Source organism: Condylostylus longicornis, unplaced genomic scaffold (assembly GCF_029603195.1).
Source record: "Condylostylus longicornis isolate FDR11 unplaced genomic scaffold, ASM2960319v2 ptg000172l, whole genome shotgun sequence".
Taxonomy (NCBI): domain Eukaryota; kingdom Metazoa; phylum Arthropoda; class Insecta; order Diptera; family Dolichopodidae; genus Condylostylus; species Condylostylus longicornis.
In genome coordinates, this window is record NW_026578140.1 from 1 (window position 1) to 72,089 (window position 72,089).

The 72,089-nt window shown below is 30.9% G+C and overlaps 4 protein-coding genes across 5 annotated transcripts; 2 read left to right on the forward strand and 2 right to left on the reverse strand.

The window, feature by feature from the left end:
* Window positions 1-14: 14 nt before the first annotated feature.
* LOC129616285 (uncharacterized) lies at window positions 15-596 on the reverse strand (the record flags this gene model as incomplete). The annotated part of the gene is made up of 2 exons (XM_055531864.1): window positions 200-596; window positions 15-148 (listed from the first exon to the last, which is right to left on the reverse strand). Coding segments are annotated over exons 1-2 (531 nt in total), but the record flags the coding sequence as incomplete, so codon positions are not given.
* A 29,809-nt stretch (window positions 597-30,405) lies between these two features.
* On the forward strand, window positions 30,406-31,603 carry LOC129616282 (uncharacterized). Its single transcript, XM_055531862.1, has 3 exons — window positions 30,406-30,526; window positions 30,584-30,857; window positions 30,927-31,603. Exons 1-3 carry the CDS (start codon window positions 30,486-30,488, stop codon window positions 31,254-31,256), a joined length of 645 nt encoding a protein of 214 aa, XP_055387837.1. The 5' UTR covers window positions 30,406-30,485; the 3' UTR covers window positions 31,257-31,603.
* Window positions 31,598-37,713, reverse strand: LOC129616281 (dihydrofolate reductase-like). Of its 2 annotated transcripts, XM_055531860.1 has the most exons (5): window positions 37,573-37,713; window positions 32,783-32,996; window positions 32,315-32,713; window positions 32,148-32,259; window positions 31,598-32,089 (listed from the first exon to the last, which is right to left on the reverse strand). In XM_055531860.1, exons 2-5 carry the CDS (start codon window positions 32,801-32,803, stop codon window positions 31,683-31,685), a joined length of 939 nt encoding a protein of 312 aa, XP_055387835.1. In that variant the 5' UTR covers window positions 32,804-32,996; window positions 37,573-37,713; the 3' UTR covers window positions 31,598-31,682. The 2 variants fall into 2 exon arrangements, with proteins under 2 accessions (XP_055387835.1, XP_055387836.1); XM_055531861.1 differs by lacking the exons at window positions 31,598-32,089; window positions 32,148-32,259; window positions 32,315-32,713; window positions 32,783-32,996 and adding exons at window positions 34,106-34,699; window positions 34,756-35,063.
* Window positions 37,714-54,073: 16,360 nt separating this feature from the next.
* On the forward strand, window positions 54,074-56,841 carry LOC129616283 (TAF5-like RNA polymerase II p300/CBP-associated factor-associated factor 65 kDa subunit 5L). Its single transcript, XM_055531863.1, has 6 exons — window positions 54,074-54,433; window positions 54,548-54,714; window positions 54,762-55,709; window positions 55,766-56,066; window positions 56,125-56,471; window positions 56,523-56,841. Exons 1-6 carry the CDS (start codon window positions 54,323-54,325, stop codon window positions 56,632-56,634), a joined length of 1,986 nt encoding a protein of 661 aa, XP_055387838.1. The 5' UTR covers window positions 54,074-54,322; the 3' UTR covers window positions 56,635-56,841.
* Window positions 56,842-72,089: the final 15,248 nt, after the last annotated feature.

The window sequence follows — 72,089 nt, forward strand, 5'->3', positions numbered from 1 at the left end:
GCTATATATTCTGCCTCCATTGTTGACAATGCAGTTGATTTTTGTTTCTGAGATTTCCATGAAATTGGGCCACCGCACATTGTTACCACGTAACCAGAACAGGACTTTCTTGTATGAATATCATTTGCCCAGTCTGAGTCGCTAAATGCTTTTAATTATTCATCCATTTAAAAGTATCTTATCTTGTAATCTTTTGTACCAATTAAATATTTTAAGATCCTTTTTGCAGCTTTCCAATGAACTTTTCGAGGACTATTGTTGTATCTCGCAAGATAATTGACACTGAAAGATATGTCTGGACGTGTACTGTTGGATAAATAAGATAAAGCACCAATTAATTCTTGATAAGGCCTTTTTTCCATATAATTGTTTTCTTCTGTAGTTATAGGTTCTTCAATTTGTAATAGTTTTATATTATTTTCTAAAGGAGTACACACACTGTTTGCCTCTAAACAATTGAATTTTTGCAATATTGTATTAATGTAGTTTTTCTGACTAATTTCAATGTTTCCTTTTGATGATTCTCTTTTTTTATCAAAACCAACTATATTTTCCACTTCACCTAAATCTTTCGTTTCAAATCTATTTTTCAACATATCTTTTGTCTCCTTTAACAACTTTTCTTAATTACACGCTAGTAGGATGTCGTCAACATAAACCAATATAATTACGATTTCTAAATTCGAACCTTTAATATACAAACATTGATCAGTTTGAACTTGTTTCATACCAATTTCTATTAAAAAATTATTCAATTTTTTGTTCCATTGTTTGCTGGCTTGTTTAAGACCATATAGTGGACGTTTTAATAAACAAACTTTGTCATTATTTTGTATGCCTGGTTGTAATGGGTGTTCCATATAAATTACATCTTCAAGGTCGCCTTGTACAAATGCTTTGATAAAATCCATGTGATGTAGGTAAAGCTCATTTTTAACACATAACGCGAAAAGCAAACGCAAGGTTTCATGTCTCACTGGAGAGTAAACGTCATCATAATATATACCTTGTTGTTGTTCGCAACCTCTAACAACCAATCGAGCTTTAATTTTAGTTGATCCAGAACAATTTTTTGTCGTGAATAGCCATCTATTTCACAATATTTTTTCTGCTTTTGGCCGACCTACAAATTCCCAGGTCTCATTTTTCTTTAAACTTTGTAATTCAGATTTGATTGCGTCCAACCATTTTTCCTTTTCATTACTGTTCATAACATCATTATACGAACTAATATTCGCTGCTACTACCAAATTTGCCTTTTGCTTAAAAATCTTTTTAGGCCTTCCTTTTCTGCCCGTTCTCAATATACGAGGTCTGCCTTTAGCATTTTCTACTTTTTCAGTTTTCTTAGGTGAATTTTCATTTTCAATATCTGAACTTTCTTCATTTTCATGGCTACTTAATGAACTTTTGCACTCTAGAAATCTCTCTATCCGTGCCATTTTCATCTACATTTTCTCCATCAAGAAAAATATCCTCTTTAATATCAATGTTACTAACATCAACATTTTCTTTTGAACACAAATTACCATCAACGCTAACTGACTCTATCATACCATCTAAAAAGAAATAATTATTTAAATTTGTTTTCAAAAAACCTTACATCCCTTCTTTTAACAATGCTTCGCTTTCCATCCCAAAGTCTTTATGCTTTAGAATTTGAACAATAACCAACAAAAATGTATTCTTCTCCTTTGGGTTGTAACTTTGAACGTTTTGGTCCTTCATATAGCGCTACACATTTGCTGCCAAATGTCCTCAGATGATTAATTTTGGGTTTATTACCAAAAAAACAATTCATACGGCGTTTTATTATGTTTAATTGAACTACATGGACTTCTATTTCTAATATATACTGATGTATTTAGCGCTTCGGCCCATAAACTTTTTGGAACTCTTGAATCAGTTAATAGACACCTTGTCATATCCATCAGGGTCCGGTTTGTTCTCTCGGCAACTCCATTTTGCTGCGGAGTATATTCCACAGATAATTCTCTTTTTATTCCATGTTGCTTTAGATACATTTCAAATTCTTTAGATAAATATTCTCGTGCGTTGTCACTTCTCAAGCATTTAATTTTCTTTCCGGTCTGACATTCAACAAAATTTTTGTAGTTCTTGAAAGCTTCGAAAACTTCACTGCGATTTTTCAAAAACGTAATTTCAATGTATCTGGAAAAATTATCGATAAACGTCACAAAGTATTGAGCACCGACCATTAATTTCTCACTAAAAGGTCCACAAATGTCAGTATGTATTACCTCCAGAATATCTGATGATTTTCTTGTTGAACTACTATAAGGTAATTGATGAATTTTCGACTTTTCACAAACCATACATTGAAGTTTCCTGATGTCAAACTTTCCAGTTAACCCATCGACCATATTATATTGTTTTAATTTTATGACGTCATTAAAATTCAAGTGACCATAACGTTGGTGCCACATAATAATATCATTATTACCGACCGTATTGTGTAAACAATAGGTAGGTTATGTGATGGCAACAAATTTTGCATATCGAGTTTTCGGTGGGAACGTATTTCTCCATAGTAGGGAAGTGTAAATAAACTATTTTTAGCAACCTGTCGGTCTGTCGGTCTGTCGGTCTGTCGGTCTGTGTGTGCACGCGTGTATCTCAAGTTCGGCTGAACCGATTTTGATGAAATTTTATATGTAAGTTTGTTTCCGCCATGGCACGGATCGATCAACTTTTGGTATATATCAGGCCTCGGGAACTGCACTTTTTAGCGGGCCTATTTTACATTTTTGAGGATATTGAAGAACATATTCAACCGATGTACTTGAAATTTTATATATAAGCTCAGCTCGACCGTCCGCAAAAATTCGCATGTTTTGGAAGAAATCAGGCATGGGCAACTAGCCGTTTACTACGGGCCAAACATACACTTTTGTGTATATAAAGAGAAATAATCAACCGATTTCATTGAAATTTAATATATGAATTCCTCATATTAAAGCAATGAATATATAACTTTTTTGGAAAGATCAGGGCTCATTTTTTACCATATCCACAGAACAAATTGATGGAATTTCTTGAAATCTGATATTTGAGTTCTGATTGTTACCGAAACTAACTGGCGAGCATTTCAGGGAATTCGGGTAGCACAAAGCGAAACTCTACTAAGAGCCAAATTTACATTTTTCTAAGTATGTTAACTATAAGCTTACTAATGTCCTAAAAATTGGAAAGAAGTATTTAACAGACATTTTTATAATATTTTGTAACACTTTCATTTAACTAGACAACACAATGCGGTCGGTTATGTGCTGACCACATCAGATTTTTTTTTATATCGTTTACTGATAATAAAGAAAAATCGGTTTTGTGTTGCTTTAGTTTATATAAGTCGTTATATTTTTCCGCTAACATTACACACAAGCCATTTTCTGATTTTACTGTAGCTTCATTTTGGTTGAAAAATACTTTAAAATTATTACTTGAAATTTTTGAAATTGATATTAAATTGTATTTTAATTCTGGTACATATAAAACATCTTTCAACATTATTTTTAATATTTCTTTATTTCCATTAACTACATCTAAATAAATGTTGCCACAACCATAAGATTTAATTTGTAAATTACCTGCAGTTTGAATTTTACTTATTTTGTTTGAGGTCCACTTTAAGAATAAATTTTTGTTATTGCACATATGTGCAGTAGCTCCACTGTCTAGATACCAATTATTTTCATTAATATTTCCCGAACTTTCATAAGAAACTGTCATCACTGCATTAACTGCTTTTCCTTGATTTAAACTCTTATTGCCTTTACAATAATTTTCTTTAGCTTTGTAATCTCGATTTCTTTTAAAACAATCAACGGATTTGTGACCAATCTTTCCGCAACTAAAACATTTTCCATCAAACCGAAAACTCCGTGGATTTCTTCTATATTCTCCTTTTTCTTTCGGTTTATTGTCGTTATAATGTTGGTAGCTTTGCCTAATATTTTTTGAAATTAATGCATTAGTTTCATTCTTACTCTCATTTATATTACTGCGGCGTGTTTCTTCCTCTAACAACTTTACTTTGAGTTCATCTGGTTCTGGCAAATTGTCACGAGTCTCTATTGCAACACAAAAATTCTCAAATTAACTAGAAAGTGAATTCATCATCATGATAGATACTAATTCTTTTGGTATCTTAACTCCCATATCCTCCATTTCGTCTATAAGATTCTGAAATTCCCGTAAATGCTCACTCATACTTTGATCAACATCCTTTTTTAATAAAAATAACTTTTTGTACAGCATAACCTTTTTTGCAGGCCCTTTTGATGCATAAATTTTTTCTAAAGTTTTCCACGCTGCTTCTGATGACGTCACTTTCTTTATATTAGTTAGTTGATTTTCTCCCACACATAAAAATATTAAAGCCAAGGCTTTTGCATCCTTCATATTCCAAATTTTTCTTTCAGCCTCAGTTGTTGGACACTTTCTTCATCTGTTACATAGCCCCAATAATTATTAAAAATTAACACGCTTCTAATTTTCAACTTCCATGATTCATAATTGGATTCATTCAATTTTTCAATATTATTCGGCAAATTCATTTTTGTTTTAATTCAAAAATATTTAAAATTTATTAAAATTTAATTTTTACTCAAAATAATTATTACTACTGTAATTTTCAATAAATATCTTATATTCTTAATTTTTATTTAACACGTGGATTTAACATGAACTGGGCCCATAACCTGTTAAGTTCAGTTCAGTTAAATTATGCTATAAGAATATATGACTTTATTCAATAAATGTTCAATAGAGACTAAATTTACATAATTATTAATATGTTAATATAATGAAAAAGTGTACGATAAAAATCCAAAGTATGCAATAGAAATATATGTGTGGGAATAGTATCGATATATAACTAAATTAAAAATGCATGTTTTAAACAACAATGCTTTAAGAAAATATTCGAACAATATTATTAAATTCATGTAGAAAGCTTAAAAAAAATACTCAGGAAGCTTTAAAAAAAAATATACATATATACATATTTATGTACTTAAAATTTTTGCGAATTTTTCCAAACTATTATAACAATATTTTTTTGGAAATCTTCTTTAAACTTTTATAATAATATTTATCTGTTATATATTAAAAAAAGTAAAGCAAAAAATTTAAACAAAATAAAAAAAAAATATTTTTTTAAAGTAATCCAAAAAAAGAAAAATATTACAACCATCCAGGCAAGCATTGATCCAATAACCTTCTGGCTATCAGACTACCACGCTACCCACTAGGCTACGCAGTACCTTGAATTTTCCTTTATAATTCTATATTTTATTCATATTTCGTATAACTCATCAAAAACCATCATATTTTACATTATATATATATAGCTACTTCTCAGGTACCAAAAAGTACGGGTACTTCTAGAAGGGCTAGAGACATGGGACAAAAGGCATTAGATAGGGTTTTGCCTCCAGTGTCCCAGAAAAATCTGACATTGGAACTTTTAAGCCCCGAAATACCTCTATTTTAAGATTTCCTGAAAAATTTTTGTATAACAAAGCACCTTCTTCTTTTATACTTTATATTACTAGAAACGCATACCAACAAATGAAATAATACTTTTTATTATTAGAAACACAAACCGAGAACGAGAAATAAATAATATTCGAAAATATAACGATCTCATATATATTTTAAGTTCGAAAATTCGAAATAAACTTAAATAAATGTCAGATTTTATAAAAGACATCAGATGTTTTGTGGCAACTGAATATTAATGCTTCATTTGTTATTGTTTTGAATATTATGTTTCGCCAGCAAGCTTTAAAAAAATATACATACACAATTTATGTACATATGTATGTATCTACCTAAAATTTTATTTTTATTGTTTGAGTGAAAAACTGTAAAATGCTAAATTTTAATACATTCATAAGTACATACATATAGGTGAATAAATTTATTATTTTGTTTTTGACTAAACCTTTTCTTTATTTGAAAAATTAATTTTTGTATGTTTACTCCCATGATTTAATAATTATGCGTTAAAAATTTATTTCTATATATTCTACAGTTTTGAATATTATTAAATTCATATAGAAAGCTTAAAAAAAATTATTCAGGAAGCTTTAAAAAAAAATATACATACATACATATTTATGTACTTAAAATTTTTGCGAATTTTTCCAAACTATTATAAGAACTAGGGGCCCCTGTGGTTTGCTTATAAGCAGCATTATCTGTTGTAAAAACAGGATTGTGGCAATCAATTTTAAAATAAGTTTAGAAAGATTTGTACATATCATGGCATACATATGCAGGTATATACTTGTATATGCATAAATATCATATTGGTTTGAATACTAATAAATAAAAGTAATGGAAATATTTTTAATTTAATAAATTTTGACAAATAATTAATTTAATATGTGTCACTGTTAATTACATAAATATGATTAAAATTCAATTTAAGAATTAGTCAACAATTAAGAACGAAAAATTTCCTTATAAACAACTTTATCTGTTAAAATATTTCCATCATCGATTTTTCCCTGACGAACCGTATCTTTGACTTGAATTTTTAAAGAATTGGAGTCTATGGCTCTTGAACATGCTGTGTACAATTGCCCATGCGAAAAGCACGGCTGGGGGAGATAGAGGCCAACCTTTTCAAAAGTTTGCCCTTGGGACTTATTTATAGTCATGGCATATGCAAGACGGATGGAGAACTGATGCCGAACAAAATTAAAAGGAAAGGAAATAGTACCTTTCACGTTAAACTTTAAAACCAAAGTGAATGTGAATTAATAAAAAATCAATGCCTCTTTTCTTTATACAGACCTGGCTTGGCTACTTACTCAATTGAAATTTCGCAAGCACACGAAGAATAATTGCCTTAGTACGTAACGTAACGTTATTCGTGTTCTTATATCTCTCACAATTTTTAGTTTTATTTTTTTTAATTCCATTCCATGTTAAATACAACAACAAAAAATTATTTTACTCTTACTTAACTCATTTAAAATATTTCGCTTCCTTTTGCTTTTTATTTTTGTTTATGGTAGTAAAGCAAATAAACAAAAAAAATATTACTACCCTTTTTTTATTCTCTTTCGCTTTTCGCTTTTCATTTTTTGTTTTTGTTTTACAGTATGTATAATCAATTGAGTAATGCTTCTACCCAGTATTCTCTTTTGCTATTTTCATTTTTTTGTTTTTGTTATTTATTAGATTATATGTATACCTGTTCATAAACCGGAAAAATCTTGAAAAATATAATATAGATTTTTTTGGAAAATTTCTTTAAACTTTTATAATAACATTTATATGTTATATATTAAAAAAAAATAAAACACAAAATTTAAGCAAAATAAAAAAAAATTTTTTAAAACAATCCAAAAAAATAAAAATACGACACATCCAGGCAAGTATTGATCCAATAACCTTCTTGCTATGAGACTACCACGCTAACCACTAGGCTACGCAGTACTTTGAATTTCCCTTAATAATTCTATATTTTATTCATATTTCGTATAACTCATTAAAAACCATCATATTTTACATTATATATATTGTTATGTTAGCAACACAACACGCGTATCAATCTAACGGAAACTTACATATTTCACCCTTTCAATAATTTCGTAATTTCATTTTTAATTAAATTTCATTACCTTTTAATTTAACGTTATTCTTTTTATCAAAATCAAAATTTGCATTCATTATTTCCTTTTGTTTTTTTTATATGAAAGTTTCATGTTTCAAGCGAAAAGCCAAATGAACTTATTTTTTGCTTGAAACATTAGAACGTATGCACAAAGGTTAATGAATTTGAAACACCAATAAAAAATTATGAATTAAGTTTAAATTTTCAGATTTCGTAATAATAAGTAGGTCAATGGCAAACGTAATAATTGTTGTTGTAAAACGTTTGTTCTTTTATAAAATAATAAAAAATAAAAAAGTAAAAGTAATGATAAGAAATCAGTTCGTGTTAAAACTTAAGAAAGTTAACTTGTAGAATTTGTTAAGTAATTTAAAAAATGTTTATGTGAAATAAATTAACTAATTATAAATCAATGAATTAATAAATTGAACTTATTTTTAACTTATAAAATTTATGTGAAATAAATTAATTAATTACAAATCAATAAAGTAATAAATTAAACTTATTTGTAGAATTTGAATGAAACATTATAAATTAATAAAAAGAAGCTTGTGAAACTTTTGTGAACTTATTATAAATGAAGAAAACTTTAAATAAAATAAAATTCAAATAAAACTCTTGTGTATTTATTTTAAACAAGAAAAATTAAAATAAAATTGGCGCAGTCGGTAGGATGCGTCAAGTGTAATAATAAAATTTTAATTAAATAATTGTAAAACTACACAAGTATAATAAAAAAATTTATGTTAAATAAATTTGTCAAAAAAAAAACTCTAAAAGTGTAAAAATTAAAAAATTAATTTAATTAAAATTGTCTAAAAACGTTACACTTAAATTTTCAAATTTTTTGTGACGCATTAAAATCAGAAAAAATTCAAAGTTAACTGTTAAAAACGAACTCACAAAACAACAATTAAATTTAATAATTATTAAGAAATAAAACTAATAAAAATTATAAGAAATTAAAATTTGATTAACCTAATACTCTAATTAGCAAAATTTAGCAAAAACAAAAAATTACAATAAAAAAATTTTATGATAAAAACCAATTTTAACAAAAACCTGTAGAGAAAAAAAAAAAAAACAAAATAAAAAAATAAAACAATCAACAAAGAAAAAAATTAAATTTGAATGTTCAAACGCGAAAGTGCTATCAGAAGAGCTAGAACAACAGCAAAGAAATTTTACCAGAAGAGTGAAGAGGATTCAGACATGGAAGCATCAGCCGGGACATCTCAAACAAATCAAGATCAACAACTTAGGTTACAGATAGATCCACTAAAATACATCGAACGTCTGCCAGTATTTGATGGGAAAGGTAACGACTTAAATAATTTCTTAGAATTAGTTGAATTAATAATTCCCTCTATAATTAAATATGATATAAGTAGTCAGAATTTACTTTTTAGTAGAATTAAAAGTAAACTAATTAGTAAAGCTAGAACGATAATAGAAATAAACAATAATGCAAAGACTTGGTCTGAAATACGCGAAGTTTTAATAAAAAATTTTGGAGAAAAGAAAAATTCGCTCCAAATTTATAACGAACTAAGGGACGTAACGTTTACTTCTAATAGTGTAGAGTTATATAATAACATAAAAAGTATTTTAAGAAGATTAAATAATAAAGTAAAGGAAGAACCTAATTCAAACTTTAATACCGATACAAATATTAAGACCGCGTTAGAAATTTTTAAAAACAAACTACCCGAACCCATGCGTTCGATAATTTTTAGTAGAAACCCTTCAACTCTCGAAGAGGCAATAGATATTTTATTTAGTTTAAAAGGATTATTATTATAATCCTTTTAAACTAAAATTAGAAATAACAATAATAGAAATCACCAAAAAAATCCTAGTACTAACAGAAATAATTATAGTCATTATTCAAACCATTCACAATACAATAGTAACGGTAACAATTTTAATAGGAATAATTATAATACTAACAGAAACTTTAATATTAGAAATCAAAGCTCCAATTTTTATGGATACAATAGGAACAATAATTTTAACCATAATAATGAATTTAGTAATAGTTTTAATAATAATAACAATAGCAGGAGTCCATTTTCCAATAATCACAACTTAAGACCAAATTCAAGAAACCAAATTTCGAATGTAGAACCTATGGATGTAGATCCTTCAATCAATTCTAGAATTAACCCTGCAACTGATAGAAATCGTATTCAAAATTTTCGTGTGCAAGCCTCGGACAACAATCTTTACCCTATATAAAAGTGCAATCTAAAACCAGGCCTTTACGATTCATTATTGATACGGGTGCGTCAATGAGTATTATAAATAAAGGAATATGCAACCCAATATACGCAAGTAAAATCAAACCCACAACTATTACAACCTTAACTAATTCAACAATTTGTGATACAATAGTAAATATTGATTCTTTTGTTGAGTTCGATTCCAATCATAAAATGTGTTCTCTCGAATTAAACTTCCATGATAAGTTCGATGGAATCATAGGTAATAATATTTTACGCGTTTTGGGAGCTGAGGTTAGTTACCAGAGTAACACCTTAAAATTAAACACTGGTAATGTTATCCCGCTTTTCTTCAATGAAAATGAAGAAAAAGACTATTACATTCCATTCCCAACTGAAGAACTAAGGTTGTTTCACCAAGAAATATTCCTAGCAGAAAACCAAATCAGATGCGGACATTTGGACGCATGTACAAAAAGAGAGCTTTTGAATCTGATAAAAAAATTTGATAGTGCCTTCTATCACGAGGGTGACGATCTTACATTCACTCATGCTATTAAACATAGAATAAACACTTTAAACGAATTGCCCATTTACACAAAATCTTATCGGTATCCTGAGGTACATCGTCAGGAGGTTAATGATCAAATTCAAGACATGTTAAAACAAGGTATTATCAGGCATAGTGACTCCCCTTATTCCGCGCCATTATGGGTCGTTCCAAAGAAACAAGACGCATCGGGCAAACAAAAATGGAGGGTTGTGATTGATTATCGCAAATTAAACAATATTACAATTGACGATAAATATCCCATTCCAAACATTGAAGATATTTTGGACAAGTTGGGTAGGTCAATGTACTTCACTACTCTAGATTTGGCGAAAGGTTTCCACCAAATAGAAGTAGCTGAAGAGGATATCAAAAAAACCGCTTTTAGCACGAATAATGGCCATTTCGAATTTGTCAGGATGCCGTTTGGTCTCAAAAACGCTCCTGCCACTTTCCAAAGACTGATGAATTCTGTTTTAAAAGATTTCATTGGAAAAAGCTGTTATGTTTATTTGGATGACATTATTGTGTTTAGTACTAGTAAAGAGGAACACTTTGATACTTTATATAAGATATTGCAAAGACTAAATAGTGCTAATCTGAAGATTCAATTAGACAAAAGCGAATTTATGAAACAGGAAACCGAGTTTTTGGGCCATATTGTAACGACTAACGGTATTAAGCCTAACCCTAACAAATTAGATGCCATCAATAAATTCCCGATCCCAAGAACACAAAAGGAAATAAAATCATTTTTAGGTCTTGTAGGATACTATCGTAAATTTATTAAGGATTTCGCGAAAATTGCGAAACCAATAACTAGTTGTTTAAAGAAAGGAAAACAAGTTGACATTACTAATACAGAATACAAAAATGCTTTTAATAATCTGAAACTATTAATTTCTACTGATCCTATATTAGCATATCCTGATTATACAAAGAAGTTTATTTTGACCACCGATGCTAGTAATTTTGCACTTGGGGCTGTGCTTTCTCAGGACAACCACCCGGTTTGTTACGCCTCAAGGACGCTCAACGAACATGAGTGCAAATATTCCACTATAGAAAAAGAACTGCTTGCTATAGTGTGGGCAACAAAGTATTTTCGCCCTTATCTGTTCGGTCGAAAATTCACAATTAGAACTGATCATAGGCCTTTACAGTGGCTTCATAATTTAAAGGAGCCAAACTCCAAACTGCAAAGGTGGAAAATTAAATTGGAGGAATTCAATTTTGACATAGAGTATCTTTCGGGAAAAGAGAACAAGGTTGCAGATGCCCTATCACGAATTCATATCAACACAAATGATATAGAAAATGACGATACATGGTCAAATAATGCAACAGTTCACTCTGCTAACGAAGACAATAGTGAATACATTCCAATATCTGAAGCTCCAATTAACCTTTATAAGACTCAATTAATTTTTAAAATGGGGCCAACTCCTAAAATTAAAACGGAAAAATTTTACGGAAGAACAAGAAAAACAATTTTTTATTCAAACCCTAACGAAGAATACTTTATTAACATTTTCAAGGAACATATTCCGTCCAAGGGAACTGTGGGTGTTATGTTTGATGATATAAACATTTACACCATATTTCAAAACACATACTTAAAACATTTCTCTAGAAATAAACTTTTAAAAATAAAAAAATGTTCTCTCTTGTTGGAGGACATTGTACATCGCACAGAGATTCAAGAATTTATTTTAGATCAACACCAAAAAACTAATCACCGTGGCATTAACGATGTCTATTTAAACTTAAAGCAAAGGTATTATTTCCCTAAAATGAGAGAGGAAATACAAAGAATAATTAATGATTGCCACATATGTAATAGTGCAAAATACGAAAGGAAGCCCCTCAAACTACCATTTAAAATAACTGAAACACCCTGTAGGCCCTTACAAATAGTTCATATGGACATATGGTTTCAAAGCAAAGGGAAGCATTATCTAACCTTTATAGATAAATTCACGAAACATGCAAACGTTATCTCACTCAAGTCAAGGAACTGGAACGACTTAAAAAACGGTTTAATGCAATATATCGCTTCATTCGGAAAACCCGAAAAAATTGTTACGGATAGAGAAAAAGGATTTAACAGCTTAAATTTTAAAAATTATTTAGAGAGCGAGGGAATCGATGTTCATTTTACTACACCCAACAATCACAGTAGTAACGCTGACATCGAGAGATTTCACAACACGTTAAACGAACACCTTAGAATTTTAGGAGTTATCGAAAAAGAACAGGGATTACCCTCAGGTGAGGACCCATTAGTAAAAAGTATGCGTGTGTACAATGATACGATTCATAGTTCGACCGGTAGAAGACCAATTGAATTCCTTAACGGAAAAATTCCCCCAGAGGAATACCCGGCTATTCATGATCGTCTCAAGAGATCTAAAGAAAAAAACATAAATTACTTAAACAAAGGGAGAAACCTCGGAAGGCCATCTGGGTACCTAAAATTAAATAGGGTAACTAAAATGCAGCCCTATTATAAGAAAGTCGAAGCGGTACCTTCTGGTGAAGATCACTATAAAATCAATAGGGAAACCCTTCCTCGTTACAACAACCAATTTAAAAAGAAGTATAAATTCCAAAGTTATTAAGATTTCCTTTCTTTCTTTTTTTTCAGCAATCATTCTTTTATTACTACTGTTATGCCCAACTCCAGTTTTATTAAAGTCATCTATTGAAATTACGGAATTGGTATCCGGTAATGGATACATCTTGTTTCAAGAACAAGAACTAAAAATTATCTACAACTACAGCAAAATTCTGCATATAATAGATTTGTCAAAGTATGAGGAAAGTATAACTAAAATAGAACTGAACATAAACGAATTACATAGCAAAACTAATATCCCAACTACACTTTTACACAATTTCAACCGTTTAAAAGATGCATTTAATAGTATTATTCCCCACCACGTTACGAAACGAGGTTTGGTAAATTTGGTTGGAAGTGGTCTTCGATTTCTTACTGGAGTCATGGATAATGATGAACGTGAAGAAATAGAAGAACATTTTAGAGTCATAGACAGTAACAATAAAAATGCTATAGAAAACTTAAACGCTCAAATATCAATCAACAAAGAAATTTCAGATCAAGTCGAAACAATAACTAAACATGTTAATTTAGTACAGAAAAACATTAGTGAAACCATCAATAATCTTAGTAATCGCATAGCAGAAATTGAAACAAAATTTGAACTTTTTATAATAAAAAATGAAATTAGTGAAAATATAAAGATTTTATTGGACCAAATTGAAAACATTAAAGAAATCATATTGTCAAGTAGGTTAGAAATTTTACCAAAAGATGTTCTTACAAACAAAGAAATCAATGACCATAATGTAAGTGTAGAAACTTTACCATACATAAAAAATTCTGTATTTTTTAATGATACAATAATTGTTTTTGTAATTTCAATACCTAACTTTCTCAAAGAAAATTGCTTTAGGAATATAATTGTTAAGGTACCAAATAAAGATACTAGTTTAGAACTAGATACTAATTTTAATAAAGTAATAAGTTGTAACACAAAAATTTTTAAAAATGTAGAAAATAATAATATTCAGGAAAAAAATCTCATCCCAATTGAGGACGAATGTGTTTCGAATTTATTAACCACAAATTTAATGACTTGCCATTATAAACAAAATTTAGCAGTAGAGATAAAACCAATATCCAGAAATATTATTATAACAAAAAATCTAAAAGAAACTACTCTTTATAATAATTGTGGCCAGCAAAGTGATATAATAATACGAGCAAATAACTTAATAAAATTTACCAATTGCAAAATTTCTCTTGGAACTTTCCAACTAGAAAATTCCGAAGAAGAATATCATCATAGAATTTCACCATACGTAAATCGCAATATAACTGTAGCAAAAATTTCAAATCAGTTTCATGTAGATGATTTGTATTACACACAAATAAATAATACAAAGCACATCGAGGAATTGAAATTCAATCATCACAAAAGCTGGTACACGAACTTAATATTAGATTTAATCATAATTACAGTGTTATTCATTATTTGCCTTTTCGTTTTTGTAAAGTTTAAATTAATTTCACCAAAAATCGTAATACAACCGGGCGAGATTCGCCAGGAGTCGAATCTTAATGGCGGAGGTGTTATGTTAGCAACACAACACGCGTATCAATCTAACGGAAACTTACATATTTCACCCTTTCAATAATTTCGTAATTTCATTTTTAATTAAATTTCATTACCTTTTAATTTAACGTTATTCTTTTTATCAAAATCAAAATTTGCATTCATTATTTCCTTTTGTTTTTTTTATATGAAAGTTTCATGTTTCAAGCGAAAAGCCAAATGAACTTATTTTTTGCTTGAAACATTAGAACGTATGCACAAAGGTTAATGAATTTGAAACACCAATAAAAAATTATGAATTAAGTTTAAATTTTCAGATTTCGTAATAATAAGTAGGTCAATGGCAAACGTAATAATTGTTGTTGTAAAACGTTTGTTCTTTTATAAAATAATAAAAAATAAAAAAGTAAAAGTAATGATAAGAAATCAGTTCGTGTTAAAACTTAAGAAAGTTAACTTGTAGAATTTGTTAAGTAATTTAAAAAATGTTTATGTGAAATAAATTAACTAATTATAAATCAATGAATTAATAAATTGAACTTATTTTTAACTTATAAAATTTATGTGAAATAAATTAATTAATTACAAATCAATAAAGTAATAAATTAAACTTATTTGTAGAATTTGAATGAAACATTATAAATTAATAAAAAGAAGCTTGTGAAACTTTTGTGAACTTATTATAAATGAAGAAAACTTTAAATAAAATAAAATTCAAATAAAACTCTTGTGTATTTATTTTAAACAAGAAAAATTAAAATAAAATTATATATATAGCTACTTCTCAGGTGGTAAAAAGTACGGGTACTTCTAGAAGGGCTAGAGACATGGGACAAAAGGCATTAGATAGAGTTTTGCCTCTAGGGTCCCAGAAAAAGCAAGAATTCCACCCGCCCTCCCCCTTCACCCCCTCCAGAGATGCTTTGTAACCGTTTTTTACAAAATGGTACTACTTCCTGTAGGGGTAATATATTATTTAATTTTGCTGGCATAAATATTGTATGTAAATTCATATTTGGAAGTGTGAGTTATAACAAAAAGTGATCACTTTCTTAAGAACATTGTAGTGTTTTAATGAGATCTACATTGTTTCATTATAACTATGTACGTACGCATTTAGTTATGCATTCTTTTCGCGATCTGTTGCACTATGTATTAGAAAACAAAACATAAGTTTACATTAAACTTGTTGACAATATATTTTTAGGGTAAAATTTTATAACAAAATGTTATTCTATTGCATTAAACTTTTTACAAGTAGGGTATTTACAAAAAAATATTTGGAACGGAAACTCGATGATATTGATTTGTAAGGGTGAAGCTTTTTTAATTTCATTTAAAAAAAAATAAAATTATTAATAAAAAAAAGTTCATCTGGCAAATCGCATTTTTCAGGGTTCGAACCTGGGACTTTTTGCATAGAAATCGTATGCTCTACGTATTACCCTAGGGTAATTACCGTAGGGTATTGGTAATACGTATACCTACGTATTACCAATACTACGTTAGTATTGGTGTTAACTAATTCAACGCGTTTTATTCGCATGTATTATAAACTCCAAATACATACGTGCATGTAATTTATCGCTTAAAGTGCTTATTGTGAAAGGTATTTTACGATTTTATGCGACATAACTCAAAGCAAGGTTCTAAAATAAATTAATAAAAGATATTAGATCTCAAAGGAACAAATTATTTGTTTAATTATGTACTTTTTCGTAATTAGTTTTAAGAGCTTTCCTTATTTTAAGTTTTATCTTATAAAATATTAGAAGAAAAACATATTTATATGTGTATTACGGGTGTGTTTTTGAAGAAGAAAAAAGTAAACTCAAAATACATCACACACAGAAAGGAACACAATTTCAAAACTACAGGCATAATACTTGCAAGGCTTGCAATGTAAGCACACACGACTAGTTTTATATATATGCTAGTTCCAAGGTGTCAAAAAATACGGGTACTTCTCGAAGGGCTAGAGACATGGGACAAAAGGCATCAGATAGGGTTTTGCTTCCAGAGTTCCAGGAAAATCTGACATTGGAACTTTCAATCCATGACATGGTCGAAATAAACTTCCATATAAAATTTCATCAAAATCGGCTCAGCCGAACTTGAGATACACGCGTGCACACACAGACCGACAAATCGACAGGTTGCTAAAAATAGTTTATTTACACTTTCCTACTATGGAGAAGTGCATTCCCACCGAAAACTGGATATGCAAAATTTGTTGCCATAACATAACCTACTTCTTGTATACACAATACAGTCGGCAAAGAAACAAAAAATTTAAACAAAACATAAAAAAAAAAATTTAAAATAATCCAAAAAAAGAAAAATACGACAATATCCAAGCAAGCATCGACCCAATAACCTTCTGGTTATCAGACTATCACGCTACGAACCGGGCTATAATTCTATATTTTATTCACATTTCGTATAACTCTTCAAAACCCGTTCTATTTTACATTATATATACTCGTATATAGCTACTTCTCAGGGGGTCAAAAAGTATGGGTACCTTATTCCCTAAATGCATCCTCCCGCTTCAGCACCTCACAGGATACTTTGTGACCGCTTTTTATAAAATGGTGCTACATCTTGTAGGGGTAATTTTTATTTACTTTTGTATAGTATAAGTATTCCATATAAATTGTGTTTTGGAAGTGTGAGTTATAACAAGAAGTGAACACTTCCTCAAAAAATTGTTAAAGTTAATACAATTTTCTTCTTTTTAAAATAAGTATGTAGGTACGCGTTTAGTTATGCATTCTTTTCGTGATCTTGCAAAATTTATTGCATTAAATTTTTACAAATAGAGTAATTTCAAAAAAATATTTGGAACGGAAACTTTCTGATATTGATTTATAAGGGTGAAGCTCTTTTAATTTCATTTTAAAAAAAAAGTAAAATTATCAATAAAAAAAAGTTTACCTGGAAAATCGCATTTTTGAGGATTCAAATCTGGAACTTTTTGCATAAAAATTGTATGCTACACGTATAGTATCCGTGACTTCAATAATGCGCTTAAGACGTAAAATTGTACAAAGTATCAAATTCCAAAAAGTTTACTAAAAGCTCTTGACGTAATGGAGACGTAAAATAAAAGTAAATCGGGTATCGAAAAAATCGAGCACGCTTTTATTATACCTTGTCATATAAATGTTACCAGAAATAACCGATAAAATAAACTAGCATATATTTGCAGCAATAAAGTGCTAGCTATCAAGTTTTTTTCAAAATAAAGCATTAGAATGCTATTTTTCCAGTGGTGTGGTAACGTTTGTTAGTTATACAAAATTTAGTGTCATTTGTCATATTTCAAATTCATAAACAAAAGTTTTTTGAAAACATTCACGTATATGTTATTTTTAAAATTTGAAAAAAAATGGAAAAGAGCAGCATTCATTAAATGTAATATTTATTTAACCTTTAATTTTTACAGTAATAAGGAATGGACCGTGGATAGGAAAAAATTATTGATTGCTACTATTAAAATAAATTGAATTATTTACAACAATATTTGGGAACACATTCATTTTTTTAAAATTAACATTTACACAGAACTTTAAATTAAAATTTTCAAACAAATGTCAAAGTTGTATTGATATGGTAAAAATTGTATTCCAAAATGTATCAAAAGCTTTAGTAGTTTTTTTTACAATGTAAAGGTATTGAAAGCTCTGAGACGGTACTAATACCGTATTAATACCGTACTTAAATCTTTTTTAAAGCATTATTGAAGTCACGGTATATAATAATATATAATATAGATTAGTTTTAACTCATTATGCATTCACGCATTTTACTCGCATGCATTATAAAATCCAAATACATATAGGCATAGATTTTAATAGCTAATTATTTTATGCGTAAACAGTCGCTCAAAATGTTTATTTTCAAAGGTATTTTACAATTTTATGCAACATAACTCAAAGCGAGGTTCTAAAATAAATTACTCAAAAGATATTAGACCTCAAAGGAAATAATTATTTGTTTAATTATGTACTTTTTCGTAATTATTTTTAAGAGCTTTTCTTACTTGAAGTTTTATCTAATGTCTTTATATCTAACAAGTCCCAATACTCAATTTTTTTTACGAAATATTACGAATTTTTGGCTTTGTTGTTGGTTTTTTCTTTAAATGCCACTGATCGTGTCATATTTTTTATTATTTTTTTCTTTTTTTTTACATAAAAAAGAGATTAATATTTTAAAAAATCTCAGGATATTATACACATTTTTTAAAAAGCTTCCCATTTAAATTCTATTGCAAGAAAAAGAAAGAAAGGTAGGAGGAAAGAAAAAATGAAAAAAAAAATTGAAATTCATATTGCAGTATGGTTTCAAATGTTAATGAGGAAGGATGTACAATTTTTCAAATATTTTTGTATTTTTCAATAGGGTAAGTTGGGTAGTTGCGGCTAACAAAAGTGATATTGAAAATAATATGATGTGGTACATTTCAACAATTTGCGTTATTTTCTTATTTCAGTTATTTAAAATACACTAATAGAGATACTTAAGTTTAAATCAATAAAGAAAGCAAAACTCCTAATAAGTAAGTCTTTATAAAAAAGAATTAACTAAACCACTGTAAATTTTACGGAAAAAATATTTTAGATATGCCCGCAAGGAAATGCGTTGTGGAAGGATGTTCTACCACCTATGCTTCAAAAGATAAAAGCCTTTTTAAATTTCCACGTAACAAAAAAAAGGCTGAAATGTGGTTGAAAGCATTGCCAAATTTAAAGTCATATAATCCATCAACAGTTATATGCAGTGACCATTTTTCAAAAGACATGATAAAATGTGATAAAAAACGAAAAAGACTGACAAAAAAGGCTGTACCTTGTGAAAATTTAAAATTAAGAGAACTAGTGATTAAGGAACATTTAATTGAAAATTTTAAAGAACTTACAGTTAAAATTAACCAAAAATTAGATTTAAAGGTTTTTGATTTAAAGATTTATGAAGATAGTGTAGTTTTTTATAGAGTTTGCAAAAATAATTTTTCTTGCATAGCAATTCCAACTTGCATTACAATTAGCCAAAATTTAACCATTTCAATATACGAAAATAATATTCGTTTAAGTGATGATAATGTAAGGAAAATTATTAATACTGTAAAGGTTTCACGATGGCATGAACTACAAACTGTTATAGACAGTTATTCGAATTCAGCAATAAAACCAAATCCCAGTAGTAATTTCCTTAATAATTTTTTAAAAAAGTATGTATTCAATTTCTACTATTGTCAATTCGTTCATAATCTGTTTGCATTCGTCAACAGTTTATAATATAATCAGGGACAACAATATACCTATTTTACCCCACTTAGAATATTTACGAAAAATTTCATCATCGTTCAATGTAAATGTTGAAAGAGATCCATCCAATTTAAGTTATTTAGAAACAGTTCTAAAAAAATTAAGTAACCGGGAGAAACATATTAATATTCAAATTGATGAAATTTATATAAAAACTCAAGTGAATTACAAGGCTAATAATATTACTGGGATTGCCATGAACAATCCGAACGTAGCAGCAAAGACTGTTGTTGCATTTTTAATTAACTCAATTTTTGGTAGTATGAATTAAATAGTTCAGTTAATACCGGTAAAAAATGTTACCGGTCAAGAGCTTCATAAATTCACTTTCAACACAATTCAATTTTTGCAAACTTTAGGTTTTAGAGTAATTTCAATAACTACTGACAATCACAAAATTAACCAAAATATGTTCAAAATTTTTTCATCAAATAGTTTTAAATTTTTAAATCCCCAATACACAGAAAAATATATTTATCTATTTTATGACAGTGTACATATTTTTAAAAATATTAGAAATAATTGGATAAATCAATTAGATGATAGTAAAACTTTGTACTACCCAAATTTTGAGAGTGGAATAATGCAAACAGCACGCTTTTCTGATTTGCGCAACCTTTATTACAAAGAGTCGGCGCTTCTAATAAAAAAAGGTTACACTCTTGATCATAAATCACTATATCCTTCAAGTTTTGAAAGGCAAAGTGTTAAACTTGTTTTAAATGTTTTCAATTACTCAACAATTGCAGCATTATACTCCGAAAATCATAAAGAAACTGCAGCATTCGTAGAAATTGTATTGAAATGGTGGAAAATAATGAGCAATACATCAGTTTTTGGTCATATTAAGAAACTGGACAAAAATTTATGCCCAATTTATAGTGCAGAAGATGAAAATGTTTTGTTTTTGAAAACATTTTTAACCTGGTTGACAAATTGGAATAATTACAAGTTAAAGAATGGTTTTCTCACTGTTCCTACATTTAAAGCTCTTTGTCAAACAACGTCTGCGATGATTGATTTGATTATATATAGTTTTGCTGAATTGGAAATAAATTTTTTTTTTGCCGGGTAAAATACAAACAAATACTTTGGAGAGAAGATTCGGCCTCTATAGAAGGCTAGGTGGTTGCGAATATTTAGTTTCATATCAGAGCATTATAGAATCTGAAAAAAAACTTAGAATTAGAAAACTAATGCAATCAACTGTTGAATATATTTCAAATGTCGAACCAAAGCCTAATGAAACATTATTAACCTTTGACATTACTAATTATATCGAAATTTTTGATTCAAATTACTTAGAAAATTATCAAAATATATTTAATGAAGAAGCAAATGCTTACGTTTCTGGCTATGCCAGCTATATCGCATCCAAAAACCTAAAGTGTGAAGAGTGTAAAAATTTAGTTATGAAGTCTAAGGGGGAGGATCAAAGTGGAGGTGATTTTTTCAATTATCTTCAAAGAGGCGGCTTGGTTTTACCGACTCAAACGGTAAATTACATTTTATTCCACATGGATGCAATTATGCATAATATTACTATAAATCATAAATGGAAATTTCTTACTGATACAAATCAGAAAGCAACTCTTTGCTCTTTAACATAACGAAGTCTCATTTCTGATAATTTTGATATCAATTTCGAAGAACTTTGTAGTTGTGGTTTACCTGTAATTAATATATTAAGTAAAGTATTTGTTGTGTTTTCAAATATTTTGTTGAAAACTTTTTGTAGAAACATGAATAATCAGTCAGAGAAACCTAATATAAATCAAAGAAAACTAGAGACCGTTAAAATTTAAATATGTTTATAACTCTTGTAAACTAAATAAAATTAAAAATTTTCATTATTTCTTATTTTCTATTAGTTTTTAAGTTATTAAAAATGAATATGTGTGTACCTACTTAAAAAGTAATTTTTTTACATATTATTTTAAAACTAGTTCAAATAAATTATTTTAAGTTCTTGTTAAATATAACGTATTTTTGTTTTTCTTTCATATTTTACAAACAGGTAAACAAGAGCAATCTTTTTATAAAATGTCGCTGCATGTGTATGTATGACCTATCTTAATTCTAAACGGAAAGAATATTACATAAAGAACAAAAATTTTAAAATACCTGTTATTTTACAGTCGGAATTTTCGAGTCATTTGGTAAAATACCATTTATTTCAAAAATAGAAAAATATTCAAATCCGGTCATAAAAATATATGATTGTTTTTTCCAAATATTTTAAATATTTTTTTTTCTTAGGTAATTGATATAAATGATAGTAAGTTTTTAATATTTTTTCAAATAAAAATAGAGGTAAAATTTTGAAGTTTATATAAAATTTGTATTTAACAAATAATATTTGATTGTATTTTAGATATTATTTTCTAATTCCCTCTTCAAATTTTTTCTTTACTATGTATTTATATCAATATTTAAGAATTATCTTTCATTAATTATATTTTCAACTTGACACCACAGGTACTTCCCATACCTTGCGTTAACTTACCCTATGAGAAAAAAAAAGCTGTTCACTTAAAAATAATGAAATGCTTTCAGTAACAAATAAAACGTTGAAGACGAAGGTTGTGTTTGTTTTTTTTCCGCTTTTTTTTAAATTTTAAAATAATTATCAATGAAAATATTAATATATTTTTTTGATTTTTCAAATATATGTTCTAAATTTTACCTGCTTTATAATAAGTGTTAATTTATTTTAATATTTCTTCTCAAAAAATAGCCACTTCGATTTAAAAAAGGCCATATAAAATAAGGTGTGCTTTCAAGTTTCTCTCTGAGCATTGGGACTTGTTAGATATAAAGACATTATTTTATCTTATAAAATATTAGGCAAAACAATTAGTGAATTTTTAACAACAAAGCTTAGTGAATTTTCTTTTCAAATTAATGCAGTTTTTGATTGAAAATTCATGAAAATCATGAAAATTTAGAAAAAAATGTATATTTTGTATAAAAACTTATAAAAAAAATATAACACGCGGAAAAACAAAAAATTTTTTTGGAAAAAGGAAAAGGTGCACAGTTTTATAAGCCATAAGAATTTATTCCCTTTTGAAAAAACAAATGAATATTTTCGGTCATATGCATATGAATATTATTATATTCTATAACTATAATTTTATTAATTAAAATATATTTCTTTAGGTTTTTGGATGATATTATGGTCTATTTCTTCAGTTTTCATGCTTTTGTTAGGTCTTTTATTTATGTAATGTGCTTTAATCTTGGAAGCTGCTTGTGAGTGTGCATCATCTTTTTTACTTCGATATGAAAGTATTAATAGTTTTTGTTATCCCTTCATGAGTACTCGGACTATTTAAGCCGATTCCTTTTCATTATCCTTTTTTGTAATTCCTTTGCTACTAAAGAGCATTTAAAATAGCAAAATGCAAAGGATACAACACATATATCTGGCCCCGAAATAATTTCTGAGAACTGTCAGAAAATAAAATAGAAATTGCTATGTGGAAACGCTCATGACGTTGTAAGTAGAATGCACGAATTGGAGGTTTTTCTTAGAGCTAAAAATATCGATACATGCCTGTTGTCAAAAACACCCTTTGTTAAATATTGGGATGTGCCAGGTTATAAATGCTGTACTGTAGGACAACTCAATCTGATAATATATTCAAAAGAATGTAGTGCTATTTTAGTTAAGGAAACCATAAAACATAATGAAGAATCCAAATTAAAGACAGACAGGGTTCAACTTATTGCGGCAATTAAAATTGAATCTATCAAGCAGAACGTCAATGGTGATACAGTATATTGTCCACCAATGTGTAACATAAAGAAGGATATTTTTAAGGATCTGCTATGCGCTGCATAGCAAATGGATTCTAACTGAGAGGTTACTATTGTGCCAAACATTGGATGAGAGCTTTAGATTGACCCCAACTAGAGGTAGAAAATTAAGGAAAGTTATTGAGGAGTTGAGATGTTCCTATCATTCTACTGGCCCACTGATGCCAACAAAGTCCCGGATCGATTTGATCTTTTTATATCGTAAAGGATTTTGACAAATTTTTTTATATCGTAAAGGATTTTGACAAATAGCTAGCAAACGGAGCAGGCCCACTTTAGTCAACAAAACTACAGACTAGGTAGGCTTCCAACATGATTTTATTGGAAATATAAATTACAATAAAAGATTAGACTAGATTCTATACTAACTTTTTATACTAGACTTTCTCAAATACTCAAAAGAAAAGTAGAAAATTTTAAATCAGTATCATGCAGAAATTATGTAGAGCGCTTATCGACAACTAATGAATTATTATCAGTTATGGAAAAGAACAAAGAGTATTAAGAAATTGATAAAATGAATCACCCCACTAAAAAAAAACGGATGAATAATGGGCAAAAAGCAATAGTGATAAAACTGAACTAAAAACTGAACTGAAAGGAATTTTTCAGCCGAAAGAAATGAATTCTAGTATTTGCTTAGTAGAGGATTTCGTTATGGATGAAAGCAATACGGCCCAATTTACATCAAAAGCAAATTGCCAAACAATAAAATTGCTTAAATTGAGTGAGGCCCCAGGTTTTCATCTCATTACTGCTGAGACATTAAGAGAATTTTCAAGAAAGGCATTGACATTTTTGAAAAAAGTGATAAATATAACAGTGAACCTGAGGAATGTTCCTGACGCTTGAAAGGCAACGAAAGTTATAATGATATAAAAACCGAGCAAAGCCTTAAGTGGAACAAACTCATGTAGATCGATTTCACCTGAACTTGAGATCCAAAGCCATACCTAGGTATTTCGCTGTATTAAAACTGATACTCTAGCACCACTCAAATTCAATTGTCGTGGGTTTACTAAGAGTGCCAGTATATCTACTATTTTTGTTTGTTTAATTTACATATACAAATTTACTTTAATTTAGCTTTATTTTCCATTTACATATTTTCCATTTATTCCATGTACTATTACGCATTGACGTTTTGCATGCAAAATGTTATAGAGTTTTTAAAAGTTTTTATAAACTTTTTTATATAATTACAGTTTTCGTAAAATTGATGAAACGAAAAGAAGCTAGATTGCAGATGAAAATGTAAGTAGAAAGCGGAGTAAAGTGTAAGGAAATATCAATATAACTATTTGTTATATTGAAAATTTACGGTTATCGTACTATTACCATACTATAACCGTACCATATGTCCATAACATTTTTATTCAAAATATGCAAAGAAATTAGGTCTGTCTGGGATAAAACTTGAAAAAACTTTAAAAAGAGAAACAATGACGAAATTTCCCTCAAAAAGAAAAAAAAATCTGAATTAAAAAATAAATAAACCAGACAGAAAACTTGTGATAATTTATTTATGAATAGGTGATAAATGTCAAATTTCAAAGTATTTATCAAACATAAACAAAATATTTTTTGGTTATAGCAAAAACCGAAAATTTTGATTTTGAATTATAAAAGTTTGAAACTTAGAAAAAACTATTTATGAACCTATTTTTGGTTTTTTAATTTATTTTAAATTGAAAAGTTTTGAAAAAAAAGTTATTGGTAATGAAAAAATTTTTTTTTTCAAAAATAAATCCTTCGGACATAACCAAGAAAAACATATGTATGTATGTCTCGACAGCTGTAAGATTAAAACACTAACTTTTACTTAAAAAAAACTTTAAACATTGGGAAAATGAGAATGTCATCATTTTCTCTCATTTTTTTCAATAACAAGTATTATTCCAGACGCTTTGGATACAAAAACTTTATAAAGTTTTTAAATGTTTTTAAACACTTTCCAGAGAGGACCTATTATGTGGTAAAACTTACTTAACGCCAGATGTTGGTAGATGATAATTTGTATGTAATAAATCTTTTTTTGAATGTGAATTGTTTTGTTTATATGTTTTTTCCTTTATAGAGTGAAGACTCGTTCATCAAAAAAATATATTGTTGTAGAATAATAATTTCAATTTAGTTAGCTTCAAGTGCTAAGCTCAATCAACCAATGAAGATACATAGGGTCATTAAAATATATACTAGGTGATTCATGAAAATATATACTAGGTGATAAAGACTAAAAAACTTTCAATGTTTAGGGCATCAAAAATTGGTAAAATTTTTGTTTGGAACTAGTTTTAAAAACTCAACAGTTTTCACGAAATTTTTACTTACCTGTCCCTTTCGAAAAAGATAAAAGCTTCAAAAGAACAGTTTTTGAAAGTGCTGGTAAAGGTTTTGAAAGCAATGTATTACTTAATTTTGTATTTTATGTATTTTTAGAATGCCAGGCATCAAGACTATGTCAATTGGCAGCAAACTCCTCGTTATACATAGCAAGTACTAATTTTCCTCACAAAAACATACATAAAGGGACGTGGAAGATACCTGGCAGTGATATGGTAAACCAAATTGACCATGTGTTGGTAAATAAAAGAAGAATGTCGTCAATCATGGACGTACATACATGTAGAGGAGCAAATTGCGATAGTGACCACTTTCTTATAAAGACTAGGCTGAGGCAAAGAATCTCGAATGTAGCGAAACACAAAGGAGTTCGAAAGAAAAAATGGAACACAGAAAAATTCAAAGAAGGTGATACAAGGACTATGTTTGCTGAGGCCATAAACAGAAGATTGTCACAATACGAAAGCGCAAATATCGACGTCAATGAAGAATGGGGGCAACTAGAAAAAATTCTTAACGAAACTACGAATGAAATAATCGGTGTGGCACAAAAACGACGAAATGAGGAATGGTATGACAATGAATGCCAAATAGCAGTACAAAAGAAAAACGATGCAAGAAACAATATGTTAAGAATAAATACCAGACTCAACAGACAAATATATAACACGCTAAGAAAAGAAGCCAAAAAGACAATAAATAAAAAGAAAAAAGCAGCTCTCAAAAGAAAAACCGAGCAAATATGTAAAGACTTTGAAGAAAATCAGATTCGACGATTCTATATGAAGATAAAAGATGAGAAACGCGGTTTTCAACCTAGACTAAATAACTGTTACGACAAAAATGGTGCAATATTAAGTGAGGAGGACGATATACTAGATAGATGGAGAGAATATTTTGACGAATTATTAAATATAGAACATTCTGTGATAGATAATGGGATACCCATACAAAGAAACATAAGTGCAATAGAATACAGACAGGAAGAACTACCAACCAGACAAGAAGTGGAAAATGCAATTTTCCAGATGAAAAATAACAAATCTCCAGGAGAGGATGGCATTGCGGTAGAAATATTTAAAAACGCGGGTGAAACTTTTATCTCTAGAATACATAATCTAATATGTAGGATTTGGGATACAGAGAACATACCAGAAAAGTGGGAGCAAGGATTAATTGTGCCGATACATAAAAAAGGCAATAAGCTCGACTGTACAAACTACAGGGGTATCACATTACTGAACACAGCCTACAAGACCCTCGCCAATATCATTAATAACAGACTAAAAGAAGTGGCTGAAGATATACTAGGAGACTACCAGAGTGGATTTAGACGGAATCGATCCACTATCGATCAAATATTCTTATTACGACAAACTATGGAGAAGTGCTACGAATACAAGAGAAATTTACATTTACTAATGGTTGACTTCCAACAAGCTTTTGACTCTATAAGGAGAGAAATAGTTGAATCTGCACTCCAAAACTTGGGAGTATCGATAAAGCTTACAAACTTGGTCATGTTGACACTCAAAAGGACCAGATGTAAAGTAGCACTACAGAACAAATTGACCGATGAATTTGAAATAAAAACAGGTGTGAGACAAGGCGATGCACTGTCAACAACAATATTTAATTTGGTGCTCCACAGTGCCATTAGAGAACTAGATAGAGTAGGACACATATTTATAAGATCATCAATAATCAGCGCATACGCGGATGACATTGCAATCATAGCAACATCAGTTGACGAAATGAAAGAAGTATTTTTGACGCTAGAAAGAGAAACTGCTGCAGTTGGTCTAAAAATTAACGAATCAAAGACAAAATATATGAAAATGACGCGCTCGGAAACGACAAGATCCCCTCAGAACATCACAATAAATAATTACAATTTTGAAGGAGTAAGCTGTTTTACATACTTAGGTGCCTTAATTAATAACAGAAACGACATGCATTGGACAATTAGTGATCGTTTGCAAGCAGCCCAAAAATGTTTCTATGCCCACAAAAATCTATTTAAGTCCAGGCTACTGAATAGAACAATTAAACTTAGAATATATAAAACTATTATTCAACCTGTGCTAACGTATAGCTGTGAATCCTGGACAATGACTAAAAACGATGAAAGGAGTCTTAAAATATTCGAAAGAAATATACTAAGAAAAATATTTGTTCCCAAAATAGACGAGAATCATGAATATAGACGAAGAACCAACGCAGAGTTGGAAGAATTAATAAATGGACAAAACGTAATAAAAGCTATAAAATCACAAAGATTAAGATGGGCGGGGCATGTCGTAAGAATGACAGATGACAGAATGCCAAAAAGAATATTTGACGCGACGCCGTATAATACTAGAGCAAGAGGCAGACCAAGATCTAGATGGCTGGATGAAATAGAAGAAGATTGTAGAAAAATCGGCGTACAGAGATGGAGAGTTATAGCTCAAGATAGATCAGAATGGAGGAAAATTGTGAACGAGGTTAAGGCTCACCCCGAGCTGTAATACCAACAGATGATGATGATGATAGAATGCCAGGCATTCGAACTTTTGGCGCAAAAATATAATTTTCTCCTTCTTTTATTTTTTTATTTTCAACCAACCCTATAATTTCGTACGAAATTTTTTAAAACTTCGAAGTGTTTTTTACAGAATTTTGGATACTTTTTCAAATTAAATTTAAGTCATTAAGTGTCAAAAGATCTTATATGGTATAGGAGATAGGAGAGAAAAACTATTTCTAGGTCAAGATTTTAAGGCCCCTAATAAAATGTACAAAATCAAAAAATTGCCACTACTTTTGATTTTTATTTATTTTAAGTGATTTATTTTGTAATCACAATAGTTACTCTAAAAAGCAGTTGACAGTTTTAAAAACTGTTATTTTGGTAAAAAATGAAATTTTAAGATTTTTTATTGAAACACAATAAATTTTCGAGTTTAATTCGAAAAAAAGTTCGAGTTTTTGATAAAAAAAATTGACTGAAACCCAACAATTTTCATGTTGAAAAGAATTTTAGAGTTCACACAACAATGTATCAAAAATTCAAATTGCAACTGGAAACTTTAACTATAATTTAAATTAAATGTGTTATCGAGTTTTTTTGAATATATTTATTAAAAAAAACAACAAATTTGTCGAGTTCGTCAGGCAACATATCTAAGAGAATTGAGAGTACAAAATAACAGTACACTGAATAAAAAAAAAAAAGTTTGGTACTATGTTTTTTAATCTGGAATACTGGACCTAAAATAAAGTTAATAAAAGTTTTATATTTAAGTTAGAATTTAAATTTGCTTTTATTAGATTGTAAGTTTTCATTATTATTAAACTGCTTATGCAATTTTATAATCATTATAAAAACTCTGTCGTTTCAAGTTGTCCTCTATATAAAAACTAACATAATAAGATTATTATATTCATATGTACATACAGTGACTCCCACTTGTATTCGTACAACGAAGCAAAATGCACAATTTGAATTTTTTTTTGCAAATGAATTCGTACAAGTTTTACAAAATTGGCTATTTATTATTAAAATTAAATCAAAACAAAGAAAAAAAAATTGTTTTTTGGAGCTATTCAAGAAAAACAAAAATAAGTAAAACAAAAGACTCACAGTAATATTCGTACATTTATACAAAGGCACCAAAATTCTTGAAAATAAATTATGTAATGTTAGTTTTGATAATTGTTAATAATTTTTCTTAGTTTCGATCAATAAATGTGTATGAATACATAATTTTTATTGCGATTTAACGGAATATTACTTTTAATTAAAATTTCGGAACAAGGGTTATGCAACAAAGTACTAGACTTAGGATTATATTAAGTTTGTGCTCTTAATAATATAATTAATGTAATGATGTACGAATACGACTGTGACCTGAATTTGTTCAATGAATTTTTAAAACATTTTTTTTTGACAAATTTGTTTGTTAAATGTGATTTGATTTTTATTTTTGTTCACTACTATTATTAAATAATAAAAATTGATTGAAATATTTACAAAATATATTTTACATTTTCCGTGACTTCAATAATGCGCTTAAGACGTAAAATTTTACAAAGTATCAAATTCCAAAAAGTTTACTAAAAGCTCTTGACATTGTACACTTTTCCAAAATGCGTTTTATACGTAATGGAAACGTAAAATAAAAGTAAATCGGGTATCGAAAAAATCGAGCACGCTTTTCTTATACCTTGTCATATAAATGTTACCAGAAATAACCGATAAAATAAACTAGCATATATTTTCAGCAATAAAGTGCTAGCTATCAAGTTTTTTCCAAAATAAAGCATAAGAATGCTATATTTCCAGCGGTGTGGTAACGTTTGTTAGTTATACAAAATTTAGTGTCATTTGTCATATTTCAAATTCATAAACAAAAAAGTTTTTTTAAACCTTCACGTACATATATGTTATTTTTAAAATTTGAAAAAAAAATGGAAAAAGAGAAGTAAGTTATACCTTAATTCATTAAATGTAATATTGATTTAACATTTAATTTTTGCAGTAATAAGAAATGGACCGTGGAAAGGAAAAAATTATTGATTACAGTGATGCTGAAATACGAAAGGGAATTCGTATCAAAACGTTTTAAAAAATCCACGTTATGGAACAAAATATATAATGATATCCTTGAAGTAGAACCGGATTTCCCATTCAATTCAACAGAATTATACAACAAATTTTTAAACATAATGTGTACTTTTAAAAGGATAAAAAGACGCAATAATACTTCGGGCGAAGCTTGTACAACCTGGGAGTTTTATGACATGTTAAACGAAGTAATTGATTCGATGTACGTACATAAATAAAAAAAACTAACATAGTTATTCTTATTTTGTGTTTTGCAGGTATATGGAAACAGCAGTAATATTACTGTGCCTCAAGAAATTTTAGGTTCTAGTCTCGACGACTTGCAAGAGCTATTGGGGAATACAAGTACGAGTAGTGAAACTATACAGGTGCAATCTGATGTATGTATTGAAAATTTGAGCCCTGCCACTTCAAAACCAAAAAAGAAAAACGAAATATTGAATTTTCTAGAAAAAGAAGCAGAAAGTGATAAGAAAATAATGCAAGAAATGCTTGAGATTGAAAAAGAAAAAATAAAAATCGAGAAAGAAAAAATTCAGGAATTACGTGAATTGAAAAATTTACTAAAATCTTTGCTTCCAAAATAAAAAATGTGATAAGATTTGCATAAGTTCATGTGTGATTAAGTAATTTATGTGCCATTTAAGAGTTAACGACTATTAAAAAATTTTTTAAGGCAATCAATGCCATTTTTAATTTTATCAATTTTTGAAAGACTTTTATTTATAATTAGTTTTTAATGATGAACATATAATATATTTACAAATGCAATAAGAATAATATGTATAAAGACTTTTTGAGGCAATGAATGCCAGTTTTATTTTCTAACAAGTTTTGAACAGAACAAAATTAAGTTATTTAGTTTATAGTTGCAAAATGGAAAATAAATTTGAAGTATGATACGAATAAATATAAACATTTATTATTTTTTACTTTGAAACTTTTGTTTTATTTTTTTTCAAAAACTTACAGAAACAGAAAATATGATTCATTCAAAGAAAGGTTATTTTATTTTAAGCACATATCAAATTTGTTATTATGTTTCTTTTATTTGAGGCTTCTTGGTTTGGAAAACTCGATGTAGTAGTACAAATAATATTTTCAGTATTGATTCGACTTGTGTCGTTTTCATCAACTCCTTCATGATCAATTACAATATTGTGAAGAACAATAGCTGCCATTATTATGGTTTTTGCTAAACTTAGATTATGAAGTTCCAGATGATGTAACATTCTCCATTTTTTCTTCAAAATCCCAAAAGCCTGTTTAACTAAAACACGGGTTGAACTTAAAGCCGTATTATATCTTGTTTCTTTTTCGGTCAAATGCCCGTTATCTTTAAATGGAGTCATCATGTACATTTGTAAACTATACGCTCCATCGCCTATTAAATGATTCTCTGGTGGAATGGATATAATACCTGAAAATATAGTAAATATATGTATATAACTTTTTTATAACCAGCCAAAAAAACCTACCACTGGTAATTGCCTTTTTTATTGGACTGTCATTCCACATAGCTGCATCGTGGCAACTACCAGGGTAGCCCACGAAAGCATCAGAAAACTTCATTTTGCTATCCACTATTCCCTATAAATTAAAAAATATGTGTAGATATACATATATGTATGTAAATAAAAATTACTTGAACAAGGATTGAGTAAAATCCTTTTCTATTATAAAAGCTTATTGGATCTTTTAACGGTTTACTGATGCTAATATGCATGCCGTCGATGCATCCAATTGTATTCGGGAATGGTCGGCAACGGATTTTTTCAAATTCCTCAATTAGTTTCCTTTGTGAAGTAGCAGTTCGAGGAAATCTAATTACTTTGCTTTTTAAATTTGCTATCAATGTGACACATTTTATAAAAATTCGATAAGCAGAGCCCTGCGCTACTCCAAATCGGTCACTAATTTCGCGAAATGAATTTCTGTTAGCTAATTTCCAAATTGTCATATATAAACCATATTTTAAGCTGTAATTTTTCGATCGCCCAACGTAGCAATTTTTAAATGTTGGTTTCAACTTGTTATATAATATCTAAAAAACAATGAGTACAAAAAAAACAATCGCACTTATTTTGGATTATTATTACTCATATGTACTTACTTCAAAAGTGTTTCTAGTCATTCGAAAATGATTATAAAACACATCGTCTGGATATTTATCAATGATAGTTTCAAAATTAATTATTTTTGGAATTTTCCTTTTTGATTCTGTCTTAATTTTTTTATTAATAAAAAGGCAGTATCTCTTTTGCTTTCTTAATGTTATAATTTGTTTAATTTTATTAAAATTGCTGCAACTAATTGAACTGTTGCTACTATTAAAATCAATTGAATTATTTACAACAATATTTGCGAACACATTCATTTTTTTAAAATTAACATTTGCACAGAACTTTAAATTGAAATTTTCAAACAAATGTCAAAGTTGTATTGATATGGTAAAAATTGTATTCCAAAATGTATCAAAAGCTAATACCGTATTAATACCGTACTTAAATCTTTTTTAAAGCATTATTGAAGTCACGGTTTCTGTTTTATTAAATAGAATTAAAATATGGTTGCTGTGCGATTACGAGTCATAGCCACTTATGTATGTATAAAGATCTTGTACAAGCTTTTCAAGTTTCTGATACGGTAGTTTTAAAAACGTAAATCTACACTAAAATAACTAAAATCATAAGTATATATGTACATAAGTACATACCTAAAAGGAACTATATCATAAACCCCTATAATGTATAAAGATGTCTGTGATTATACATATGGACTATTATAAATATAAAAAGAATACACATATGCAATAATTTTTATGAAATATGAGGCATTTATAGATTATGGGTGACATACTATTAGGAAACTTAACATCAAATGTATGTCAATTTTCTCAAATTGGAAAAAATATACAAAAAAAAATTTGATATTTAAAAAAAATCCACTATTTTGTAGCGTAGCATTTATTGAAATCTTAAAAATATTAACAGTCTGGAAGGTTTTTTTTAAATCAATTTTTCAAATGTTAAGAAATTTATTAAAAAGACAAAACTTTAAAAATGTAATCACTAGTAAACTAGATAAAAGTCGAATTTCAACTTTTTTCAATTAAAAATTTGAAAGGTGATCTTGAGATTTATGATGTTAAAAAACCCCTATAGCTTCCATAACACATGTAGTTTTGCATAGACAAAACTGATGCCATACATATCTACACATATAAAATTCCGGCTAATTGACATTAATGATTAGCAAAAACTTTTTAAATATTTAAGGAAGCAATTAGCCTAAATTCTATTATATGAAAACAAAAATGTCCTTTTGTTTACTTCTGATTGTTTATCTTTTCGTCAAAAAGTTAAAATAACGTAATTTTTTTTTTATAATTTTTTGGATGTCAAATTTTATTTGCCCAAATTCAGTTTTTATTAGATAGAGTGCTGATTGCTAATGGAATAGTTACCTTAACTTTTAATTAAACTTATTTTTTTTTAACTCAACAACTCGTTTTGTTGAAAAATTTTAAGTCTTTAACTGTACAAAGTCATTCTACTTTCGTTCCTTCTCAAATACAACAAACTCATACTCAATCCCATTCTCTTCTTGAATTCCTGTTTTAATATTTATATCTTTAACTATTTTAAATTTCTTTGAAATTGGCGGAAAAAATGCATCACATTCAAAATCAGCTTTGATTTGTGTTAAGTATAAACGATTACAAAATGGGGAATCCATAGCTTCACGATACACCGAACTACCTCCTATAACCCAGACATTTTCTACCAGATTTTTAAAGTCTTCTTGACTAAACCGGTTAATAGCTTCTTCCATTGTAGAACACAAAATAACATCTTTGGAAATTTTACTCTGATTAATAGTTCTGCTTAATATAACATTTATCCTTGCAGAAAGTGGTCTTTTATTTTCCGGAATTGCAAAATATGTTTTTCTCCCCATAATCAAGGCATTTTTTTTAAGGGGGTCGTTTGTAAACATCGTTAAATTCCGGAAATGCAACAAGTCGTTCCTGAAAATTTCGTTAAAATCTTTTGAATTTGGTATAAGTTTCCAAGCATGCATTACTTTAAATTCCAAGGCAAAGCACCATTTAATCCTATTCCCCCATTTTTACAAACTGCCGCAATTATATTCAGCTCCATAATTTTTGAGTGTAAGGAAAAGACAGCAACTGTAAACCTAAAAATCAGCTTCCTTTTTATGTTAATGTTTTTATTTTGTTTTTGTTTAATGTAATTAAGGCAGGGGTGTTTAAAAAGTATTCTCTGTAACACTAAAAAGTGGGAAGTTGCAAAAAATCATGTTATAACCGCATCTGATAGCCCGTTTGCCGCATCTGATACCCCGTTTTTCACAATTCGGCAGATTCAAATCTGTCAAAAAAAAGACAAATGATTGTTTTATAACTCGAAGCTTTGAGAGTTAAATATTCGTGTACTTTTTCGCGGTCGAAGATGCTTAGAACGCGCTGTACGTGTATAATTTATATTGTGTTCGTTTTTAATTGTATAATTTGTGTTGTGTTCATCACTAGGTTTGAACAACTTATTGTACCAACCAATTTTGACTTTTTTTTGGTTAATTATGTAATCAAAAAATTTGCAAAATCTCTGTTGCACCAAGAGTCACGCTAATGCACCGTACTAACAAAAAAAGTACTTTTTTAAAAAGCAAAAATAAAAGTGGTTCGGCCAACAAGGCCCACATTCAAAATTTCTTTTGGCATGAAAATTTTACTGCAAATTTTAAACAGTTCGTGAATGTTAATAAGTAATCAAGGCAAAAAAAAAAAACAATGTATATGTACCGCACGAAATATATTAGCAAAAATAAAAAAGTATTTTATTCCGAATAAAAGGAAGTTTTCTTTTCATACCAATAAAAAAATTATTTGAAGTGTTTGGGATGAAAAAAAGCCGACACGAAAATTTCATTTGTTGCCAAAAGATGTGGAGAGGTAAATATGTACTTTTGAAAATATTTTAAATATTTAGTGTTAAGCATTTGTAATTAATAATTATTAATAAATAAAATAAATAAATTATCTTTAAATTTTTTATTTTTATTTCAATTTTTATTAAATTTAGAATATATTTTCCAGAATCGGTAATAATTATATTTCATAAAGTATTAATCAGTATGCATACACCTTTTTTATACCCTGCACTTCGTGAAGGGTATATAAACTTTGGTATGGAGTTTGTTACTACTTGAAGGAGCCATTTGCGGAATGTTATATATATATATATTCATGCTTAGCGTAAAATTCTGCGTCGATTTAGACATGCCATTGCGTCCGTCCGTCCGATTGCACGATAACTCAAAAACAAATAATGCAATCGACACCGAACTTTCACAAGTTTTTTCCTTTGTGCCACGGACGAACTCTATTGTAATTCGACTAATTCGGACAACGGGTTCGGGTAGCTGCCATACAACTTAAAGAGTTTATTTTAAATATTTCAAAAACTAATAAAGCTATAAATATAAAATTTTTATACTGTGTCCAATTATATTCTACACATGCTTTAAAAATTTTAATGAGATAGCTTCACCGGTTCGGGTGGGTGCCATACAACTCAAAAATAAATTTTTTATATTCGGAAAAATAATAAAGGCAGATTCAAGAAACTTGGCAGTCATGTGTCTAATTATAGGTCAAATATATTTCGGAAGTTTTAGTGGTATTGCTTGACAGGTTCGGGTACCCGCCATACAACTCGAGAAGCTGATTTGAAATATTTGGAAAAATAATAAAGTCAGATTCATGAAACTTGGCAGTTGTGTGTCGAGTTATAGGTCAGATACATTTCTGAAATTTTGCTTGAATTGCTTGACAGGGTCGAGTAGCTCCCATCCAAGTCTAAAAGCTTATTTTAAATATTTGGAAAAATAATAAAGTCAGATTCATGAGACTTGGCAGACGTATGTACAATTATAGGTCAGATACATTTATGAAGTTTTGCTTGAATTGCTTGACAGGTTCGAGTAGCTCCCATGCAAGTCTAAAAGCTTATTCTAAATATTTGGAAAAATAATAAAGTCAGAATCATGAAACTTGGCAGTTATGTGTCCAATTATAGATCACATATGTATATTTGTGAAGTTTTAATGGAATTGCTTGACAGGTTCGGGTACCTGCCATACAACTCGAGAAGCTAATTTTAAATATTTGGTAAAATAGTAAAGTTAGATTCATGAGACTTGGCAGTCTTGTGCCTAATTATAGATCAGATATATTTGTGAAGTTTCTATAGAATGGTATTACAGGTTCGAGTAATTGCTATACAATAACGAAAGGTGAAGGGTATAATTCTATCGGTTTATAGCAACTGAAACGTTTTTACTTGTTAATGTTTTAAACCAACTTTTTTTATTCCTAGCAATATAGAAAATTAAAAACTTTGGAGCAACAGCAGAAAGAAATTACTTTTGACTGTGAGGTTTGGAGATGAAAAAATTTTACAGACAACAAAAGAAAATAAAATATAATCGGGCATTTGATTAATTATTGAAATATAAGTCGTCGTTTTTGTTACAAGTTCATTATGAAATTTTTTTAAAATCTCCATCATTCATAGTTTTTTTTTGTTCGTTTATTTATGTAATCTTTGTTATCAGTTGATTTCAAACTTAATGCTTCTAAAGCGCAATTAAGGAAAATCTTTTTTGCACACAATTTTTTTCCATTTTTTTTAAACTTACAAATTAATTTTGGTTAGTTGTTTGGACCTAAAATGTAAGTAAAAATCAGATGTTTTAAAATTTTATTGTATGTAATTATTTATTTTCACAGGGGAAAGTTTACGTGGTTTAAAATTTATTTTTGTTTTTCTTTACAAAATAAAATACACAGCGGTACCGGAGCGCTAACATACTTACCCGTTACCGCCGGATCTCTCCTTTTCCACCCCTCATTCGAAATTCGTCGGAGCTCCTCAAAAATCGACTCAAACCCTTGTCGCTTGTGGTATTTTCAACGAAAAATAATCGAGTTTTTATTATTCTCAGTTGTGTTTATTGTTTCAGTCTCAATCTTGTACTGTCTTTGTAACATTCAGTTATGTTATAATTATATTTTATAAAAGTGTTTCTGTTTGACATCTTATAATTAGTGTTAGGACGAGAGGTAAGAATACTTTATACATAATGATGTTTGACAATTTATATTCTACAACGTTAAGTCTGTAGCGCGCTCGAAGAAAGCTCTGAATGGAGTTTCCCAGCGCCGAACATGACCGTAGAAGATGGGTCACCGTTTCCTCCTCCCGTCACAGCAGCTTCCACAAAGATCATTCGCGGGGCAGCCCATTCTCCTTGCACATGCATCCATAATTGCCTTCCTTACTCTCCATAATGATAACTTCGAATCCAGAATTAGACCTAAAAACCTAGCCTCCTTGCTAGACTAATCTTTCTCTTTGTGAAAAAAACGTTTCACTTTCTTCTGTTTATAAAATTGTTTTCGAATGGAGAAATTTAAAAAAATGGATATAATTTGCAGATTTCAAAACTTAATAGCTGAGACCACACGATTCATCTTTTTTCAAAAAAATTTTTATTTTTGAAACTGCTTTATTTCCATTAAATTCATCAAAATTGGGTTTTTTTTGTATGTATGTTTATTTGAAATAAAATTTTGAAGAGAGAAGGACATAAAAAAAAAGCGGATAAGTTGGCGATTAATTAAAAATAAAAAAAAATGTGTTGTTTTTCCCTTTGGTATTGTGCTCTAGTTAGATTTGAATTGTTCAAAATCCAATAAATGAATGAAAAAAAACAGAAAAATTGTTTTTTGCATTAGTAGATTCGAACGTTCACCTCAAAGAATTTTAGAATCGAAAAAGAAGACAGGAATGAAAATAAAAAATAACTACAAAATAAAAATAAAATAAAATAAAAAATTAATTAAAATTTAAAATACAAGGAAATTATTATTATCCCAATTTAAAATACAAGGAACCTGCCAAAGAGTACTATCGATTCATTTGGATATATTCTTTCGTACAAATGTCATATCTATGATTCCCGCAAATTTTCCTTTTTGTTAAAGATGTAAAATTTTGTAAAAATGTAAGATTTTTAATTTTAAATTATTTTACAAATAACTACAAAATGTATATGGAAAAGAAGAACGAAACGCAGTATAAAAATTTAGGTAATGAAAGGTACGGAATAGGGAAAAGAATTTTTTCTATTGGAAATAACGTTAATAATTTTAAACAAGAAAAAGAGAAAAAACTTATCGACATTACTAGTCTCCCCAATTTTGATAAAAATAATGTAAGAGAGAAAGTTCAGTGAAAAATATATTGCATATACCTTTGTGAAATCTATAAAGAGAAACTTGCACCCTATGAGTGATAGTTCGCAGCTAACGAATTTACATGTTTTCTTATGGAAGCTATAGAGGGCCCTTTTTAACATAATAAATCTCGCACAAGTTCAATCTTTTTTAAATTTATGATCAAAAAGAATTAAAATTCATCCTTTTTCTATTTTACTAGTACTTACATACTTAAAGTTTTGTGTTATTAAAACAATAAACATTTAAAACCTTCCAGATTAGTTTTAAGATTTAGTTTTTTATGATTTCAATAAATGTACATTTGATATTAACAAGTTTGCTAATTATGTATGATATGTCTTCCACAATGCATATTTCTTATGTAAACCACAGGCATCTTTATATAAGACTCCCCTATACACAATTTATTATATCATACATATGATGTATTGAAAATTGATCGTCATATTTTTTGTTAAGATATTTATTCTTTTATTATGTATTTTCGAATAAATTAGAAATGTTCAAGGTGATAATGAAAAATTAAAAACGATTGTCTTACTATCTATTTCTACTTTCGTGTAATTTTTGACATTTTTTATTCGAGTGCTTTTTCGTTGTGGGAAGGTATAAAATTTTAATGAAAATACTAAAATGTAAATAACGTATTTCAAAAATTATTTGGATTAAAAATATTTAATATTTAAAGTTTTCTTTACTACCTTAAAAATAGTGGGTTAATTAAAAATAATACCTTAAAAATAATTTTCCCAATTTAAAATACAAGGAACCTGCCAAAGAGTACTATCGATTCATTTGGATATATTCTTTCGTACAAATGTCATATCTATGATTCCCGCAAATTTTCCTTTTTGTTAAAGATGTAAAATTTTGTAAAAATGTAAGATTTTTAATTTTATTTATATTGGGCATAATTTTCCTTGTGTATAATTCTAATATCTTCTAATTATCATATTTCTGTGTTGGCATTGGACATCGTTTGTTGTGCAAGTGCATCTTAAAATCGGGCAAGATATGAACATAGCACTTGCAATTGCCTCACAAGTAGCCTTTTTTTTCAAAAATTTAATATTTATTTGTATTTTTTATTTGCAATAAGCAAATAAAAAATACAAATAAGTTATTTCACTTTCGTAAACAAACTTCAGTTGAACGAAAGCAAAAAAATATGAAAATGATACCTAAACTTTCGAAATATTTACTGCAACAACTAGAGTAACATCTTGAATTTGATAGATGGCATTAATCAATTTCACATTCAAATAGATCTTTCGGAACACTTTTCGAATCCGAATTTGTTACATAGTAAAGGTAAGACAAAAAATAGTAAATACTTAAAAAAATTTTTGAATTCATTTAATTATTAACTGCATAACATTTTTACATAAAAAAATAATTTTTGAATCCATTTTTTGAAAGCTAGTAATATTTGATAACAAAACATTGGTATTTCATCACATACATATGTACACATGTCAAAATTTTTTAATTTTTCAGGTCAAAATAATTTCTTTTATTTTTACATTATCTTTACAACAGCCTCGGATAACAAGGAATAAAGGATAATGATTTAAGACTTACTACTAGGCATGTAAGAACGATGCTTCAACCTGGAAAAATGAGTGAAATCGCTAGCGAAATGAAAAAATTTAGTCTGGACATAATAGCCATTCAAGAAATGAGGTGGGTAGGGGAAGTTTAATGGATTACTCCATTTTATTCAGTGAAACAAAAGAAAGAATTGGACTGCTGTGCACTGGCTTTATGATAAATAGGAAGTCAAGAAATAGCTTCCTAATATTTGAGCCAATCAGCGATAGAAGATGAATTTTATATAGACGGTGTTATAGAACAAACAATCGAAAAAATAGCCCACTATGATATGAAAATTCTATTTTCATATCATAGTGGGCTATTTTGTTCTATGTCAGAGAAAGTTTTGTGCAAGTGGTGGCTGGACCACATGCACTGTATAGCGAAATTAATGAAAATGAGAAACTTTTATATCAACTAGTAGCGGCACAAAATTTAGTAGTTAAGAGTATTTGTTTTCCAAACAAAAAAAAAATACATTTGGAATTCCCCCTGCAAATAATTATATTACACAGATAGATCATGTTCTAGACATGCAACATCGCTTATGAATTTTTTAGTAAAAGCGATAATACGTGAAAGAATAGCTAATGGGAAGGCTGCTGACCACAGAAAGAGAAAGTGGGATGTGCAAAGGTTAAATAATGACGAAGTGTTAAGAGCATATAGAGAAAAAATGGAATTGAATCTCCGAAAGACAGAAGAAGAAAATGATGTAAATAATGAATGATAACAAATCAAGATGGCTATTGAAACAGCGGTAGATGAAACCATAGGACAGGCTAGAAAAGAAAGAAATGCTGAATGGTATGGCCAAGAATGTAGAATAACTATTGAAAATAAAAATACAGCTCGATTAAAAATGTTACAAAGAAAAACGAGAAGTAATGAAAATAACTACAAAGAATTACGAAAAACAGTAAATAAAATTTGTAGGAAAAAGAAAAAAACATGCCATTAAATCAAATATAAAGAAAATAGAAGAATAACACTCAAAGCACGACTTAAAAGATATTACAGAGAAGCTAAAGAGCCGGCTTTAATACCAAATCAAATTCTGTAAAGGATGGTAATGTTTTCTTTTTTCTTTTTTTTTACCAAGAGGAAGGGTGAAAAATCTCGAAAGATACTGCCAGACGAAAAGCAGTAGTGTGGAACTTTAATCCACTAAAAAACAACCTCCTCAAAATAAATTACAAAACTAGTCGGAAACGACTAACCATTAATTTTGCTTAAACCTTTTTGATTATTCACAAGCTTTTGATCTGGCACAAAACCGTACTGAGTACTTATTGTTCCAGATAAAAAACATTTAACTAACTCGAGAGATCTCGCACGTTTAAGTCACTTAACAAAGTTTTGATTGTCAACCAATCGAGCCACCTCGATGTTGACATGATTGGATAAACGCATTTTATGACTGGCTGTTTGCTTTTTAATTTCGTCTGTGACACTTAGGATCGTTAGATCCCTGTGTATATTGGCATTACGGACATACCTTTTTGAAATCTTTGAATATATTGGATATGAGTCTGCGCAGCGCAGCCCTATAACTGAATACCCTAAGCCCAGACAAGCTTAAATATTTGATTACATATCAAAATTTTGTTGTATGTTGTCAACTTAGAACGCCTTCCCGAAAGCCATTCAAATTTTCTGTATTCCTCCTCGAGTTGAGATCTCTTTTTCTTTATGTGCTTCTTCCATCTGAGCTTCCATCAACGTCATTCCCAAATACTTCGCCGTGTTTTCGGACAGAATCAAGACGCCATTTATCTGTACCAAAATTGAATTGTCAATTTTCCTATTAGTGAAATTTACGTGTACTGATTTCACTTCGTTAAATTTTATATTCCGCTTTCTAGTCCATTTGGAGATCTCGTCACTGGCCTTTTTTAATTTTTGTGTAGATTCATTTTCATTTCGTCCTATTGCGATAACTGCTGCATCATCAGCAAATGTAGCTGCTGTCACTCCTTCCGATTCAGGAATATCACACGTGTATAGCAAGTATAATATCGGGCTCAATATACTCCCTTGTGGTACCCCTGACCTGATATCTCTAAACGAAGGGGTCTTGCCTAAATTTTTTTATTAATCTACAATGCCAAACCTTATCGAAGGCCTGTGCTACGTCCAAAAATATGATAGAACATATTGTTTTTTCTTCCAGGGAATTTTCTATTAGGTCAGTTATTCTATGGAACTAATCTATGGTTGAGTCGTTCCGGCGAAAACCAAATTGATGATCTGGGATTAACCTTTTACTTTCAATTATGGGCTGAAGTCTTCTAAATAAAAGTTTCTCCAGAAGTTTTGTAATCATCGGCAACAATGACATTGGTCTATAAGAAGTTTCACTGTCTATAAGTTTGCCAGGTTTGTGCGGCATGATTATCTTTGAAACTTTCCAAATGTCAGGCACGTAATTAAACCATATGCACGCATTTATTAGGCGCCTAAGCATCGTTATAACCCTTTTGGGTAATTTTTTCAAAATATCGGCCGTTATTAGGTCAAATCCCGGAGCCTTTTAGGTTTAAGAGTCCTGATTTCCTCTATAACATCTCTTTCCTTGACAATTGGAATAGTCACGCTATCCTCAACAAAAGCAGATTCCTCATTTTCATACATGCCCTGACTGTCATGCGGACAGAACATATCGGCCAAATGATCCGCAAACGCATTTGCCTTGTTCTTGCCGTCTTTGCCCACGTCCCATCTTTGTTTTTAATAGGAGCGAGATGTTTGATAGGTTTGATAGTAATTGGTTTTCTCACACGCCGTCAAATTTTGAACATAATTGGCAACCGAATCCTCCTTGTATTTTCTAATATAGCGCCCTAGTTGCTGCGATTCACGATTATATCTGGTTATCACGCATTTGCTGCCACCTCTTTCTCGCCCGCCTGCTTTGTCTTACTTTTGCTAGAATATGTATGTTTTTTTTTTTTTTTCCTTTGTTCACTCCTAGAAGGAGCATAGGGCTAGTGCATGATTTCTCATGCACTAGTTTCATAGCGTCATAGGGTTTAACTAGGTAGGTGACTAGCCTGGCGTAGGTTTTATTTATATATTAATTTTTTGAGGTTATTAATATTTACTATTTATTTTTCTTAGTTTTTTTTTAATATCGAATATTAGGAATATTTGAAAATTACTTGTATAATATTTTTATTAGTATTGTATATTAAGTTATAATAATATTGAATATAATTTTTATAGTGACCTGACCGGGGTTTGAACCCGAGACCCTTCGGCTAAAGGACCGGTGCCATAACCACTGCACCAATGGTCAGATATGTGGGGCATAGTTAATGCCTCCCCTTCTAATAGCCTTAATTTTCGAACTACTCCAAGCTGTATTTTGAATAATTTTAGTAGAGTTTTTGGCCTCCGCATCTATATGCTGGGTCGTTCTACTTCTTTTCCTTAGATCTATTTGTCGTTCAATCTCTAAGGGAAATCTTGACCAATCTGTAGTTCCATTTGTCAGCGCAGGTTTCGTTCTTTTCATTACAATATTTTCCTTAAATTCTAGAATAACCACCGAATGATCGCAGTAAAGATCATAGTTATCATGTACCTCGATGAAATTTTTCGCAATCCGTTTTGTTATGAAGAAATTTATTAAATCTGGACACTTATTAACATCGGTTGGCCAATACGTTGGCTTCGCAGTAGAGTGGAAAAGGCACTCCGTGCCGCCAATTGCTATCCTAAGTTCTCTTCCTCTTGTTGGAGTATGCCTTGAACCCCAATCAGTGTGCTTGGTGTTAAAGTCACCCCCCAATATAAATCTATCGCCTAGGTCTGTCAGAACGTCTTGAAACATTTCTGCTGTAATTTTAAATCTGGGGTGACAATATAATGCAGCCACTCTAAATTTTTGCTTCATCGAAGTGATCTGAACCGCTGTCATTTGAATTCCCTCGGTTTGCATCTGGTGCAGATCGCAATGCACCACATTTTCTTTTATTATTATCGCCGTTCCGCCCTTCGCTATATTTCCAGGGTGGTTGGAGTTGTACATTCTATAACCTGGAAATCGAATCCAGCTTCTTAAGGACACATGTGTTTTAGTTACGAGGCACACGTCTATATTCTGTGTATGAAGAAAAGCTTCAAATATGTCCTTTTTATTTGCAATACCATTGCAATTCCATGTTGCTATTTTAAAATTACTTCGTGCCATCATTTACCAGGTCTTTTGGTATTCGATTTTTTCCCTTCGCTCTCTGAAATGCTCAATCTCTGAGAGATCCTGTCCATCATATCTAGCATGTTCTGCATCATATTTTGCATTTTATACAAAACATTCACGTCACTGGCCCTTGCTTATTGCCACCGTCATCAGTTTTCGTTTGGAGAATGTCTTTGTATGTTACATCTATTCTCGAGGTGAATTGCCTCGGTGGCCGGTCAGAATTAATGTTCAAGTTGTTGTTGCAGTTGCTATTTCTACGTTTTTGCAGTTTCTTAGCTACAAGGCATCCCCTATAGTTTGCAGGTTTGGCCTCCAAGCAATTGGAATACTTTACTGCAGTACTCTTAGGCTTACGATAACATGATGTTAACTGCCTGCTTGCACACTTAACACAATTTGGTTTTCACTGGCAAAATTTTTGTGTATGTCCATACCTTTGACACCTTTTACACTGCGGAGTGGTCCTATCCTTTCGAAGTGCCTCTATCCTAACTTTTATCCTGTTTATGTGAGCGATTTCATAAATTTTTTTCATCTCGTCATTTGAGAATGTTAGCATAAACAGCGGTAGAGACACCATAATGTTTTTCCCATTTTCCTTTATTTTTTTAATTTTATTGGTTACATCTAAGATCTTGTAACCCCTAGAGCTTAAGTCTTTTTATATTTTCCGGTTTACAACTGGGGTGAAGATTTCTTACCATGACTTTTATTGGTCTGGCCTGCTTGTTTTCATAGGTATGCCATTCTAGTCTAGATCCATTCATGGCCCTGGTAAGATTCCTGTAATCCATTACGGAATTTACAAGAAGCTTAAATTGATTTTTATTCATCATTTTAACCTTATAATTGATGTCCTTATTTTGAAATGTTGACTCTATTTGATTATAACCAACCATATTAGTAATGACTGCTGGAGGCGGCCTAGAGTTTTTTGTGACATCGCCTCGACTTTTAGAGTCAGGAACATCTGCTTTCTCAGCATTGATCGTCATCAGGACCACTTTCGGAGATGATTCTGCTTTTCTTTTTTTACTGGACCTCTTTTACTTTAGGATCCAATCTGTTTCTCTGGCTTCCTCATCTGTTAAGTAGGCATCTAAGACTAACTTCACCTGCTTTGTTTGTGGTGTAGCGTCTTTACGACTACTATCATTAGACTTATTGTTTGTAATTGGCACATGTTTCTTTTTCTTTACCTTCTCAATCTCAGCCCTAAGTTGAAGAATCCCCTTTTTCAAAGCCACACAGAGCTGTTCTAGTTGGCTAATCCTTTTATGTATGTCAGCATTCGGATCATCACTTTTTTTGGCTTGAGCTTTACTCATGTTGATATGCTTATTGCAGCTTGAGTATTCGGTAGTCCACTTTCTATAATTTTATTCTTTTCTAAAATCCGCGCATCAGATGTAGGTGGTGAATGCCGGGTTTTCGCGTTCCTCCTGAATCGATCAATCAAATGCAATAAATGGCTCTCTCCAGAATCCATAGAGCCGACCTCCGAAGAAGCTGGATTCTCCAACGTATCTCCATTGCACAAATGATTAACGTTTGCACTTTATATCTACTGTCAGGATTCAAAAACTACCGTCCCTCAGGGATCATACGCAGACCATGGAGCTGCCTATTCTAGGTCAGACGCTTCTGGATTTACCGCACGCGCACTTCCTAACCAACGAAACCCGGATTAAGCGCCGAGTACTCGCTTTCACCCACTCTCGTTAGCCCTACCAAGTAAGTTGCCCAGGAGACACCCGGCAGATAACTATGTTACCTACCGTGTGGGAGGTGAGAGTCGGATTTGTCGCACAACTAATGTTTTCAGAGGGCATTTCCTAGCATTTTCAGCTTTAAATGTTAGGAAAATGTGAAATCGACTGGGACCCATACCAATGGCGCAACAATTAATGAAAAAGCAAAGTGCTGAATAGACGGGCAGAATACTTTGAAATTCTTTTCAATATAGACAAGTAAAATACAGACGGACAAATTTAGCAGACAGCGCATACGCTAATGGAAGAATTGAAGACATGAAAGAAGCAATAAAGTGCTTAAAAAAGTGAGAAAGTGGTGAAGATGAATTAATAAGAAGAGTTCATAAGTGTTTAAAAAACATCGGGAGAGAAGAATCAGTGCCGCAAGACTGTAACATAATACCAATTTACAAAAAAGATGATAAACAACAATGCAATAATTACAGGGGAATCATCTTACTGAATGCAGCCTACAAAATTCTTTCATGCATCCTAAATGGAAAGATTAAAATATACTCTGAAGAAACATTAGGAGAATATCAAAACCTAAGTATTATTTTTTCAAAAGCCCCTTTATATTATACGAAATATTACGAACAAAAGAAAAAATTTATTTAAAATAAATTAAAAATCTTCATCTTATTTAATAACACAAATACTTAATATAATTATTCACTAAACTTTTATATATTAAACAACAAATTTTAAACAAAAAACAAACTAATTTATCATTAGGCGCTATATCCTTTCCGTACGAAATTTATATATGTATGGACCTTGGCATTACAAAATATCAAAGCCTGGACTCTGCTTTTTTGCGAATGTATTTATGTTATACATATATTTTGTAATTGCGTATATATTTTTAAGGAAATGACATTTCTGAAGAGTCAATTTATTTTTGGAAAAATTATTATTTTTGCCTATTTTCATTTCGAGTTTTCTATACGAAAAAATGACTAAAAATTTTTGTACTAAAATCAGAAACAATTAATATAGACTTAGAAATTCTTACAAAAAAACGTGAACATTTTTTTTCTACCTTTTAGATTTCAAAATTCTACTTTTCAGTGTTTTGGATGGGAAATTTTTACTTCTCTGAAAATTAATATACATACATATATGAAAATTTACGGAAAATTACAAAATATATGAAAATATTCAAGTAGGTACAAAAACGTAATATTAAAATTATAATTTTTGTTTTGAACCAATATTCTTTTTAAAAAACTGAAAAATTCCCTTTAAAAAAGGTAATAAAAAGCATTTTATGTGTGCGTATATTTATGGAAAATACGAAAACAAATACAAATATTTTGTTAGAAATACATATAACCATATATTTATAGTAAATATATACATACGTCAGTTCATATAGGTAGGTTCAGATTATAGGATTTGATTTTCAATTTTTTTTTCAAAAGAACACTACGTTTTTTTTAATTAAAAGTACTGACATTGTACACTTTTTATCATAGTATGTGTAGACACTCAACAAAGTAATTAGTTTTTTATGCACAAAATGAATTATTTATAAACTTTTCTTTTTAAATGTAGCTAACAAAATTAATAAAATTTGTTCCACTTAAAGATTTGTACAGTAGCAATTTTCCAATTAAGAATACTGCTTTAAAAAAAGGAGAGGCATTAACATAGTGCTCGAATACAAGGCTTTATTGCGTTATTTAAGAAGAATAATTATATTTTTTGGTGGTATGGTATTTATTATTAGCTTTTATTTATAGAAATTTGAGAAAGCTTCCACTTTCAGAAATATAACGTATGCTGCCAAAAATGCGACTTTTACAAATTTCGGGAGACGATAACTTGTGAGGAGATAGAGTTGAAATAACCTATTTTATAGAAGAAAACCGATTTCAAAAATTAAAAAAGAACGGGATTTAGATAACGGTTAATTTTAGCAGCCAAAGAGCATAACTGAATATTAAAAAGAATTTTAATATTCAGTTATGCTGTGCCGCTGTAAAAAAAGCCAGCCCCGACATTTTTGCGTTTCAAAAGTTTTAAAAATGTTTATTTAAAATAGGTTAAGTCTTTAAGATAATTAAAACTTTTCTTATACGGAAATAAGTTTTTAGTAGAGATCCATTTATATTATGAAATTTCAGTTTTCTATTTTCAAGAGTGTACAAGTTTTGCGAACGGGCCCACGAAGGAATGGATGGACCGAGGGAAACCATAAGTCCTTATTTTCATAATTTTTTTGAAGAGTCCTAAAAATATGAAATGCAAATAAATGAATGACAAAATAATCAACATTCATCAACATCAAAATGCATAAAATTCATCAACATCATTTTTAAAATTAAAATTTACGTTTTGTTTTTATTATTTTTATGTTCATTTTGTGTCTAAAAGAAAGAAAAGTCCCTTTTTAGCACTTTTCCAAAAATTTTTGAAAAAAAAAATGCTTATTAGTTGCACTCTGTCCGTCCATCTGCCCGTGTGTCTGTTTACAAAACTTCTACACCCTTAAAGATAGAAAACTGAAATTTAATACGTACATAGATCTTTACTAGAAACTTATTTCCGTAGACCAAAATTTTTACCTATCTCCCCCCTCTAGAAGTTATACCACCCCAAAACCCTAAAAACGGCCTTTTTTAAATATTTGTTGCAATGAAACCATAAGCATTTTTGAAATTTTGCAAACGCAGAAAGACATCGGCTTGCTTCCCCTAGTGCGGTGTACTATAGTTAGGCTTTAGAAAAACAAAATGGCCGTTCAAATTTACCGTTATCTAAAGTTCTTTTTTTTCCAAATTTTTGATGTCGTTTTTCTTCTAGACCCCAGCATGTAGAAGCTTTAGGGACTTTTAGACATTAACAAACAGTTCATTTCGCTAGAAGAAAATTTTTTTCCATCTCCACAACCTCTCAAGTTATCGCTTCTTGAAATTTGTAAAATTTGAATTTTTGACACCTTATATTTCCGAAACCGCAAGCTTTTTCAAATTTCTATAAACGCAAAAAGCTAACGGTAAATTCCACGACATTAAAAAATATAATTATTTTTCTCACACAATTAAACCTTAAAATCGAGCATTATGTTAAGCCCTCTTTATATTAATTTTTTCTTTATTTCAAAGACTGCATATATGCATCATCCTAAATATATGCAATCCTTGAAAGAGTTTTGAATGTTATATGAATGAAAATAATTTAATAGTATGATAGTTATACATGGATTGTATTTAAAAGCATAATTTTCACTTGTTAAAGGGAAAAGTGCTACAATACAAACCATTGGTTTGACCCAACTTTACTAATTTTCAGTTTCTGAAAAATTTGATTTCCGTGTACGTAGCGACATCTAATCAAAAATGTTTCAATTCAGTATCTCTTCCTTATTTCAGCTAAAATGAAATGTGAAATCAAAAATTTTTCTGAGCAACATATCAAAAATTCAAATTTTAACTCAAAATTTTAGCTACATTTTTAATTAAATATATTCTCAACGTATCGAAGAGAATTCAAGGTAAAAAAAGAAAATAAACTTAATGTCTTACATCTAACAAACTCCAATGCAAAGAGAGAAACTTGAAAGCACGACCTTTTTACCGACCGTATTGTGTATACAATATGTATTTATAATAATTATAATAATAATAATAATGATAATAACAATAATAAAAATATTGATGATAAAATTAGTAATGATAACATCAATAATAACAATAATAAAAATAATAACAATATTGGTTACAGTTAATAATATTGGTACACATTGGCAACAGTAACAAAAATGGCGAATACCCTAACTTTGTTCGGGGTGCTACTGTTACAGGCACAATTACTGTTAATTCATTTACTTAATCCTCCTCTCAAGGGCATTTCAACCTACTTTTGACAAAAAAGTCCTGTGAAATTGGCGATACTGTTTATGTGCTATCACGCTTTAGGAATCACATAGTTTATGATAATGTAAAACTTTTATTGCCTATTTGCACAGTGCTGCTGGCCATATCCACCACGATGGCAAGACTTAACCTAAAAGTTTTTATAGAGGGTGAGGGTCTTCCTATTGATTACTCACAGCTAATGGATATTTTTGAATGATATCATAAGACAATGAATATATTGTCCAAGGAGCTTGATAAGAATCTTGAGACTTTTCGTGACCACATCAGGACTAAGTGGGTTGACTACCTACAGCGGATGAGGGAATTCCATTACAGGTTTTTTTGACCCTCAATTCCCTCAAAATCCTGCTCAAAACGTTTGTAAACATGTAAAATTTTTTTGGAGTAATCTGATTTCGGTTCACCCACCGCATCTTGGTAGCATTCCAATAACTTTGGATAATATTTCAATTTATAATCAAAATGTTCGACGCCTTAGGACTAAAACTGGGGCTGTGTTGCTGAATTCTTCCATAATGGAGTACAACGTTTTTGCTCTGACGGGAACATGATTAACTACTTCTGTTAATAGGTTAGAGCTATTTTTTCCAGCTTTTCCAATATTTAGAAGGGACCGTTATGATCCCTGAACATTAGCTCATGGAACAATGAGATAAAAACTCATTGTTCGCTAGTATTTTCAATATTTCCGGCTTCGACAATTTGGAGGTGATTGCGGTTGAAATTGAATTAACTGAAATATAATTTTTACAAATAATAAAAATAAATTTTGAAAAGACGACAATAGTAAAAAAAAATTTAAATAGTTGTGAAAAAAATATTTTTTTTATAAAAATGAGTAAACATTTTTTGAAGTGTTTGGGATGGAAAAAAGCCGACACGAAAATTTCATTTGTTGCCAAAAGATCTGAAGGGGTTAATATGTACTTTTGAAAATATTTGAAATATTTAATGTTAGGCATTTGTAATTAACAAATAAAATAAATAAAATATCTTTAAATTTTTAATTTTTATTTCAATCTTAATAAATTTAGAACATATTTGCCATGAATAATATATTTCCCGGTAATTATTACCTTTTTTTCTTTATAAATTACTTTATTTCTATGTCACTACCTGATACTGTGTATCTACTGTACCAGGTACATTCATACATGAAATTTCAAACTCTTTTGCTTTCATACAATCGAATTTTTTACCTAAGTTTTATAAAGTGAAAAATAAATTTTGTTATTATCAAAATAAAAATAACAAAATTTTTACCTAACTTAATTTAATTTTATTTTAGTTCAATGTTTTTGATACACTCGTTTGTTTACAATATTTTGTTTCTTTCTTGCCTACACAACTCTTATTACCATCTATTTCTACAAAAAAATGGAATATTTTAAGAATTTGGAAGCAAGATGCAAACGAAAACTAACGGAATGGAACGAGTCGAATTACTTATTAGTAGATATACTTTAGCAAGATTGAAAGACTTATAGAGAACTTACTTCAATATCTGCCATTTTGAAATTTAAAATTTTTTTTGAATTTTATATTTAAGCAAAAAAATTTAAGCTCAAGGTCTGCGCTACATTTCTGACATTTCTTTATTACCGATTGATTTTCCAAATGCACTTTATTACAACCAGTAATTTCCGAACGACTTATATTTTCAGTGTATGTACTACAGTGCACAGTCTAGCCATGGACAATATCGTTCATTTCAGTAATTCGTTCTGAACGAACTACTTTTTTCACTGACCGATTATAAAATCTCGTTCGATCGTTCATTTCGTTCACTTCCCTTCTGTATATATAATTGATTGTTTTTTCGTTATACTTATATGACTATTCGTATTTATGTGATATGTGATGGGTTTTGTAAATTAGTAATAAGTTTTGAACCACAAAATGTCTCTACTTATATAAATTAAAAAGTTTAAAACGTAGAGAAAACTTTAAAACTTTTACTTAAAAAACTGTTAAATTATAAGTAAATTTTTATATATGAAAAAAAGTTTAAACCTCCCAAAAATTTTCGTAGCAGTACCAAACTTTGAATTTGTTATTCCTCACAAGAAATTTAGAATATAAATATTTGTAATTATCTTTATTTTTAATACTCGAAAGAAATTTAAATCATATCCTAATTTTTTTAAACTTTTGCTTAATTTATTTTAATATGCTTCTTTAATCCCTAATGGGTTATATATATGATGGGTTACTTATAATTATTATTTTTTTTTAGTTTTTTCTTTTATTTAAAATATGTGGTAAAAAAGCGAGCATAATTATTATCCTTTTTTAAATATTTTGGTCACTTTTATTTGTATTACATTTATTTTTTCACGTGTGACGTGCATCGCTCTATTTTATTTGGATTTGTATTGCATTTTATTTATGTATATTTGATCAGTTCTGATTCGTTTTTATTTGTATTGCTTACAGCCATAGGTTATTTAGTATATTGTTCAATTTTACTTGTATTGGGTTTCTTTTGTAAAGAAATATTATGAGACATGAAGTTCTGGTTTTGATATACAATGCTTTTGTATTGTATATTACATATTTTGGTTAGGCAGCTGATTCGTTCACTGTTATTTGAAATAAGAAAGAAATAAGGAAAAATATAAAATGTATAAAAATTGTCAATGTATATGCAGTAACTTTTTTTAATAACTAAAAAGAGAATTGGTATTCTTAGTGAATGATGAACGATTCATTTTTGAAGAAGTGAACTAAGTTCAGTAAAGTGATTCGTTTTTTAACATTAGTTCGTTCGCGGACGCTTCTATTACTACAGTCGTTAATAGTACAGTCGCTTCCATTTGAAAGACAAGAAAGGTTGCCTGGATTAAAAATTGCAATATACATATTTTAAAATCATTTTCCAGATAGAATTTATCAACCAATTATTTTGAAATATAAATTTTAAATCAAAAACAAATATGTAAAATCAGTAGATATAAAAATGTTAAAGAATTTTCTTCTCATAAATAATTTCCGACACCCTTCTCATTTAAACTACAATGTATATAAATTTGGAATTTATTTTGAGTTACTAAGAGCTAAGAAAGCTTGGTGGCTAACAAGTATACAGGGCGCTTCGCATACGGCAGCAAATAATTACAGTGAATATTTGATCATTTTCCAGGAAAAAAATGTATATCTTTTTGAGGGGGGTGACTGTTGGAAAAAAGAGTACCGGACTTGCATACAAACAAATGCTTAGAACAACAGAGTTATAATTACGAGCTTCTTTTATAGGCGATTGATTGTTCTTTAATTTTGGTCTTACAATGAATTTGATTTGAGCCATCGTTTTGGATATAGTTAGTCAAAACCAGGATTGTTTTTTTTAATCGGATCGAAGAAAACAACAAAAAAAACTTTCGAGAAATTTCGAGTTTTGTAAAAATCAAACAAAAACAAATAAACCAAAAACCCTAAAAATTTGGCGAGTTCAATCTCGAAAACTATGTTCAAATCAAAACTCCCCATACAATTTTTTGTTCAAAAATGATCGTTCTTTTCCGATCGTGTTCTTTTTTACCGATGAATATTGCCGTTGTGTGCACAATCTGTTAAATCAGGTAATTACGTGGCTTGGGGAGTAAATACATTTGCATATACTTTGAAATTTTTTTCTTTTGCCAAAACGCTCAGATATTTCGAAAACATGACACACAATATTTTATGGTAGCAGCCCTGGTACTTAATTGCATATGCATAGGTTTGATAGAAAATCGAATTGAGTAAAGAAATTAAATTCTAATCTGTAATAAGAAATAATTTATTTTAATTAGTTTATAAGTCAGCTTACTAATTAAATGCATTGTTCATTAACTGCAGTTTAGTGTTATGAGAGATTGTTAAAAAAAGTGTTTATTAAATAGTTATGGTCGATTCTTATCGAAAAGAAATGTGTAGTGGTGGACGTACTCGAAAAGTTAAATGCGAAACAATAAAGGAAAAATTAGGACTTTATTTCAGACACCGAAATTACAGTGTAAGTAAATTTCCAAATTTTCTTCAAATACGAAACTCAAAAACTTTAATAGTCGTATACATATATTTCATAATGCTTTAAAAATTTGATTTTGAAAAAAACTATATTTTTTAGTGCTTTGAAAAAATTCTTAAGACGGATTGTACCTTTTCACAAACTCGGAAACAGTTTGTGTTCAATCAAATTTTGGAGAATGACTTCTCTAGAAAAAATTCGTTTTCATATTCAAACGCTATTTATTTTACTAACAATTTTTCGGGAGTGGATGTGCAATTTGGAAAGTATGGCAGCATATTTGATTAAAAACATGCAATAAAATTACTTTTAGGTTTGTAGACTTCGTAGAATCTCAAGAAAATAAATACAAATCAGAATTACGAAACTTGTATGGCCCATTAATATGCCACTTATATATTGAACTAATAAAATGCAAAGAGGGAAAAGTCGCAGTTGAATTTTTGAAGAAATATGTTTCTTTAATTTCTCATGTGGAAAGATATGATGCACCTTTGCCAAATAAAGTTAATGGTTGCTCAGTATCTGGAAATATGGATGAGGATCACTTGCTTCCGTCAGCTTCGAGCAGAATTGTATTTTCTAAAGAAAGCACAGAAAATCCATTAAAAGAACATTTTAAGTTCTTAGTACAATCATTGTCTACTTGCTTGAGAATCGAAAATGTGGAATCAAATGAAGCATTACTTTTATTTCGTAGTTCGAAATATGAGTTGGATATGAGCATAAGAAGCTTGGTACTGCTACGAAAGTTTTTAGAAAGTCAAGGACATGTAATTATAGTAAATATTTTGCAATCTTGGGTTAATATTGAAGTTCCCGAATTAAAAGAACAAGAAAAAGAGGAGGGTGAAATGTTAAGAATATCTCCAATACTGGGAGAGTGTTGTACGAGTTTAAGTGAAAAAAAAATAAATTCAGAAAAATATATTCCTAAGGATAGAAAGAATGACAATTTAAACGATAAAGTGAATAAAAAATTGTTAAATAATTATGTAAGGCGAATAAAACATGCAACAACAAAACTACAAAATATTGATCAACCAACTAGAAATTTCATAATAGTCGATAAAGAAAACAGTTTAATTTGTTCATCAATTGAAGCCAATGAATGTCATATTGCTGGTGGTTTTGGTAACTCAGTTGTAAAGCTTTGGCATATTAACCAAGATGTAGTCCTAGGGAAAAATTTATATTCAAAAACTTTAATTAACTGTCCTTGGAATTCACAAATAAAGGAAAATTTTGCTATATCAAAAATGTAAAATTACAATTAGTATTTTTGAAAATGTAATTATTTTTGATACCGTTGTTTAGGTCTAATGGTGGAATGTTACTCATGGGACACACTAATGGTGTTACTGATATACACTTTTCCAAAGATAATTCTGCAATTTTGACGTCTTCGAAAGACAAGAGCATGCGATTTTGGAAAATATATGGTGACGAATCAATAACGGAAAAATTTATTGGTCACAATCATCCTATTTGGTGTCTTAGTGAAAGTCCTATAACCTCGTATGTTGCTACTGGATCTAAGGATTTAACTGCAAAATTATGGTCATTGCATCGAAAATATCCATTAATAACATATGTTGGACACGCAGAAGACGTAGAAGTAAATATTTGCAGATCTAATATATGTATAAGGAAAAAATAAATTTTATTAATTTTAGAGTATCGCTTTTCATCCAAATGGCAATTATGTTGCAACCGGTTCTAGTGATCAATCTGTACGGCTATGGTCTGTTGCAACCGGGCGGTTAATTCGAGTTTTTACTGAACTAAAGTTTGCTGTTTCTAAAGTATCGTTTAGCCCAGATGGAAAATTTTTAGCTGCCGCCGGAGAAGCAAAAGTGATTCATATTTTTGATTTAGCAGCTGGCTCTACATTTTTGGAATTTAAAGAGCATTTGTCCGAGATAATTGATATTTGCTGGAGCAATGATGGAAAGATATTCGCTACCGCTTATGCAGATGGATCCATTCGTTTGTGCGACATTACTAAATCAGATTCTAATAAGTTATATGTCTTTATCTTAAGTGTCGCATAAAATTATATAAACTATTTCAGATTAACCGGTAACAAACTTATATGGGGGTTGAACAGTGGAAATAAACCTATTAAATTATCTTTCAATTTGTTAAATATGGTCACACTAATAGCTGTGAAAAAGGAAACATGAAATTTAGTTGATGGCATTACCAATAATTTATCTGAATAAATAATATAACCTAATTGATATGTGTATGTACAAAAGAAAAATGTGTTCACTTATTTACAACTGTTTATCAATTTTACTCAATCACCATTGACTTTAATTGACAAAACTATGATTAAATAGGAAACAAATTTGTACGCCATCAGATTAATATTAATACCGGGGTTTTCGTTTATTCAGTTCTAGAATAATTCTAGCTTGTACATTCGAAAATTCATGCTATATTTACTATACTGAAGAAATGGAATTTAAAAAACTTTTAAATAAGAAATGGAATTCAAAAAGAAATTGAAAAAAAGGAAAAAACTTTATAATTTAAATCGAATCGAATATTTTAATCGAAATACTTCGAAAACATATAATATTACAAAATATTTTTGTAATTTTTTCCTACTGCAAAATTTCGGAAAATAATTTCAACTTGTAGCCCCGATTAATATGTATATATAAATACTCGAAAACATATAACATTATGAATTATTTTTGTAATTTTTTCCTACTGCAAAATTTCGGAAAATAATTTCAACTTGTAGCCCCGATTAATATATGTATGTATATAACATTAATATAAGTTACGGCCTTACGGCTGTATATTTTATGAATGGTTTAAATGAAGTCAACGATGATTCTTTAATCAATTTCCGAAAAACATTCAAAAAAGGTGAAGGGTGATTTGCTTCTACATTTCATACAAAAATAAAATACGCTAAATATTTTTAGCATAAGCTATACAGTTTTCGCATACTTAAACCCTTTTTGCACGTTTTACAGCCAAAAATATGAGATAGACGATGTTAGTCTTGTGTCGTTTGTGAACGAACAAATCTTAAAGGACGAATCACTTCACTGAAATTAGCTGATTGGTTCACTTCTTCAAAAATGAATCGTTCATCGTTCACTGAGAATTCCAATTTTCTTTTTTAGTTATTAAAAAATATGACTGTATCACAGACATCTTTATTCTCAAGATTTCGTAATATTCAAAGTTGGTCATCATACTTTTTGTTAAGAAATATAGGTATTATTATATTAGGTATTTTCGAATAAATTAGAAATGGTGATTTTGGATGTTTGAAAAATAAAAACCGATTAAATTTAAAAAATATGCAGAAATTATTTGATTTTGTTTAAATATTAACAATATTAAATTTCTTATTCTTACAAACTAGTTACTTATTACTGGTAATAAATTACATTATAATAAATTACAGGTAACAAAATATTTTTTAGTTGAAACCAAAATAATCAATACATAACAAAATACATAACAAAAGTTTTTGAAATAATTGCGTGACATATTTACATAAAAAAATAAAATTTTAATTTATTTTTCTTAAAACTAGTAAGATTTGATGAGAAAAGCAATTCATTTTATGACATAAATGTACCTACATATATATTCAACTAAATTCACAAAATTTTTTAATTTTCTTTTATAAGAGATTAAATTACATACTTATTTAAATTGTTAAAATCTTAACATTAGCAGGTACTTGATTAAATTATATTTGCCACAGACAACAAAATAAAATTTAAAGTTCTTACATATTAAAAAAAGTTCGGTGATGTAGAATTCCTTTTTCCTAATGCTTGTATCCATTTGTCCCTGATGACTTCGTTCTTTGGCAAAGTAAATGCAGGTATAGCATTTACGTTCTCCTTTTCTCGTAGACTATTGCTTCCGCATTCTTCGACGCAACACTTTCGGGGCATTTCTATTTACATGAACGTAATCAAATATACTATTATATTTTATTTAAATATGATTACAAATAAAACTTTAAAAAGTACAAAATAAATCTTACTAATTTTTTTTTTTAATTTATTAGTATTACATAATTAGTATTAATATTACAATTCCATATTACATAAATATAAAATTTCTTTGGAGAATATTTTAAGCCAGTTAAAGAAAAATAGTTAATATTAAAGTTAAAAAACAGTAAAAAATTTAACATAAAAGAAAAAAAAAATATTTAAAAATGAAAAAATTTAAAAATGAAAATTTTAAACATGAAAATTTTAAAATGAAAAATTTAAGAATGAACTTCATTAAAATTCATTATGTATTAAATTTTTTATCAGTATGTTTTTAAATGTTAATATTGCTTTCAGTTCGAATTACATTTGGTAACGAGTTGAATAGCTGCTAAAATAAGCTATTCGGGGTATTATGTCTTCTAAAAAGTGGTAGCCTGAATAGACTTGCAGATCTCAGTGTATATGGTGTTGATTCGTCTAGATATTTTATTATTCTACTTAGGTACTCTGGCAACATGTTGTGTTTTACTTTAAATTTGAATAATAATGTATTGTATTGAAGTCTTTGTCTTAACGACATCCATTTCAACTGACCAAGCATGAATCTAATATTTGTTCTTCTACCACATTTTAAAATAATTCGCATTGCTTTGTTTTGCAAAATTTGCAATCTATCTTTTTTTGTTTCACTACATAAGAATAATAATGATGCACAATAATCTAGATATGGCAATATCATAGTATTGTATACCGTTAATGTACATTTCAATATAATTTTATTTCTGATGCGGCCTAAGTATCCTATTTTTTGCGATATTTTATTGCTGATGTAATTTGCACGCATATCTAGATTAAGTTTATTATCTATTTGAACTCCCAAATATTTTATTACAGGAACTTGTTCAATGGTTCTATTATCTATACGCATATCAATCGTATCATTAGTTCGGTTGTTTAATACTATACATTTAGTTTTTTCTAAATTTAACTTAAGTTTATTCATGCAAAGCCAATTACATAAATTCCATAGGTCTTCGTTGATTTTACTGCAACACTCCTGCGCGCTTCGAGCAGCTATATAAATAACATTATTTTACAAAATTTGATGCAAGATTTTATATCATTGATGTACAATAAAAAATTTAGAACACCCTATTTTGGGTTCCTTGTTCCTTGTGGAACTCCAATATTGATAATCTCACTTCTAGAAGAAAATCCATCTACATTTGTTTTTTGTGTTCTACATTGGAAAAAACTGTTAAACCATTCAAACTCATTTATTAAATGATTTTTCTTTTTAAATAAATTTTAGTACCATTTTTTCAAAATCCACCTTTGTTTCATACAAAATATGACAAACAAAAGAAAAAATTTATTTATATGTATTATAAATCTTCATTTTATTTAATAACACGAAAAATTAATATAATTATTCACTAAATTTAAATTAAAATTTAATTAAATTTAAAAAGAAAATAAATTATTTTACCGCACAGCGACGCACCCTTCCGGTACGAAATTTAGATATGGACTAAAGCAGGCATGGGGAACCTGCGGCCTTAAGGCCGCATGCGGCCTTTTAACTGTTTTTTAGTGGCCTTTGTCCTTAAAAAAATTTATTTCTTATATTTCTTAAAAGTTAAAATTTTGCTGCCAAACGAGGCTGGAACCAAATATAAAATTGTTGTCGAGCAACAAACAATCACAGAAAAGTCATTGAAATAATGAACCATATTATTTTATTAATAATGTACATACTTACTTATTTATTTTTATTTATGAAATAAACTGTTTTATGTTATTTTTTATATTCTGACATAATTTTGTTTTCATCAACCTACACAAAGCAAAAATTTATAACCTTTGGACTTTTTTTAAACTTTGCGGCCTGATTGACTTTGCATTGACTAAAATTTGGCCTTATATAGAGAAAAGGTTCCCCATCCCTGGACTAAAGAATATCATAGTCTCATTTTTTTATACCCTGCACTTCGTGAAGGGTATATTAACTTTGGTATGGAGTTTGTAACTACTTGAAGGAGTCATCTGCGGTATGGACATATATATATATTCTTGCTCAGCGTAAAATTCTGAGTCGATTTTGACATGTCCGTCCGTCCGTCCGTCCGTCCGTCCGTCCGTCCGTCCGTCCGTCCGTCCGTCCGTCCGTCCGTCCGTCCGTCCGTCCGATCGCACGATAACTCAAAAACGAATAATGCTATCGACACCAAACTTTCACAAGTTTTTTCTTTTGTGCCAAGGAGTTTATTTTAAATATTTCGAAAACTAATAAAGCTATAAATATAAAATTTTGTATACATGTGTCCAATTATATTCTACACATGCTCTAAAAATTATAATGGGATAGCTGCACCGGTTCGGGTGGCTGCCATACAACTCCAACAGCAAATTTTTTATATTCGTCAAAATAATAAAGTCAGATTCATGAAACTTGGCAGTCATGTGTCCAATTATAGGTCAAATATATTTCTGAAGTTTTAGAAGAATTGCTTGACAGGTTCGGGTACCTGCCATACAACTCCAGAAGCTAATTTTAAATATTTGGCAAAATAATAAAGTCAGATTCATGAAACTTGGCAGTTGCGTGTCCGATTGTAGATCAGATATATTTGTGAAGTTTTAGTGGAACTGCTTGACAGGTTCGGGTACTTGCCATACAACTCCAAAAGCTTATTTTAAATATTTGGAAAAATAATAAAGTCAGATTCATGAAACTTGGCAGTTGTATGTCGAGTTATAGGTCAGATATATTTCTGAAGTTTTGGTGGGATTGCTTGGCAGGTTCGAGTAGCTCTCATACAAGTCTAAAAGTTTATTCTTAATATTTGGAAAAATAATAAAATCAGATTCATGAGACTTGGCAGTCGTGTGTCCAATTATAGGTCAGACATATTTCTAAAGTTTTAGTGGGATTGCTTGGCAGGTTCGTGTAGCTCCCATACAAGTCTAAAAGCTTATTCTTAATATTTGGAAAAATAATAAAGTCAGATTCATGAAACTTGGCAGTTGTGTGTCCGATTGTAGATCAGATATATTTGTGAGGTTTTAGTGGAATTGCTTGACAGGTTCGGGTACTTGCCATACAACTCCAAAAGCTTATTTTAAATATTTGGAAAAATAATAAAGCCAGATTCATGAAACTTGGCACTTGTATGTCGAGTTACAGGTCAGATATATTTCTGAAGTTTTGGTGGAATTGCTCGACAGGTTCGAGTAGATACCATACAAGCCTAAAAGCTTATTCTTAATATTTGGAAAAATAATAAAGTCAGATTCATGAAACTTGGCAGTCGGATGTCCAATTATAGGTCAGACATATCCGTGAAGTTTCTATAGAATGACTTCACGGGTTCGTGTAATTGCTACACAATAACGAAAGGTGCAGGGTATAATTCAATCGGTTTATACCGACTGAAACGTTTTTACTTGTTACAATAATCAATAGACACAAATACAAAAATATTAACATGTTTTGTACATTATAAGAGTCTATGATATTAACCAAAGTATATCTATTAATAAATAATTCCACTCGTTCCATTTCGTTAGTTTTCATTTGCAAATTCTTGAAATATTCCATTTTTTCTTAGAAATAGATGGTAATAAGAGTTGTGTAGGCAAGAAAGAAACAAAATATTGTAAACAAACGAGTGTATCAAAAACATTGAAGTGAAATAAAATTAAATTAAGTTAGGTAAAAATTTTATTATTTTTATTTTGATAATAACAAAATTTATTTTTCATTTCATTAAAAATAAATTATTTTATTTATTTAAAGTTGGGTAAAAAATTGAAATGTATGAAAGCGAAAGAATTTGAAATTTCATGTATGAATGTACACATGCATGTATCTGGTACAGTAGATACACAGTCTGATCAGTATCTGGTAGAAATAAAACAATTTATAAAGAAAAAAAGGTGTATGCCTACAGATTACTTTATGAAATTTAATTATTACCGATTCATGGGAAATATATTCTAAATTTATTAAGATTGAAATAAAAATAAAAAATTTAAAGATAATTTATTTATTTTATTTATTAATAATTATTAATTACAAATGCTTAACACTAAAAATTTTTTGTTTTGTATCAAATTGTTTTATAGTTTTATTAAAACTTTTTATTATGTGGTAAATTCTAATTCTAATATACAGTTTAACGAAATATGTTTTGTCGGACTTCTCACAACATTCATAGTTGAAATTATTTTTGAAGTTTCATATATGTATATACATTCTAAATTTTGTTCTGCACAAATATCATTAAGAAGTTTATGTAGATGTAGATGTAGATTCTAAGGGAACCGAGTGGGACAGGAGCATCCCCCCAAGCCACCGCAACCATTTTTGACTTATTGTAGCCACCCCACTCTCCCGTCTATAATACCCCGTCCCAATCACAAAGCCGGAAATATCCCTAAGGGAGTTGGTCAACAGTTCCCGAACACTTAGAGACCCATGTCCAAGACAATTGCGGCGCCGAACAGCCAGTGCCGGACAGTCGCAGAGAATGTGCACGGCGGTCTCATCGCCACCCCCACAAATCTGCACAGGGGGGGGAGCCCGACTTCCCCAGCCTATGCAGGTGGTACTTCACCGGGCAGTGCCCCCTGAAGAAATTCACAATAGTGCAAACCCGGCTCCTGCTCATCCCCAGCAACTCCGCGGCGAATCCGCTGGAGCACGCCGGAAGAAACACTTTCGCATGATGGCACCCTTTCGTGTCCCGCCAGTGACGGCCGCATTCCGCCGCGAGTAGGCAGGCAAGCCTGGCCCCCACGGCGGAAGAAGGCAGACCGCAGAAAGGCAACGGCTGCACAAAGGCAGCCCCAGATCCCCTCCGCGCCAACTCATCGGCAACTTCGTTGCCCGCATGGCCCATATGGCCCGGCACCCAAATGAGCATCACTCTGTTTTCCGATGCCAATTCCATAAGTGCAGCAAGGCAGCTCCAGACCAGCTTGGATGTAACCTGAGCTGAACGGATCTCTATTGCATGTATTTCGGCCTGGAACACTGTGCAATACGAGTCAAGGGTTGCATATACACGCGTGTCCGGGCGGACACCGTATACGCCCGAACCCACACCCGACTCCGTTTTGGACCCGTCCGTATACCAAACGCTCGAACCCGACCTAAGTATCGGACCACCCCGATCCCACGTCCATCGATCGGGAAACAGAACCCTGTACTTGTGGTCGAAGTTGTACCGCGGCAGACAGGTATCTGACATGGTTATTCTTAGAATCGGATCGCCCTCAATGAAGTCTCTGTGTGTTCTGTGGGCCAACTTTAGCCCTGCCCCGTCCTCGCCAGAGAGAAGTCGGTAAGTCACCAGCCGAGCTTTCTTCAATATATGGAGGTGCAGTGGCGGCTATCCGATCACCACCTCCAATGCAGCGGTCGGCCGTCCGCATCGCTCCGGTCACTCCCAGGCAGGCCAGCCTCTGTAGCTTTTGCAGCTTGGCCAGCACACCCGCCTGCGGAGCCTTACGGCACCATACAATCGACGCATAGGTGACGATGGTCCTAGCAAGGGCCGTATATAGCCACAGTGCTATTCTGGGACTAATTCCCCAGGTCCCCCCAATGAAGCTCCTACACGTCCACAAGACCGCCGTAGCTCTCCCGATAACTCTATCGATATGGGTATTCCAAGAGAGACGATCATCCAGGGTTACCCCAGATACTTCACCTCCCTCGAGTAACTAATACGTTCACCAAACAGAATTGGGCTCGTTAATCTGTCCCTGCTTTTGCGTCTGGTGAAGGCGACCAAAGTGCTCTTGCTTGGATTTATATTTAACTCAACGCCTTTGCACCACCTTTCCACAACACGTAAATTTTGCTGTAGAAGATCAGAAATAGTGCTCTTAAATTTTCCCCGCACGACGAAGGCCACATCGTCAGCGTATCCCCAGACACGCGCCCCGGAGCCCCTGAGAGCAGCGATTAGATCATCCACTACAAAGGACCACAGGAGGGGCGAAAGAACCCCGCCCTGCGGACATCCTTTCGCAGCGGAGATGAAGAGTATATCGTCAGCTATGGTGGACTTAATAATCCTGTCCTGTAGCATCCGATTAACCCATCTGCTAGTCGTCGCATCAATCCCTCGTTTGTGCAACGACTCACAGATGACATGATTTGGGGTGTTGTCAAAAGCTCCCTCTATATCAAGGAAGCAGCCAACTGCCACCTCCCGCACTTCCAGTGAGTTTTCAAGGACCCCTACCAGACTCTGCAGAGCGAGTACAGTAGACCTTCCCGACTGATAGGCGTACTGAGATTCATGCAAGGGATTGCTTCCCAGTGCACCGTCCCGTATAAATCTATCAATCACTTTTTCCATTGCTTTCAATAGAAAAGAAGTAAGGCTGATTGGACGGACCCGCCTTTAGAATATACGTCACTTTAGCCATCCTCCATGCCTGAGGGATGTAACCCCACGCATAGCTGGCACGAAAAATTTCCAACAGTGCTCTGGCGATATGTTGGAAACCCCTCTGCAAAAATGCAGGATATATCCCGTCATCACCTGGAGATTTGAAGGGCCTGAAAGAGAAAACAGCCCATCTAATCCTGCCCATCGTGAAAACTAGACGAGATCGTTGCCAGTCGTTGATTCCGAAGAATCTCCGAGTCAGGAAAGTGCGTTGACGCCATAAACTCCAACGTCTGCTTTCCGTTCTCAGTCATGGAGCCATCAGGACGTTCCATTAGGCCCAACCCGCTAGCATACTTTTTGGAAAGCACCCTGTGAAGACGCGCACTGCTGGGGAGTTCATCAATGCCCTTGCAGAACGCCCTTCACGAGATTCTCTTCGCTTTCCTAATTTCTTCTGCCAGGCCCCCGGAGACCATGATATCAAACCTAATCTGCCTATGATCGGACATGGATGTCTCATTTGAGACATGCCATCCATCAACCCTACTGCCGATAAATTCAGTGCAAAGGGTGATGTCAAGGACCTCTTCCCTAATTGCATTTATGAATGTCGGCCTATTGCCCTCATTCATAATCATTAATTTATTGCTATATATAAATTCAAGTAGGCACTCACCTCTTTTGTTTATACTGCTGTTTCCCCAGACGGTGTGGTGGGCATTGGCATCACTTCCTATTATGAGTTGGAAGTTCTTCCTTCCACAAAAGTCCACTAGATCCTTCAGTTGCTCGTCCGGGTGGGCACAGTCCCCCGGGAGGTAGGATGAGCACATAATGAACTCTGTTCAGCCCCCGCAGGACTTCACCTTCACCAACGCAGCTACTTGATCCTTAGAACAGTAATCTGGAATGGGAAAATACGTTAGCCTTTTACTAAACAAGATGCAAGCCCTAGGCCTGCCCCCAGTTGTATTATCATACAATAGCTCACCTGTTAGGCCCTTAACCTGATCCTTCACTATGTAAGGCTTTTTGATAAGGGCGATATCGAGGTGATCCCTCATAAATCTATGAGCTAGAACATTAGTAGATACCCTAGCATGCTGCAGATTTATTTGGATGCACCTCACAGCCATATTATTTCCTCCGGCTCTTGTCTATGGGTTTTGGCCCTTTAGACAAAGGCTTTACATGAGCCTTACCTCCCATTGCCGCCTTTTTACACATCTTGGTGAGCGCCTGCCCTGCCACAGCCTCTTTTGCCGTCCCAGGTGCCACGCTAGCCCTTCCAACAGCAAATTCCGAAGCCGTTCCGGGGTTCTCAATGGGCTTGAGCCCTTTTGGTGCCCCCGGGACACTTGTATTTGGTATGCTGGTCGATGGTCCTTCCGTTTCCCTTGCCGCCATTTTCGGAGCGACTTCAGACTTTCCAATGAGTTTTGGCTCTTTTGGTTGGCCTGAAGTGCTCGTCGTTGTCGCGGTGGGCACTGGTTTTTTATTTTGTCGTGCCCTGCCGCCAGCACCTTGAGAGGATTTTCTTCCTTTAACCCGAACGGTAACACGGAAGAAACTCAGGAAAAGTCGGAACTCCGCTTTCCGTAGATCTTCCAATCCGGAATCATCCACGGAAAAGGTGATGGAGCAGCCCCCGTCCTTTTCCTTATCCATCCTCAGCACCCTCCAGGAACTTATGTTGAGGCTGGGATTTTGCTTCCCTATCCTACTTAGAAATTTTTGTCTCGTCCTTTGGTACGTAGGTGACGCAGACATGCTGTTTGGGCATGCCGTCGCCATCCAGTACCGCGACATCGTAACCGTCCCAAGGCTTTATCTTCCTGCAGACACTGGTTATCCACTCTCTGGTTCATTTCATCCATGATGGCTACTTTGATTTTCCCCATCTGGACTTCGGATAGCCTTTCCTCTGGATGCAGTCTATGAGTGATGGCCACCTTGACCTGTGCTACTGCATCCCGATAAGAAGTAATTTTCGGGTTTTGTTGAGGAATGTTCCCAGGGATCTTTTCCTCAACATTGCCCTTCATCGACCTCTTCTTTGAGGGCCCTGCATCAGGGGTGTTGCTTTCCGACCTTTCCCTCTTATGGGGATGGTCGGCCACAACACCCGATCCGCAGGCCTTCAGCTTTTCCAGCCTTTCCTTCTCATATCTGCGAGCTTCCTCTGGGGACATGCCATCCCTGATATAAGCCGCGATACGCCGCTTGGATGCACCAGAGAAATATTGTTTTTTTCCCCTGATGTCCAACCTTTTCAGGTCCTCCTCAGGTTTTTTGATAATAGGTCCAAGAGGATCCTGATTATCCGTCTCCATCGGAGGCGCCGCCTTTTCCGCTACTGGCGTGAGAAGGAGTTCCTCCTCTGCGTCAGTCGAGAGAAGCTCTGGTTCCGCAGTCCCTTGAGCACTAACTCTGTTTGTATTAATGTTGTCCTTAGTATTGTTGTTGTTGTTGTAATTGTCACTGTTGTTATTGTTGTTGTTGTTGTTGCAGTTGTTGTATTTGTCACAGTTGTTGTTCTTGTTGTTGCTATTGTTGTTGTTGTTATTATTGTTATTGTTTGCGTTCCCCATCTTGTTCCCACGAGTAGCGCGGGAAAGTATAGTCACCCATGGCAGAGCCCGGCATACCATGGGAAGGCTCGTTTAAACTGGAGGGCGCTCGGTATCCAGAGTCCGCATACTAATGACTAAGCTCCCCCTTAGCCATGCAGTCATCGGCATATGCTCTTCCACCTTGACTTGGGACGCCTGTCGTCAGCTGACGTATAGATACAGGGCTGAAACTCACAAAGCAAGAGGCTCGCCGCGAGACATGAGCACGACACGAACGTAACTTTGATCGTTTCAATCACCCCTTTATCCTTCGCTATTACCGACGCCCACCACTAGGAGGTGACAGTGCGGTTTTTGGCTTTTATTAAGAAGTTTAATAAAAGTATTTACTAAAATCTTTTAATTATCCATGAAATTCTTGGATGGTTTATAAAAAACTGTAAACTATTCTTTTTTTCACAACTATTAAAAATTTGTTTTAATATTATACGTCTTTTTAAAATTTATTTTTCAAAATAATATTATATAAATTATAATAATTTTTTTAAGCACTTTTCCGGCTTCGCTTTTATAATATGAATATACCTTTTTTGCCACCTTGTACTGGAATAAGTTACAAAAATAAAACTCCCGCCTTTAAAATTTTTAATATTTTTTCCTATATAGGGAAAAATAAATAACTCCCGCTTTTAAAAATACATTATAAAAAAACAGGTAGACATCTATTGCGTACTCTTTCCCTCTCCCAAAAATTCTTATGTGTATAAAAATGAAAATAAGAAGAAAATTTTAACTAACGGAATTTTTTGTATACAAAGATTTGTGAGCGATTACATTAGTGTGATGTAAACGGAGAGTCGAACTACTTATTAGTAGATATACTTTGATTATTTTTATTAGCAACTGATTCTGCAACTCTTGTATGTACAGAGTTTCATTTATTTCTCATTTGCTTTTACCAATATGCCATATACGAGTATATCGTTAATTTTTATTGATATTGGATTTAGTATATCGTTCAACCTTACTTGTATTGTATTTATATTAGCAACTGATTCGGTCACGTTCTAATATCCACATTCGTGTGTATAGAATTTAATTTATTTTACTTCTCATTTGCTTTTATCAATATATCATGCCAAATTGAAAGGGTTACCTGACATCTCATCATACGAGACATTTCATCATTGTAGCAATTCATCTTTGCATGTTTCAACGTTATAGCAATTCATCATTATTGCATTTCATCACCATAACATTTCATCATTGTACATGTAGGTGTAATTAAGTAATTAACATACTGAGCAATTTTGGCAACATGTTAAAGCAGTTTGCAGTTTTGTTGCAAAATGGAACGAAAATTTTAGAGGATTAGGATGTAAAGTAAATTTGTACAGGTAATTAAATTAAAGGACATATTGGTTTCACCAATTTTGGTTACTTATCCTTTTTGCAACGATCGCCGAGCGCTTCATAATTTACATGGGCAACTTGCCACAGTGACCAAAGCATTTAAATTAACTTTTACTTTTAAATTAAAAAAGAATTGTCTAGATTAATTACTATAGCTTATTATTATATAAATTTAGCTTTAATATTACTTTACCTGAAAGAGCTCTACAAGAGATGTTGTAAGATCGATAGTTAGCTAAGAATAAGAGCACTGCTGCTGTGCACCGAGGGTATATCAAATCATAATCTGATAAGAAATTTCTTTGCAAGGCCAGTTTATCTGTGATCTTAAGATCACAGACATCTTAGCTTTGAAATGTGATGTTATGGTGATGAAATACAATAATGATGACTTGCTATAATGTTGAAATGTACAATGATGAATTGCTATAATGATGAAATGTTACAATGATGAAATGTCTCGTATGATGAAGTGTCTCGTATGATGAAGTGAATAATACCCTGCACTTTGACAATCTGAGTTTAAAAATTTGTTTTGAAATATTTAGAAATATCTTTGATTGCTAAATGGAAATTGCTTGAACCTGTCTTAATAGAAATTTCACTAGATAGAAAGCACTTAACAGAAATTTCACGAATATTATGTCTGACCTGGAAGTAAGCACATGACTGTTGAGTTTCATGAATCTAGCTTTAATATTTTTCCAAATATTTAAAATTAACTTTCGGAGTTGTTTGGCAGCTACCCGAACCTGTAAAGCAATTTCACCAAAACTTCAGAAATATATCTGAATATATAAAATTGGATACACGACTGACTGTTTGGCAGCTACCCGAACCTGTAAAGCAATTTCACCAAAACTTCAGAAATATATCTGAATATATAAAATTGGATACACGACTGCCGAGTTTTATGAATCTAGCTTCATTATTTTTTCAAATATTTAAAATTAACTTACGGAGTTGTATGGCAGCAACCCGAACCAGTGCAGCCATTCTATTAAAATTCAGACCTTCATGATGTGCAGGGTATAAAAAGGAAGCCTTGAACTGGGCTACCATATGCCTTTCATTTATCCATAAAATATTTAAAAACAGATAATAATTATTATCGCTTTTTTACCTATTTAAATAAAAGAAAAATATATTTTAATATATTTTAAATAAAAGAAAAAACTAAAAAAAAAAGTCTGATGTGGTCAGCACATAACCGACCGCATTGTGTATTGTCTAGTTAAATGAAAGTGTTACAGAATATTATAAAAATGTCTGTTAAATACTTCTTTCCAATTTTTAGGACATTAGTAAGCTTATAGTTAACATACTTAGAAAAATGTAAATTTGGCTCTTAGTAGAGTTTCGCTTTGTGCTCTCCGAATTCCCTGAAATGCTCGCCAGTTAGTTTGGGTAACAACCAGAACTCAAATATCAAATTTCAAGAAATTCCATCAATTTGTTCTGTGGATATGGTGAAAAATGTAAAATCGGCCTGCAAATCAGTTCTCGAGCCCTGATCTTTCCAAAAAAGTTATATGTTCATTGGTTTTAAATGAGGAATTCATATATTAAATTTCAATGAAATCGGTTGGTTATTTCTCTTTATATACACAAAAGTGTATGTTTAATCCGTAGTAAACGCCCAGTTGCTGATGCCTGATTTCTTCCAAAAGTAAGGAATTTTTGCGTATGATCGAGCAAAGCTTACATATGAAATTTCAAGTAAATCGGTTGAATACTTTCTTCAAAATGGTGAAAAATGTAAAATCGGCCCGCAAATCCGTTTTCGAGTCCTGATCTTTCCAAAAAATTTACATGTTCATTGTTTTAATACGAGGAGTTCACATATTAAATTTCAATGAAATCGGTTGATTATTTCTCTTTATATACACAAAAATGTATATTTGGCCCGTAGTAAACGTCTAGTTGCCGATGCCTGATTTCTTCCAAAACATACGAATTTTTGCGGACGGTCGAGCTGAGCTTATATATAAAATTTCAAGTAAATCGGTTGAATACTTTCTTCAAAATGTTCAAAAATGTAAAACAGGCCCGCTAAAAAGTGCAGTTCCCTAGGCCTGATATATACCAAAAGCTGATCGATCCGTGCCATGTTGGAAATAAACTTACATATAAAATTTCATCAAAATCGGTTCAGCCGAACTTAAGATACACGCGTGCACAGATCGACAGGTTGCTAAAAATAGTTTATTTACACTTCCCTACTATGGAGAAGAAAGTTCCCACCGAAAACTCGATATGGAAAATTTGTTGCCATCACATAACCTACCTATTGTTTACACAATACGGTCGGTAATTAATCATTATAAGTTAACATTATAACCCATTAGGGACTGAAGTAAAATATTAAAGTAGGGTAGGTTTTCAGTTTCTTTCAACTATCAAAAATAAAGATAATTACAAATATTTTTATTTTATAAATTTCTTGTGAGGAATATTAAATTAAACTCAAATGGTTTAAAATTTTTATTTCTTCAAATTTAAGAAATTACTTATAATTTGACAAATTTTTAAGTAAAAGTTTTAAATTTTTCTCTACGTTTTAAACTTTTTGGTTTATATAAGGAGAAGCATTTTGTGCTTCAAAACTTATTACTAATTTGCAAAACCCATTACATATTCTTTTCTTCAAAATTTACCATAAATACAAATAGCCATATACGAGTACAATTACAACCAAAAAACATGCAATAATATATACAGAAGGGGAGTGAAGGATTGAACGGGATCTTACAGTCGGTCAGTGAAAAAAAGTAGTTCGTTCAGAGCGAATCATTGAAATGAACGGTATTGCCCATTACTGGAGGAGGTTAACTTTTAGCTCTTATTTGATGCGTATCAAAAAAAAAAAAAAAAATCTTCGAGAAATTTCGAACTTGTTAAAAAAAAAAATTCAAAAAAAAAATTTATTTATATGCAGGAAAATTCTGGTACCTTTCTTTTAAACAGCTTATAGTTCGAAAACGAGTATGTCTGCACTTTCCAAAAAAAAATACAATATTTTCCTGGAAATAGGTTAAAGAATCATCCCCGAAATTATTTGCCAGCTCATGGCAACAATCCTGTATATGTAATTTTAAATTAGAGCATTCAGTGGCGAAGATCACACTCTCAATGTTCAAGTCAGTGATTCACCGCTGAAAAAATGACAGATGACGGAAAATGAAAAATTTCATTTGTAAGTACAAATTGGAAGTGAAACACTGAATAAAAAGTGACAAATTAAACATTACCGAGAAAACAA

Bases quoted from the DNA above. Each gene is read 5' to 3' on its own strand.
- LOC129616281 (XM_055531860.1), bottom strand. From the start codon at position 32,803: ATGACTAGAAACACTTTTGAA. The intron at 32,714-32,782 runs GTAAGTACATAT...ATTGTTTTTTAG, and splicing joins TGACTAGAAACACTTTTGAA to ATATTATATAACAAGTTGAA. The intron at 32,260-32,314 runs GTAATTTTTATT...TTTAATTTATAG, and splicing joins TTTACTCAATCCTTGTTCAA to GGAATAGTGGATAGCAAAAT.
- LOC129616282 (XM_055531862.1), top strand. From the start codon at position 30,486: ATGTTATTTTTAAAATTTGAAAAAAAAATGGAAAAAGAGAA. The intron at 30,527-30,583 runs GTAAGTTATACC...TAATTTTTGCAG, and splicing joins AAAAAAATGGAAAAAGAGAA to TAATAAGAAATGGACCGTGG. The intron at 30,858-30,926 runs GTAATTGATTCG...TGTGTTTTGCAG, and splicing joins TTTATGACATGTTAAACGAA to GTATATGGAAACAGCAGTAA.
- LOC129616283 (XM_055531863.1), top strand. From the start codon at position 54,323: ATGGTCGATTCTTATCGAAAAGAAATGTGTAGTGGTGGACGTACTCGA. The intron at 54,715-54,761 runs GTATGGCAGCAT...AATTACTTTTAG, and splicing joins GTGGATGTGCAATTTGGAAA to GTTTGTAGACTTCGTAGAAT. The intron at 56,472-56,522 runs GTTATATGTCTT...AAACTATTTCAG, and splicing joins ACTAAATCAGATTCTAATAA to ATTAACCGGTAACAAACTTA.